General features: G+C 32.0%; 1 protein-coding gene across 1 annotated transcript; it reads right to left on the bottom strand.

Annotated features, from left to right (window-relative positions):
- Window positions 1-24,812: 24,812 nt before the first annotated feature.
- Window positions 24,813-61,130, bottom strand: LOC147074947 (uncharacterized). Its single transcript, XM_085943278.1, has 5 exons — window positions 61,083-61,130; window positions 35,903-36,038; window positions 34,106-34,239; window positions 29,858-30,500; window positions 24,813-24,942 (listed from the first exon to the last, which is right to left on the bottom strand). The coding sequence occupies exons 1-5, from the start codon at window positions 61,113-61,115 to the stop codon at window positions 24,848-24,850; spliced, it is 1,041 nt and encodes a 346-aa protein (XP_085799404.1). The 5' UTR covers window positions 61,116-61,130; the 3' UTR covers window positions 24,813-24,847.
- Window positions 61,131-72,089: the final 10,959 nt, after the last annotated feature.

Raw genomic sequence — 72,089 nt, 5'->3', positions numbered from 1 at the left:
AAATATAAAAAAAATGATGAAAATAATTAAAAATTTTACTTATTTAACACATCCACGAATATTATTTAGGTAGTGAAAAAAAATCAACCTTTGTGCAGCCATCTAACAAATTAATCGCACGATACACAGCATCATGAATCTTCACATCCGTCCTGCAATGGGGTATCATGAAGACCGCATAGTTACGAGTGATATTGGTGGTAACATGAAAATTAATATTTGCCAGTCAAGTTAGTGTAATTTTCCGTAATTACGAAAGTTAAACGTTGAGTTGGATACGTTTTGTATGTTTTCCTGGAAGACTTTTCACCAAGCTAATGAAAATGCACTGACATGAATTTAACCTCTAGCATTGCATCTCTAGCCAGAATAATTTCTTGATACAATAATTTTGCGTCAGTGGCTGAGGTTTTGTTCACGTAGATATTTATATGGTATCACGTATACCCTGCCATCGTACAGGTAAGTTAAAACCAATATGGTAGCCGAGGGCTGCACGTATATGTATTTTGCAAAGTGCTCTTTGTATTATATAATGTATATTTCAAGGACATAATGGATTTCCTCATGATTCATTCATTTCATCCATTCCTCATAAAAAGTCTATGAATATAACCTACATTTTGTGGAGGCCCGTATGATTATATTGGGAGTGAAAAAATGAACAATTTACATTTTCGTACTATTTAAGATACCTTAATAATGATAGACGAAAACGGTCTTTAAGTAAACACAAAATTTTGGAAAAAATATTTATTCATTTTAAGTACCATGTCTTTCTACGAAGAAACGAAGTATTTATGCACCAAACTAAGTTTTTCCAAGTCAAACTGTATTAGTATTCTGAAATTCGTGTTAAAAATAACTTACCCATCTATGAGTATCTGCTGCATGATTTACTTGCGAAACCTTAGAGAATTTAGCTAATAGTATATCAATGGTTTTACCAATATGGTAATGACTCTACATAGTATGTATGCGATTACTTAAGTTTTTCTAAGTCAAATTGAAAACTGATATGATATAAGACTGACTCGAATTAACCGAAATATAAATTTAAAAAAAATACTTTGAATTCATTAATCACGATTATAAAAATAAGCCAAAGTCTCCGAATTCCTGTAATTTAAATAAGAAAAATCCAACAGTGTCTGTTAAAAATTATAATAAATCTATTATGGGAGAGAGTGGGCGTATATTGTGGCTTCTTATGTCATAATTATTATGTAAAGTTTGTTTATATCATGTTACAGTCGATACTCTCACCAGAGTATTTGTGAATTTGAGGTGTCTGATTTTTGAGGATGTACGACGCATTTCTCAGGGTGTACGAAAAGCAGATCCTTTCCAAAATATATTTTTATCTGTATGGCGTATACTAAGAAGTTTATAGCAATCAATAAAGTTTGTTTTTCTTTTAAATAATATCATATTGATTATGAAAACTCTAACCTGTTTGCGGAGGCAAGTATAACGTATTTTTTTAATGTACGACAATAGTTGCGATGGGCGTGTCACGTCGAATGGATGAAGGAAATACAACCCCCAAAAACACTAATGACAACATCCCTAGAAAAAAGAAGAAAACTTTGTTAATAAAAACGACTCTACTGTAATACTGGATCTTCAAAACTGGAAACCTACAGCTCAAGATAGGCAACCGTGTAAAGATATTCTGAAGGTGGCCAAGATCCACACAGGATTGTAATAAGGATAACTTTTTAAAAAAACATTTATAAATAAAGATTATATTGTGTAACTTTCCCACTATCTTAGAAAAATATATTTTTATTATTAAGACATTATATAGATCGACATATAAATTATATTATCATCCACTGCATAATTATGGAAAAAAACAGCTAGCCCACAAAAACAGAGAAACACGCATTTTTGTGTTATGTATGATTATTTAAAACTACATATATGTCGTTTTAAATAATCACACATACAGCATAATATTCGCGTTTTAAATGATAAATAGGTACCACAATATTAACCTTACTTTACGTTATCTATGAGTGTGAATGACTCCTGGGGATATAAATGGAATATTAACGTTAATTTAGTGTGTTGTTATATAATTATTGTTATGTAATAGTGTGATTGTTTTCTATAATTTGAATGTGGTATATTTTGCTATCAATGACATTTTCTTTATAGATTTGAAGAAAATGTTTATATGAGATGAGAATGGGTGATTTATACGAACGTAGAAAAATACCATAACTTTTTTTACGCAAATTGTAGACTGACTGCGTTCTGACATTAAATTTACAACTAGAATCATTATATATGGCAAAAATTGCAGAAAACATTTTTAAGTTTCACACAAACAGATCAGATTATTGTGAAAAGCCGCAAAGCAATATATTTCTCGACGTTCACTTCAGCACTCTCATTCGATAGTAACTTTCTTATGGTGACGTTTCAGATATTTGACAGCTGTTGACAAGTGCGCTTGCTATGGACTATTCTGTGTTGTGTACAGGAACCGGTGCACTGTTTTATAGGAGGTATCGGTAGAAATCGCATTGGAATAGTGATAATATTATATACGAGTATATTCGTGGCGGGGTGGTGTGGATTGATTTTTACTAATGAGGATGATGTGGAAAATACATATTATATAATTAACTTATATTTGCTACATATTATCTATTTAGGGTTTTATAAGTAACTAAATATCGGCGGACGACCAATGGAGAAATAGTATATTTTGTGATATTGCATCGTGGATACATTAAACAATATTGACGTAATTTCAATATTATAGAACCTTTAAAGAAAGTGTAGAGTACAATTTACCATATTATTATTATAGAGTGGATACTTACATAGGTCATATTATTACATAGTGATTTACCGATTATTTCAGGGTATGCGCCGCATCTACACCATCCATGGACCGCGCCACTGATATAATATAATATATATATTATAATATATCCTTTTTAAACAATATCACACGCCATGATACCCATTGATAGTAGTGTATTTAGTAACAAAAGAGAAAAATCACAAACACACAGGCTTTAAGAAAAACACATATTAAATATATTGTGACCTCACTCAGCTAATTACTCGTAATCCAATTTAATTTTAGAGTTGACCACTTGTCACAATTTGTATTACTTTACAGGGGAGTGTTAAAACGAAACAAAATAAAAAGTATTAAAGAATAATAAACATTTAATTGTAATAATTTTAAAATAGTTGTAACTAGCTCAAAAATCGTAGAACAGCGATTCCCAATCGGGGTTTTGCGAACAATGCTAAGGGTTCTACGAGAATTTGAATAAATTTATTGATAATTGATTAATAACAACGTATTAAAGAATAAAAAATGAGGAATTGAGAGATCAAATATGTAGTTATGCTAAAGTTTAAGTTTAGTATGCACTGCAAAGTTTTGACTTGAATTTCAAGAAGTGTTATAGTATTATGTATTACCATTTAGAGAATATTATCGCTAGTGACTTCCTGTGTAGGTATGTAGATCACGCGTTATTAAGGGGTAGTAAATTATAATATGGCGAATAACAATAAATATTTTAAAATTAAATTTCGTAGATATTACCAATTTTTCACATGCAGCGCTGACATTCTTTATTTATCGGATTTTTAATAAACCCCTTTGCATGTAGGTATCTGTTATAGAAATAATAAAATGTAAAAGTTAATAAATTTAATTGAATTCAATTTGAAGCTATATATAGTAAGAGGCAGCAAATCACATTGCATGGTCTAATTTTGGGCGGTCATAATGTGTCACTGCATACTGATTTATACATCTCTTTTAAAAATAACCCCTCTGAATAAATGTGTCATCCAGGTAAGGGTTCCCCGTGATTTCACAAAAAGCTTGAAAATCACTAATAGAAATAATAATATATAATATATTATATGAGTATAATAAAATTGAACTATGGAGATAAACAACTCAATTCATGTCAACATTTTGATCGACGATATTAAATAACTGACGGCAATTATAAATTCCATTTCCCGCAGTGCCCAATTATGGCAAACTCAGTAAATAGCGTACTGCAATTATAATTTCCGCAATATATGTTTTTCCACGTAGTCAGCCATATCAAATGACGTAAACTCCACATATAATAGTAGCTGACTGAATCATAATCCATTGAAAATGTCACTCAGTTTCCGGTCTGTTAGTATCTCAATATCTGTATCGTTCCGCACAACATCCCATTCTACCTAGACTCGGACATCGTAACAGTATCATAAGTATTGTAATATAACTACTGTAAACTCTTGTACCGACTGTTTATGCTACAAATAAAAACTCGCTCCTCCATCCATCGGAGCAACCACCATTTATCGACTTCTTCTCCCACAACACCATGACTCCCACAGGGCATTTCCACATTTTTTGTATCAATTAAATCAATCCATTCTATAAGTGATTAAGGTTTACGCATTTTTTTATGTTTTTCATTTCATTGTATGTGAAATTATAAAAAAAAATGTATGTATTTTTTTGTTAGAAGTTATCAGTGTTTCGAAATAGACGCCATAAAGAAAAACTAACATGCTATAATAATTCGGATATTTCAAAAGAATAAAATGATTCAAAAATATTCTTTCATATTTTTTTTCATTAAAAAAATAACAGTCTACCACTATAAGAAAAATCGAGCGAACGATTTCTTTTTATGGCGCGGCCAAATCTTGTAAGATTTCCACTCGAAATGATTTCTTGTCGTAAAATAAATTATTTCGCTTCATTCATAGTCGGAAAATAAACTTTTCAATATTATTTTTTTTTCGTATTTTTCCTTCCCGCAATAATATATGTCGCAGGCGGCCCTAACAGCTCTGCCAGTAATTCATACCGTCAACTCCACGACTACGATTGCCTTTCGTCCAGTGGTCAAAACGGACGATTGGATGAGTTTTTTTACTGGCTTATCGGGAGGTTCTCCATTCATTTACTAAAATAAATAATTTGGGGTATGTAAGACCATGAAGAAAATTTAAACTTTTAAGAATGATATTTTCAAACATCATCGCAAAATTTTGCGATTAATAAATTTAATATTTTCATTACAGAAACCGCGTTTTACGATGAGTATTTATAATAATTACATATTTGCCATTTATTAAATGGTAAAATAATAAATTAGAAATACATCAATTACCTAAGCATAATAAAATATGACATTTTACAATGATAAATATCCACATATAATTAAATTTAATTACGTTTTTATTAGTTTGAATTACCATACGTCATCTGAGCAATGGTAAAATCAAATAAGGATAGCTATGTTTTGATGCATTGAAATTTTATTGTAATTGACTTAATAACGCAATATGGAGTAAGTTAAGAAAAATAAATATACTGAAATACAGTACATAGATGACTGTATTAACGTAGATGTCAATCTGATTCGTCTAAAACTATTTTAATATTCAGGTATTAAGTAGATACATAAAAATAAAATATCTTTCTGGTATGTAAGTATATTAAATGGCAATGAATAAAGAATACATTATATAAAATAAAAATATGCGACGTCACCGCTATGAACGAGAAGGAAAGCAGATAGTAACACAATACACCATCTTTTTCTGACAATCTGAAAATGAACCGTTTTGTTGTCTGAACTTGTTAACTGTTAATATAAATAACTAAAGTATAGCAGAATAATTAAAAATAAAAACTTTATTTCGAAACCATCATTAATTATTGATAATAAAAGAAAAAATGATATTTTATAAGTAGGCGCATTGAAACCATATGTCGGCTAAATGGTAGTTATTTTAACGTTTCGGTATTTGTATGTAGGTATGTACGCAATGTTTGTGATTGTATATTTAAACATTATTTACGAGCGGGTAAAGCGTCGACCTATAAGGCCGTGGGTCCAAGATTCGAATCCTTGGTTTGGCAAATACACAAATTGTTTTTGAATTTGTGTACAAGTCAGAGTATGGACCTAATAGGTTGAGCAAATGACTAACATCCATTTCTCGTAAAAAAAACTGTTAATACAAACCTCCACTCTGTGGAGGCCCATATTATGATCTTATAAGGATCAGACAGAGTAAAGAGAGAAATATATAATGTCGGTGTATTTGGTTGCCTTTCTACATAATATGTACAATCATTGAACTGGTCTATCCACTATTCACGAAAATAATGTATTATAATGTGACTGCTAGAGTTTCCATTGTATTTGCAACGCGTTATCACCATCATCATGATCATCAGCCGGAATAGTTCTCAATTGAAAATGTATACAGTCGATTATAATATAATATGGTAGACATTATGGTGAACTATTAGATAATAAAATGGCATGAACACCCACTTCTACAGTCCAAAAACTGTGTTGACCGCTCAAGTTTTTACGACACTCATTTTTGATTTATATTATGCCTACTGCAAGAGATGTAACCCGCTTCAAACCGACCATACTCACTTACCAGTGTCCCTCAAACATATAATCCCAATTGCCTTAACAGGCTTTTGTCAGATTCAATACTGCTCTAAATCAAATATATAAATAATTTTTATGATACTCATTTTGATTTATATTAATAATTGTACATAGAGATGATGTAAACCTTCTTCAAACTGACTGAAATAGACTTCTAATTATTGTCTTAACACCCTTTACCTTTATACATTCGAATCAAAATTTAAATAATTTTTCAATTACTATTTTATTAACCTCTAACTATTTAAACATATTATTTATGTAAGTACTAACCAGTGGCGTGCGGTCCATCGATGCTGCAAATAATATTCCGCATTTCCAAAAAAAATCGGTATATTATTAATACTTTGTAGTTCAGCATTACATTCTATATGCGTGTAGGTATTGCTTTCTGGGGGATTAGGGTTTGGCAAGATGCATCCGAGATATGATAGTTGTCCTATTTGAGTTCTGAGGTATTACCGATAATTTATACATACATATCTTATTATTTATATTATGTGTACTACAAAAATGAGTCTATTGAGGTCACAGACGCAGAGATACTGATTGTGGCCAGGTAAAGAGAGCGAAACTTCTGGAGGATGATTGTGCAATGTGCAGTCAATATGCAAGTAGGGGCTGGCTAAACGTGGCTGCCTTGGTATCAGCTGAAATTTCCTCCAATAATAAATATTTAGCATTCTGAATTATAACGTGATAGTAGGGATTTAAAATTACCAACCAAGCACAATTATTTAAAAAAAAAAAAAAAAAACGATAGCTGATCAGATAAAACAAAATTGCGCCGCAGGTAGCTTTTTTTCACTATCCGTCAATCAAAATTTGAGACAAATCGCTTTTATTGTATTACCTTTATGGCTCAGTTAATTTTCTGGCGCCCTGTCATACCTATAAAGAATGTTTCATATATTGTGCTACCACACTGATCCATCCTATTGAGACTTTGAAAGAATGCTTTTCAGTGTTCTTCACACGACAGTGATGAATAAGTTCCATATCGTAAATTTAGGTGTGTAGGTGCTAGGTAGGTAGTGTTTGTATATTTTCTTTAACTTTTAGAGTTTTCACCATGTAGTAAAGACTGCCTATTCGCAGCTGTAGGCAACTTACCTAAATATTATGTATTTCGTAACATATCTCATCGTACGATTTAATTTATAAAATAATTGAATAAATTATATTTTTACTAAAATCATTTAAAATGTATTTTTCTGAGTTTTGCCGCCCCGAGAATCCTGCCGCACCGGTGTTTTGCACCCCCAATTACCCCGTTTGACGCGTATACAGGTGCGCGCGTAAGGTATTATCTATCCAGAAAACTCTTCTCAGCGGCCAATGCTCGGCATTACTGACCCTCACTAAGGCATATAAGACTACTTCTATCGACGCGTTGCTGTTGTTACTGGAGTGCTTATTATATTCTTCATTTAATATACTTTAGACTTGCATATTCAGGTCCATTTCCACCTAGGAGTCTGTGAGCGAAGGAGTCTACTCTAGGAGTCTGTGACGGTATCTAAATATCATCGCCTCTCGAACTTGAATCCATGGACTGGTGCGCTCGAAGAGTTGCTGTACGTATTCTGGCATTCTGCGTTGCGTGTATGGCAAGAGCGATGGACCTCCTAACAAGGCAAGGGAAGGGCAGATAAACGTACCTATTTGTTTTTATAAATATAAAGTGGCGCGTAAAGATTAACAGATAGCTGTCGGACTAGGCTAAAAGAATATCCGACTTGCTTATATGTCAAATTGCAGGATGTCGATCATAGCCCCTGCGGATATATTCTATACACAAGGCGACTATCGACCGCTAAAGTGATAAAGTGATAGTATTTATTACATATTTGTATTGAGGTATTATAATTATTGCAATAAGTAAGCCGTCTAAACAGTCAAAATTGTCCATCTCGCTCTAAATTTTATCACACCCAAGAAAGATGCTATTAAAATATAGCACTTATTGCAACAATTGCAACCAACTTATTGTAATTTATTGTTACAATAAGTGCTAATACTTTGATACAAACCTATACTAAGTTTGATAATATTTATCACTTTATCATTTTAGCGGTGGATAAGTATAGAATAGACCCAATCGGAGTGTTGTCATATGTCGGTTGAAAGGGAAGTGTGTCACAACCTGGACCGGTCACTCATTGCGATTTGTATATCTACGAGGGAAAAATCTTTCAAAAAGTTTACGTCTTTTTACAACGAGCGAGAAGATTTTTTCTCATCGAGGATCGACCGTTATATTATATTAGAATAGTAATCAAACACTCTCTAATGCATGTCAACCTAAGTTTTGGAAAGTTGATCATGAGACACTCGTAGCACAATATTGAAGACCATCTACCGTTCGTTACGCCATGGTAACGGGCGTGGAGACGTGGCGATTGGTGGGGAAAAAAGCAAACGTCACACGGTATTTTTTATTAATATTTTTTTATTATTATTATTAAATCAAATAAGCAAATCCCTTGCAAGCACTGGCTATAAGAAGAAGAATTTAAGCTTACGAACGCGTGGATTTTTTTTGCAGCCTAAAAGATAATCCGGATAAAAATTTAGAGTTAGATGTGTAGCTATATGGCTGAAAGGAGACATTTCGATGGGAATCTATGTTTTTCCAATACCTTTTCTTTGCGAAACGTAAACATTTTACTTTTCGCTCTTACAGATACGTGTATATTACAATTAGACTGACACTAATCAGTGCGGTATATGCTAAAATTATAGTTTAAAAAAATCAAGATAGAGCAGTGGTGGAACTTTAAATTCTGCAACGTCCGATAAAAAAATTAACAGTGTAGGTACCTACTACTTACGTTATTCAAAAAATAATTCATTTTACGTATACCTTAGTGTTTATAAAAATAATATAATAAATAAATATAATTATTTTAAAAAACTACATTGGTTTTTTAATGTATTTTATGTTTTTTACATAGATATAAAATATAATAATATAATAAAGTTTGCAATAGCACATTCTATACTTCTGTGGAACCGGACCCACTTTTGAGTTGCTCCGCTCCAGCTCCGCTACGGGACCTAATACTTGCTCCAGCTCCGCTCTACCCTCCGATAAAAAGTTTCAATAATATTATGTAGTATACAAATGTTAAAAATTAAAAAAACAAGTACCTAGTTTTGAAATAAGGTGTATTTTTCATGCTTTTCTTTATTACTTCTATTAAAAAAATATATCTACAGCAAATCGTCTTTCATTATATGCCTCTTCTGTCAAAAAAGTGAGGTTATTTCGGTGGTGTTGCCGTATTTCAAATAATTTCAGTTTTGCAAAATGTTAAATATTATATTTTCATTGGATTTTAGGATGAAAATTTTATAATAAAGCAGTGGACCAGTGGACCACTACAAATTGTCGGTGATCCGGGTAATACCCGTGCTCCTGCCCCTAGCTCCGCTCCAACGCTCTGGGAATAAGTACTTATTTATGTTTAGTATGAGCCTACTTTGATTAAAATATAATAATCATTACCTAATACCTAAATAATCACAACAATACGCGATCTGCAAACTGTTCAATGCCTGAAACTCTTAAGTAATTTTCTTGTTGTGGTTTTATTATTTGAATCTTTATTCAGTTTATTCATTTCGATTAATATACTCTATTTGGCTTGAAAGGTGGATATTTTCTACAGTTGAATAATCGGGAAAGAATTGTCCACATTAAATAATTCAGGTCACCCTCAATCAAAGAATTTGAACATTAGATATGAGAAGTCGTATGAGCATTTTTAGCGCGTTTACTTCCGGTCGGTCCTAAATATTTTTATTAAAAGAACGATGAAGCTATGCTGGGGTCCAATCTTCTTGCGTTCTATAGAATTTTATTGCACATATTATACATACAAACTTTTCTAAGACTGAGAATGCAATAATTATGGTCACCATACACTGCGGATTTGCCATGCTGTTTGTAGTTGATCTTCGCACAGACTGCGTAGCCTACGTCAAATGCATCTAGTATACACACAATGCCACGTGTGCATTTCGCTCATACATACCTCACACCCAGACACTCCTCGCTTTCATTCTTCTGAAGAATACCTTGTTTGTAGCTGCAACTACTGGTGGGTATGCAGTAGCTGTAACCTATTGCACCACAAGTAGTTATATAAATACCAGCATTGAGTCTCCACCGTAAGGTTACTTGAGGAATTTTCACGATTTCAATAAATATCAATATAATATTAGATAAGAAATAAATTATTGAGTCCTTATATGGCCACGATGGCCACATGGCTTAAGCGTCGACTTATAATATTGTGGGTCTCAGGCTCGAATCCTGGGCCTATCAAATACACATATTGTTTGTAATCAGAGTACGGACCTAACAGATCGAGCAAATAGCTAACATCCATTTATCGTAAAAACAAAATCTATTAATACATCATCCACTCTGTGGAGGCCCATAATATGATCCTCTAAGAATCAAACATGTTGAAGTAGTAATAGTGGTATAATATGATCATACAGTATAATTTTTAATATGATTTTTATTACTCTGCAAATAATATTGTTGTCCACGACACTTCGGGAAAATTAGAAGAAACTCTCGGTGTGAAAAAGTCTGACTGGGCTTACTTTAATAGAAGATTTACTTAGGCTCACTTTATCAAAGGAAAAAGGTTTTTGGATGTCATTGCCAACGTTAACGATGGTGGTATTAGGAAATAAGTTATCCCTTTTACTTCTTGAGTGATAGGCCATCCACTTTTAATGTAATTCTTACAGTCTAGTCCGCTAATAATGTATTATGTAATCATTCTATTACAACAGTACGTACAAACACTTACGTACATACATTTAGTAAGAGAAACTAAAGTCAAAGTAACAATTGAACAGTGAGGACAAAATGTACATTGTGCATTGGATAATATAATCAAAAATAGAATTATCCATAATTATATAATATGAAAAGCTATTTTATAGAAAACTCTTTCTATATTTTAGGAAACAATTATATTTTATCAATTGAAACAAAACATAATATATATTACGTACTTATTCCATAATATGGAATATATTATATTCTAATACTAATCACGACCGGTTTTGTTCTCTTCAAAGAGACAGTCGACTGATACAAAACATACATTATTAAATCTAGTCATACTCGTTTCATTGATCTCTTTCTAAGAAAAAGTAATCATGTCGCTATTTAACCCAAATTCAGAAATTACCGTCTAGTGTCAATATATTTATTTTATCTTTGAAAACTAATTAATTTACACTCAAACAGATTTTAAAATATGTATTCTAATTGTATATTATACTTATTTAATTAATCAAACATATCTTAATTAAACACAAATTAAAAAAAAACTTCATTCATAATTTCGGACAATTTCAGAAACAATGGAATACCATAAAAAAATTTAAAATGTCTGTATCGAATTGGTTTTGAACCCACATCAAAGTCCCAGCGGTATTTTTTTTACCGATTAAACTATTAGTCGAAGTTTATTAGCAGTATGCATCTCAGATCATTAGTGATTTATCTACTTATTTGGATTCCGAGGCGCTGACAAATTTGGAGGACCCTTTGCAAAAAATGTTGCAATTCTCGTGTTGTTTGATTTTGGAGCTTATGACGAAACATTGGCCTCGTCTGCTTCATGGAAAACCATTACTCTCTGAGGTGTTACAAATCCAGTTAATATTGACAATCATTTTTAGACATTAACTATCAATAACTTCAATTAGGTACATTTAATTATACTGGATCCGAATTAGGATTACATATAGCTGGAATCATGGCCCAAAGCGGGCTCCCAGGCTAGGAAATTTTGCGGCCCACCTACCTATCGTGAAGGATAAAGGCAGTGTGATGATCTACAGTTATTCCAAATGGTGTTCGAGGTAAAATGAAGGGTATTTTTAGCGATTTTTTGTATTTATAATACACCCACTTTTATGTTGCTATGTAGAATTGTGGACTCGAATGTCGACAATAATCAAAAATTGCATCGCACAACCATATATTATTATATGTTAGTATGCTAGAAGTGAAACCGCGCCGCAGGCAACCTTTTTTTTTTTACTATTAGTGCAATTTCGTGATGTGTGTTTATCTCACTCGGCTGTTCGATCTGCCATGTCGGGCCCCCATGCTAGAGCCTTGTCAGCCCTGGCTGGAATATACCTGCTGTCCCGCTTTGACATTTCTCTCGCAACATTAAATTTTAATGCAGAACAATATTATCAACTGTAATTTACAAAAATACGTCAGATAGGGTAAGAAAATATACTATATGCCACGAAAAGTGTCTAGAAACTATTTGCAGTGTCGGAAAACGTTAAATAGAACGCCCTACGCCAGATGCGGATTTTCCAAACTGTTCAAAAATGTTAGATCTGGTAAGAAAAACGCTTAGTTGGTAATGTTGGCGCATTGTCAGTGCCACGTCAAAAGACAGGGACAGTATGTCCTATTTTTTATTTCTGACGTCTTACTACGTATAAACTTTAATAAGTATTCATAAAAATAATATTATTTTTCTGATTAAAATGGTATAAGTATTGACTTTTACTTCGTGGAAGCATAATAATATTATAATACGCCATTAAAACATCGTTATTAAGTATCCATTTTGATATTCAACTTCAACAAAGGACGTATGATTTTACTCTTATTAGACAATGAATAATATAAAACGTGCTTTCCTAATACGAAATAAAAGTGTGTGTGTGTGTGTTTTTGTAAGAGAAAATAAAGAAAAGTTGAACAGCCTGCCTTACAATGTTATGATTGAAGGTTATTAAACGCAAAATCGTTTGATATATTTTTTCTTTCATTCACTATGTGGAAAGTTGGAACATTATGACGATATATTTCAGCTTGGCCGAAAGTATCTGTAGCTTATCAGATATTGTTAAAACAGAACAAAGACTAATATGAAATATTTAAAATTAATTTAAACGGAATAATAATATTTATGCCTATAGTCCAGAAAATATTGTTAATTTTTCAAAAATACATATTTTTTTTCGAATTGAAGAAAAATACGTTATGGTCACTATAATAGGGACGCTTCCTTTTCAATTTTCAATCGAACTGAACATCATATTATTATGTTCTCCATAAATGTTAAAACGTGTATGCACTCTTGTGGAATACATTTTTGATTTTGAGACTTATTGTCATTCATTTGTGTCAGTGTGAAGATTATAATAATTAATGCAGCAATATTATTTATAATATAAAATAAATATTAATTTACTGCAAATAAAGCCCCCAATTAACAGGATTTTTCTGGTAGATGATTATATTTGCACTCAGATGGATTATTTGTAAAGAAAATGCGTTGCTTAAAATAAAAACAAAATGTCTTTATTGCAATTATTGTGTTATGTAGAGCCATGACTTCCATCCATCATGAAGAACGTCTCCACACATTTTAAAGTATAACAAACAAGAAGAACTTTTCAAAATTATGCTGGATTTTTTTATTTTATTTTATTTGGGTCAACCAACAGGATCAATAACAGAGATATAGTATAATGAGAATTTAAAATAAAATAATATGACATGCTGGTCACAATAACAGGCGGGTACAAAAAGCATAATATTTAAATCAAATTAAATTAAATCGAATAATAAATAATATATTGGAGAGTTAATGAAAGTGTTTAAAAAAAGAAAAACACATACAACATAACAACACACAAGTAGTAATCCTGAGAGAAAAGAGAAAAACTTTTTTCGATGACACTCAAGAATATTACCAATGTTATTTAAATTTAATCTAGAAACCCTCTTTCTTGAGGTCGCACAGACTTGAGTAGCTCTCCGTTATCAGTCGATACATGGAGATACTACCAAATATTCTACCGCTAGAAACCCATGGTAACATTATACCAACCACTAACGTCTTATTTTTGACCATGTCCGATCCTAAGAAGATCATAATAATTATCGGCCTCTACAGGATAGAGTTTGGTTTTTACGAGAAATGGATATTTTTATTTATTAAGGAAAAAATTAATTGAAATGTCAAAAAGTAGCCAACTATGATTAGAAACGGAATCCCTTTATTTTTTTCTGGTAAAAAAATCTTGAGCAAGAGAGCTTAAATAAGTTCTCAACGGAAAAAAATACGCCAGGTGGGTTAATAAAATCAATAATAATATTGCGCGAGAATTCTCGATATATCAAAACATCAATAAACCCGGCTTGAATTCTTGAGAAAAAAAAAATCTTGAATTTTAGAATCTAGAGAAACGAAAAAGTCGAGAAATTATAATTTGTTTTTCTTCTGAGAAATCAATTTTATTATATCCAGCGCTTCGTGAAAGCTGTCACTGTGGAAGAATAGAGCGTATTTTACATTGAAATAAAAATAATATATTTTATTTATCTATACAAGAGTATCGTGAAACATTTTTTTACATACCTCGTTTTCTATATCGGAAGACATTTCTGCCAGTACATAAAGCAATATGAAACATTCCAGGCTATACGATTGGACGTTTGCGAAATATCTGAGCATCTAATATTCCTTATAGGCTAATCCAGATACGAACAGGTTTAAAATAAAAAATGTGCCAATGAAAATGCTTCAAAGAATCCTCTGATAAAATAACAAAAAATATTTGCCCATCTCAAAGCACTGACCAATTCTAAGTGCACACGCCTGTTTCTCGTCAATTTTTCTTAAGATTCTTTCACACGTCAGAGGTAATTTTACGTCGATGATTTGAATGTATCATTATGTCAAACTCAGTCATGTTTTCAGTTGATTGAATCTATATTATTGAAAGATATTCAAATAAAAATATTTGAAGTGAAACTCTATATATAAGTAGTACAAAATTGCAAGATAAATATAATATACTGAAACAAACAGAAATTACAAAGAAAAATATTACTGTAAATAAACATTTATTGTAAAATCTGTATAGTTTTGTTTATAATGTTGATTATTTTCCTTTTCTGTAACTGTTTATCAGGGTACATACGAGTGTAGAAATATTGAAAATGCATTTTATTTTCTTTTATTTTGTTTTGTTAACTGTCAATTCATGGTGGAACTGCATTGTATTGTTGTTTTAATTTAATAAAACGCAATTTTTTGTAGTACTTATTCCACTTTTAATCAATAAATTAGGACATTTTCAACTTTGTTGTTGAGTTGAGTTGAAAATGTCCCTCTGAGGCGGATGAAACCGGTCCTAAATTATTAATTAAAAGTGGAATAAGTACTACAAAAAATTGCGTTCTATTAAATTAAAACAACAATACAATGCATTTTATTATGGTCAAGGTATTTCCGATATGCCTGCTGCATGATACAGTTTACTTGAGCCTACGATAATTAGACTAGGTGGAAACACTATACTGATAATGTAACAAAAAATCTTCAGATTTTACGGCCCACATGCTCGTCGTAGGTCAAAATTGAGTTTTTATTGTATTTTAAAACCATGATCCTGGACACTCCTTAAATGTTGTAGATAATCTATTTATATAATTTTGAAGCCTTATTATCCCTCATATTTATTTTAAACATTTGATGACTGCATAAAGTATTTTTGTTATATAAAATAGTATTCTTTTAAACCTCTCGCTCTAATGTTTTAGAATATAGTCATATTTCGGTACATAACTGTGCAGTGGTGTTAAGATTTTTTACATTTATGAATTTTAAACGCATTTATAAAACCATTAGAATAATTTATGACGAGATAATTTTTGTAAAATATTCACGATAAAAAATTATATTGATAATCTCTGTGATCCCAAATTTGACAAGAATTAGGCATTTTATTATTCAAAAATTGGCAAGATTAACACATTTAAAGATAATTCTAAAGATATTCATTATAAGCAATATCTTTGACCATTCAAGTGTGATAAACATCCTACGAATAATTATTGCTTTATAATAATTATTGACCTAAGAATAAGGTAGTGTTTTTTTAAAATACGCCATTTCTTTTGGCATTCCCCAGTGGTTAAGCTACAACATACGGCCGTAGCCATAAATTGACAAACTATAATGACAAACACGCGCGTCAATATCATTTTACTCCCTACTTTAATTTAAGTTTGTCAATTTAAGGCTACGGCCGTATGTTGTAGCTTAACCACTGGGGAATGACAAAAGAAATGGCGTATTTCTAAAAAACACTACCTTATTCTTAGGTCAATAATTATTATAAAGCAATCATTATTCATAAGATGTTTATCACACTTGAATGGTCAAAAACATAGCTTATAATAAGTATTTTTAGAATCATCTTCAAATGTGTTAATCTTGCCGATTTTTTGAATAATAAAATGCCTAATTCTTGTCAAATTTTTGATCACAGAGATTATCAATATAATTGTTTATCGTGAATATTTTACAAAAATTATCTCGTCATAAATTGTACTAATGGTTTTATAAATGCGTTTAAAAATTTATAAATGTAAAAAATCTTAATACCACTGCACAGTTATGTACCGAAATATGACTATATTCTAAAACATTAGAGCGAGAGGTTTAAAAAAATACTATGTTATGTAACAAAAATACTTTATGCAGTTATCAAATGTTTAAAATAAATATGAGGAATAATAAGGCTTCAAAATTATATAAATAGATTATCTACAACGTTTAAGGAGTGTCCAGGATCATGGTTTGAAAATACAATAAAAACTCAATTTTGACCTACGACGAGCACGTCCCCCCTTAAACGTGTTTATAGTAAAATTTAAAAACGGACTTTTCACATTTCTTTGATACGTACAAATACAATTATTGCAGTGTATTTCTTATTTGTAGACATCGTCAAACAAATAACATACTAGATACAACAGTTTTAGTAGGCAAGCCACAGAATAATAATTATCGATTAAATCAAACATAACAGATAAAACACAGTTATTGCCCTCCCAATTGGCATCATCAATGGCAGGTTACTTCCGCACCTGATGCTCCCAATTTCTAAGTCTAAATTATTAGGCAAGAACACACAGGTCAATACTACCAAGAATGTTAGAGCTCTCATTTATATAAATAGACCCGGCCGGAAGTCCGTCACTATATTATTATGACGTAGGCATAAGGCGCAAGGCACTGGCCTTTCACCCGGAAGCCCCGAGTTCTATTTTTGGTTAGGTCACAATATATTTATGTGATTTTCTCAAAGCTTGGGTGTTTGTGATTCTCTAACTAATTACTAATACTGTTTCACTATATGTACTAATATTATTGGAACCTATGTCCTATCGTAGTGTTAAAAAAGTATAATAGATTAATACACATGAAAGTGATGGGTAAATGAATTCAACCTGCATTGTAATAAAGATTAATTTCCAAACTACGTTGATTTGTAAAATTAAAGATAATTTAATATTTTACCACGTTTTTCTTAGCTCGTATTCTTGTTTGTCCGGTGGTTGTTTATCCAGTACAAATCTTGCAATCGATTTTTAACTAACTTCTCGACTAGAATAAAATAAAATAAATTTGAAACTTGTAGAATATATCAGAACACGATGCCAATGCATTCTTTTAATACTTTTAGCCATCTTTAAGTGGAATTGAATTCATTTTCAGTTAATTTTGTTTTGTATAAAAAGTTATTTCGGAATAAATCCGTAATCCAATCCACTATTATTGGTTGCTGAGGGGTGGTCCTAGGAACTAAATTATTAATATATACGTGCGTTACTATGGAAATCAAAATGACATTTCAGTATTCTATATTTGTTTGTTTGTTGCAAAATAGCAAAAAAATGATTTGTTGACAATTGCCTTATTTGTCCTAAATTATTAATACATAAAATTGTCAAGTTTATATGATTCAACAGAAAATTTAAAAACGTGGTATTTAAAAAGTTCTTTTTATCTTGTAATTTTTTTAAGATTATTGTTATAAATACATAGATATGCATGTAAGTACTTGAAACTGAACTATACATATATTGCAATTAGAGTGATTCTTATAAATTTTTGTCAGATATTTATTGCGTTTTCGAAAAAGTACCCATTTTCTGTTAGATATTAAATAGAAGTGTGTAATCGGTAGATAATCAAAGCTGTCAAATAAATCGCTTTTTTGTATCGTGCCATCCCCTAACGGAGCTCAGCCACAATCAGGGCGATCTTTTGACGAATGAACAGTAAGGCGGAGCTGCACTCCTAAAACGTTAAATTAATTACTATAAGTAATTAATATTTTATTTATCATAGATTTTTAATAACCGTTATCTGGTAAATTCACATACATTTAATTTTCAATATTTTTGTTGTAGAAAATAATATTAATTAATTATTACCATAAGACGTGTAGAATGATATACGATAAGTATATATTTTAATCTACCTTTTCTGCAAGTCCTTTCTTGATTCACTTATGGAGTAATGTAGCAGAATAGCCGGCATCGGCCGACGATTCTGCTAGTATAAATTAATATAAATCGACCTTCTCCTTTGTTCTTATTTACTACCCTTATCTCTGTACTTTCCCATGTTTCATTTAATTAACCCAGCCATTGTGCCGTTTTCGTCTTCCGTTATAATTTACTTGCCGTACCTATCAGTTTAGTAATTTATTTACTTCTGTAGAGACTTCTTATTTAATAAACTAACTATAATTTACTTCCGAGTTAAGTTGTTTACTATTAAAGTGGTAAATTACCATTTAAGACGAGTCAGTTTTACCGAAGTATCGTAACAACAAAGTTTAACGAGGATTGGTTGATAATAGTTTGCTCTACGACCTATCATGTCACATCACAGGCTTATATGAATTGAGTCGTGAAAATGTAAAAAAACGTACAATCGGTTATAATATAATTTAATTTCATTGAAATGTCAATGGGAAAGCATTAACTATTCTTATTTTTATTTCTTAAAGCAGATTACTTAAACCTCGCGTTCAAATCCATATAAGTTCATCGTATTGAATCACTACCAGCCTACTGCATGGGTGAGAGAAAGAGAATGTATCCCCGCGTTTTAAACCGAGGCGTAGTTCCTTTAAATTATAAGTTTTTGTTTCATAAAACTAATCTCCCACTGTGAAAAAATCGTACAGCGCGACAATAAGAGAAACTTCGTCTCATTTTAAAGCGTGTGAATTCACATCTGCTCTTTTTCTCACTCCTGTGGTGGATGGAGAATAGTTTGACGATTAGTGCAATGAATCTATAATATTTATGATGAATAGGAATTTGAATATGTCTTTGCGATTATGAAAGACAAGTATTGTTGTTAAATTTATAATGATTCAGTGTCCTCATACAAATATACTTAATACTATCTATTGGTTATACTATTATATTTTCTCAGAAGTGTTGTCAAAATTATGTATGTTCAATAATTAGAATGTAGAATTCTTAAATCTTATGAATTATTCGTTGAATAAAAAAAAGTTAATTACAAATTATTAGCAAGTTCAAGTAAGTTACAACAAAAAATATTGGAGTGATCCGTGACGTCGGTTCGTAATAAAAGTAATACCTACTGTGATTTAAAATACAAAAGCCGATCGCCAATAGTAGCTCAATTTGGAAAAACGCTTCAGAGATTATTAAAAGCCTTTATTTAAAATTTGTCGCAATTAAGTATGACTCCTTTAGCATAGTGGTCTGTGGGCGCAATACCCGAGAGATGCAGGTTCGATTCCAACGGGGGTGTCTTACTTTTTTCAAAAAGATTTTTTCTGTTGCTTATAATATATTTCCTCAGAAGTGTTTTCAAAATTTTGTAAATTAAATATAATACGTAATGATAACTGGAGAGTGTGGTGCATCCCTACCAGTTTTGATTCCAGATAGTGAATCACAGCCTACTTAAAGTTGGACATGCCCGTTCTAGAGTATTCTTCAATCCGTTGAATCTATTTATAATTATTATGCTGGATCTGGAATCTGGAAATTTTAATATGTGAATTTGCCGTAAATGTATGATTTCAATACTCGTTCCATGAAAAAGATGCGAGACCTCTTGTTTCATTATTAAGAAATTACCATTCGATATTATAGGATTTATACGATAATTGTCTATTAGTTGGGAAACAAGTTCAACGTAAAAGGTAGTTTAAAGTTGAAGCGACATTGCGATACCGTCTGGTCCAGTAAATGTAAGATTTATACAAAAAGTAAAAAATTGGGAAACATAACATCGTGGGGTTGCTGCCAAAAGTTGTTAAGTCGATAATTTAGATATTTAGAGTTAACAACAGATTTTGTGTCTATATAAAGCACATAAAAGCAAATAAAATATAAAGCACAAAGAAATTAGCATTATGCCTGATTTTATACAGCACGTCAAAGTTTCAAATTGAAATTACTCCATACTTAATATGATTTTGAGACTTACCAACTTTTGGTAGCATCCCTACGATAAACTATTTCATCGGAAGTAGCGGTGCGTGGTTTTGTAGGATGTTGTTTTTTTTACTTGCGCATTTGTATAAGTTTACAAATCAGTGTGTAATTTATATGCGGATATGTACTATTTACCTTGATCTCGACTAGGTATAAGATAATAATATTGTATAGGTTAAAAAGAGTGTGGAATTCGAATCATATAATAAAAAAAACAACAATTTTTTTAGCTCTTTATTTTTTACCATATAAATTTTTATACTGTCTAACACTTACATTATAATTTAATCATATTGTTTTTTTGTATATTTATAAATAGTTTGGCACCCTGTCTAAAATATTTCTAACTATTTAAATAAAATTATGTATTATTTACCTTTGAAATAGTAGGTATCAAATACCTACAAAAATGATTGTTGATATTGTATTTACAGTTGTGGAGAAAATAGTGAGACGATGAAAAATAATGTTGGCATTAAAAATAATACAATGATGAAACTATAAACGTAATATTCTAAAATAACATGTAATAATAGAGTATTTTCCCAAGGACTCTTCGTGACAAGTAATATTATATAATAAATGACTCTAATTAACAATATTTAGATATTAAAAATAATATGTTAAATTCATAAAATAATATTATAAATTCAATTTAACTAACTATTTATTGTTTGCACATTTAAGGTGGTTAATTCAATGGAATTAAGTTAGTACCTAATTACCAACGAGGTAAATTCTTATTAAGATGGAGCCTTCTGTTGTTCTCCAATGAATCAATATCGGTTAAGCAATTTCCTGTGCCATTTTTATATGCAAGAAATACACATAACATCACTGTGTGGACAAATGAGTTTGTTGGTCGTAAATATTAGATTTAAATCGGTCATACCCTCAAAGTTATCAATAACTGCGTTCCGGCAGCCATTTTATCTGCATTACTCAACGAGATCTCAAACGATGTTGAAATTTATGTTGTACTTTGTAACCTATTCCCAGAACTAAAATCTTATTTCTGACTACCTTTTAAAACTGAACCTTTTAAAACGAATTTACTTCGTTAGTATACAGTGATTTGTATATTCTGGCCAACACGTCAGATGGCTATATGTATAGTGTGACAGGATGAATGCAGGAGGTATATGGATTAGGGGTATAGGTAACTTCGTGAACAACGTGAAATCGTATGGATAATAATTGTAGGGGGTAATTGTATTTAAATGAAGAAAATAAATATATTATAATAATAAATGGACGTGAAAGATTGGGAGGGGGATTTTTACTTACCGTGCCGTGAACACGTGTAGGCGAGAACAGAGAAACCGCACCATGAAAGATATTATGTTTTATCAAAATATTGGGATGTTATGTTTCGTTTCGATTCGTATTTTCAATATTGTAATATTTCATTTGTAAAAGCTTGTAAAAAACAACGATTTCTCAATCTTTAAAATATTATTATTTAATTATATTTAAAAAATATATTAAATTAGACCAATGATAAATACAACGTAATACATACTTATAACATTCTCCAATATTAAGTATTTTCAATATGTATATTCGCAATCAACCCTGGAACGAAGAGATGGGAATAAAGCTTAGTATTTTTAGCAGAGCGATATCGTGTTTTTTTTTTAATTCAAGTAGAAATTATAATTATTTAAAATTTTAAATCACTAAACAATAAGTATTTTACATTCATTTTTAATAATAATAAGATTTTTTTTCATAGAGTTAAAATTAATTATTTATTGGAAACTCTTTTTAATTGTATCTGTTTATAATATCTACAATAAGAAGTTTTGAAATACATAAAGACCTTAACGCCACATCATATTCAAAATTTTTAATTAATATGCAAAATGATATTTTTTAAAAATTAAAAAAAAATCTGATGATTTTTAACAAAAAATGTACGAGTATAATGTGAATAATTCCTGCGTTAAAACGACCCAACACAAAAACTGATTTAAATGTCATGTTTTTCGATAAAATTCATCGTAATTTATTTTTGAAAACAGTTAACACTATTGAAATGAACCTTTTTTTTAATAATTTCAATGAGGTTTCAACTGAAACTTAGTGTCATATAGCCCTTTTTGAATGAATATCCGTTTTTTAGGTTCTCTCTCCAATTCTATTTAAAAAAAAACTTTACAATTATTAACTTCCTCAATGCCATGGTACCTAGTATATCATATTACTTTGTGGCATATTCCCATAATTAATTCTTTCAGACTTGTGCATTTGTTAACTGTATATCGCCGCTGGCTTTTAAACTCGCGCTTAATTCAGTTTGTATTTTGTGGCGTTTGGGCTTTCATTTAATTCAAAATTTCAGTTGTTACGAATATAATAAATTTATAATTATTTTTTAGTTACATCTTCTAAGGAGGCCGTTTATTCTAATACAAAAATACAATAAACATGTAAGTACACTGTCACATTAATGTTTTAATAAATAAATTGAAGATCGATTTACCGATCCATAAAATGTATTTTATCAATTATTATTATATTAATTTATATTTACATTTTTCTTTAAAAGACATTTTCACTGCGAAACGTAATAGTATTATCTAAGTTTAACACAGGTATAGGTTATCCTAATAATATTTTTTAGACGATTCGTCGAGTCACAAAACCCGATTTTGCGACTTTCCTACTGTCACAAAAAACAGTTTTTACTTCATACTCATATTTTATAATTTTATTTTCTCATCATATTTACATAAAACGGTGACAATAAGTGTCCATATTTGCAAGAAAATTTAATTTAATTTATGAAATGTCCAGAGCGGGTTTTGCGACTCGAAAACTTCATAATTAATGCTTATATTTTAAAATCACAATCAAGTTGAAAGGATATGGAAATAAAAAGAAAGTCTTTAAATATACTGTTAAAAATTAAATTATCATATATCGAGAGCAAGACGATTATTATTTTTTTTAATTTCATTAATTACATTTATTAAAATTATATTGTTGATAATCTGAAAATATCGATCCTTTGATTTTTACCAAAAAAAAAAGTCTTTTATATCGATGCGTTATCAGAAAATGTAATAGTCTTGCACTCAAAGTGTGATATTATATTCTTAAAGATAAAAAAATATAATTAAACAAATTATGATACTATTAAAATAATAAGTTTTGTTGATTGATAAATTCAAAATGTATTTTTTGAATGTAGAATATAGCATTTTCCAGGCGAAGAATCGTAGGGTAAAAATTGAGGCCACCAAGAATTCTGTCCTGCTAAGTAAAAAGACAGTGTTTTTGGTTTAAGTGAAATGAGAAGCCAGATTTTAAACTAAATTTTCTCTTATAGTATGTATACACTCAGTGAGTGGCCGCGCGGTTTAAGAGTGAGTTCCAGGATGGAATCCTGGGTCTGGCAAAGTACACATATTATTATTTTTCAATTTGTCAGAGTTTGAGTCAGAGTATGGATCTAATTGGTTGAGCAAGTGGCTGACATCCATTTCTCGTAAAAACAAAAACTGTTAATACAAACCTCCACTCTGTGGAGGCCCATATGATATTATTTGGATCGGACATGCTCGAAAGAAACCGAAAAAGAGTCTAAAAAATCTACAATTGTACATAATATAAGAGAAAACATAGTTTAAAATTTGGGTTCTCATTTCACCAAAACCAAAAACACTGTATATTTACATAGCGGGGCAAAATTGTGGACGGGAATAATAATTGTTGGTGAAGAACTGTGTACAAAGAATGCTCTTAGACTGGGTTATAATAGTTAAGGTTAGAAATTAAAAAATAATGGATGAAAGAAATCTCTGGAAGCATTACGTAGGTTTTCTGCTAATATGTTTTATTATAAATAAATAAGTACCTACCTACTTAACATGTACTTATTTCACTTTAAACGTATTTTGTTATGGTAGTAAATGTATTTTCATATAACAAAAAATATTAATATAATACCTTACACATTTTACATGATGTGTCCTTTATATAATTGTCTTTCGTAATATTTATTTTACACATTTCATCTCGTCGAGAGGAGCACTTTCCAAACCGTGTGCAGCCACGACAGCCCGACAATGGAGAACCACTGCTCTTCTAGACACCTGAGGCAACCACCTGCGAATTGAAATACGGCCACGTTATAATTGAAAACAAACAGACGTCGTGCACGCACGCTACTGGGAATAATAATATTACCGAAGAAATGTTTATTCAAATAAAGGATTTTTCTCTGTATAATAGTGGTTTTGAAAACGAAACTACTGTAGCTTAATTAGAAAGAATAAAACACGTGCAGGCAAAAGCGTATTATTTTATAAAATTTGGGGCATATATAGTTTCAGCTATAGAACAGCGATACAAAACATTTTATAAGTAGGATATCAATAATTTAAAATAAGTAATTATTCTTTGTCGGAAAAAATACTATATTTGAATTGCTATCAGTTACCACAGTGTTGCATAGTTTTATACTGTTTTCAGCGTATATCTTCTTAATCTGCAAACCGGCTCACTTCACGTGGGTAAATTATTTAGGAAGGAGAAAAAACTTATTACTTTAAGTACCTATGGAATGGAATTTAACAATTCCAAAAATACACTTCGATTTTTTTTTACAAATAAGCTGTACTATAAATAAATTAATACACTATTTTAGCTTCCCTTTTACATATAAAAATTGTTTATATAAAGAGCGGAATTGTTCCATTTATGATATTGGAAATTTGGCACCTGCAGTTGGCTGTTTTGTGTAAAGAACGATAACGCATTTATTTATAGGTTTAGGAATTTGAATTTTTGTGTGAGCATAGAAAACATGCTTTATAACAAAATGCCACCAAAATATCATTTTTGGACAAAAGCGCAGTTAGCTGGTTTACAGATTAAGTAGTCAATATGCGTATCAATCGTCTTTGCCACTCGGTTAACTCAAAACTGTAGTAAATCGAATTTATGTTTATGACGTAAGTATACGAAATGCTTAGGTATACAAAACGTGTCGGTGGTTGTGATACCACTGAAAATATATGCTGGTACCAATAGACTTTGTGAAAAAGATTAACAGATAAAATGATAAAAGGTTCTCAGTTACAATGTCGGTAACCTACATATTTCGCCATTTTAAGTAAGTCGCAAAAAACTTTCAAACACATTTAGCACGGAAATAGACTGTTTTATTTTTACAAACATATTAGTAAACAGTTAAAAAAACGAATTGTGAAATAAAATATTCTTAAGGGCGGACGTGCTCAGCATGGGTCAAAATGGAACTTTTATTCTATTTTCAAAGCATGATCCTGGACATTTCTTAAACGTTGTAGGTAATCTATTTATATAATTTTGAAGCCTTATCCTTTATATTTATTTTAAACATTTGATGACTGCATAAAGTATTTTTATTACATAAAATAGTATTCTTTTAAACCTCTCGCTTTAATGTTTTAGAATATAGTCATATTTCAGTGTATAAATGTGTAGTGGTGTTAAAATTTTTTACATTTATTAATTTTTAAACGCATTTATAAAACCATCAGTATAATTTATGTCAACATTATTATAGTGAAATATTTACGATAAAAAATTATATTGATAATCTCAAAATATAAAGGATAATAAGGTTTGAAAATTATATAAATAGATTATCTACAACGTTTAAAGAATGCCCAGGATCATGCTTTGAAAATAGAATAAAAGTTCCATTTTGACTCACGCTGAGCACGTCCGCCCTTAAATAAGGTTTAAAGTTAGTCATAAAATATATTTTTAAATGGCATCTGTCGGATATTGCAATCAACCACCGGGTTTATTATATTTTTCTAACAAACAGAGCTGAATTTGATGTTTTATGAATAAACACATAATGGAAAAGTACTTAGGTACTGAATCCTCAAAAATATAAAAAAATAAAAAATGGAGGTTTGGTACACCAAAAACACTGTATTATCGTGTTTTATTTAAAATTTGTGTAGTAAGTAATTTTATTATTATGATGTATTAAGAAAAAATTTTGCACATTTCAATTGTTGGGTCCAAGGGTTCTGCACCACTGATTTATAACAATTATAGTAGTTGTTTTATTAAGAGTAACTAGGTAATTAACTGACTACACGTGTTGAAAATAGTTTTTTGCAATCCACAAAAAATAGTATGGAAGTAAAGAAGAAAGCATTCAATTAATTTTAGTACTTTCGGCTATTGAAGCAAATAACTGTCCTAATTAATATGGATAATTCTTAATAATCATTTGACAAATGTGAATGCTAATTTTCTTAAAAGCATGTGTCTTATCTAGTTACATAATTTCAAATATTATGTATTAATATTTTATCCCGTTGGTTTTGCGATTTACGAAAAATGACCCTTAGTGTTGCAACTTCATAATAACTTTGGCTCGACCTTTTTCACTAGGCTGTATAACAATAAAAGAAAGGGTAGAATAGACTCTCATCTATCCTCTGTATGTATGCGCATATTAATTGAAATTATAAGTCGAAATTGCATTGAATAAGTCGTGTAAACCAGCACGAATTCAAATCTGACACATTTCGCTCGTATTTCGATGATCTAACTATGTTATCTTGTGGTAAAATCTATAATTGGTATTTATTCATTATTAAAAAGATTTCATTTTAATAGTTAAATATATTCATTATATTATATTGCTAGAGACTACCATTATGTATTTGGTTATTAAGCTGCCATCGTATGTCTATGTGTGTTTATTTGTATTTTTTACTGAGGCTTTAACTAGGTATTGCATTACCGGTATTCAATTATTTATCAATACCGGTTTCAAAAATCAAAAATACCAGTATTTTCGGTATTAAGAATGCATTCGCGCTTGAATATCGAAAATGAATTTAATATTATTTTTTAATTACTTACTATTATATTGTATAATATTAAGTTTCGTGTATAAGATTAATGCCAAAGGAAAATATATTGACTGGAATCAACAAAAGTTAAATAATAATAAAACAAAACGCCCACGGTGGCCGCGCGGCATAAGCGTTGGACTATAAAGCCGTGGGTCCCAGGTTCGAATCCTGGGTCTGGCAAGTACACATATTGTTTTTCAATTTGTGTGTGTCAGGGTATGGACCTAATAGGCTGAGCAAGTGGCTGACATCCATTTCTCGTAAAAAACAAAATCTGTCAATACAAATATGATCAAATATGATCTGAAATATGGCCCATATGATCCTATCAGGATCGGACATGGTCTAAAAAAAAATTCTCAAATACATATTTAATATAGAATGATCGCGATGAATTAACATATTATTTCGGAAAAGTAAACAGTTGCGGAAAATATTTCCAATTATTCTATAACCACTATTAATTGATTCAACGTTGATAAAACATCAAACAAAACGTTGAATTTGAGAGAGATTTTCCTGCACCTGGACTTATATTATTTGTAAAAATTCTGGCAGTTCTATAAATATTTATAAAGGTCAATATAAAAAATGTACACAGGTAGGTACTTTAGGTTGCCATAAAACAGTGGTTTAAATATATTTTTGTTCTTATACTTTATTGATAGTTTTTCTATATATTTTGACGAATACCGGTATTCAATAAGAAATACCAAAATACCGGTATTGCAATCCCTAGATTTAACTGCAACCCCCTGTAAAATTTCCTATTCTGTTCTGAGTAAGGATCATTGGTTGGATCCACATTTCTAATTCTGATAAAGAAATTAACGATTTTACCGAGATCTTCTGTCTCGTATGTCAGGGCATACTTTAGTTTCTCAACCTTCTTAGAGACACCGCATATTATTCTGTGTCGCGAGACATTATCCCTACAATGTATATAATATATTTCTGAACATGACATTTCATTGCATAGCTGCAAATTGCTTCTTCCCATTAAAATATCAAATCTATTGGTTACCCATTGTTTAGTCTGCATAGTCCCAATATCATTTTGAGCATTTACTCGACATATCTTGCTTGTTACAGATGCTATTCATATAAGTTGAACTATACTGCGCACTATACAAAATGGTGTATGGATACTAACGCTACAATAACTTATTGTTCTTCAATGAGCCAGAAACGTCTAGGAAAGAAGGATGAAGAAAAACTGTGACAAGAGTTAAAATATCAAATATGATAGTTATAATTATACGTTGTCTCTGTATCTCTATATTAAGGTTTATATTTTTGAATGAGCCAATATTATATCTACCTGTATAACTGATTGCAAGGAAACTATAAAGAAAAATAAAAGATACAATGATATAATATATGTGGTATTTGGTAGTAGCGAAGTGTAGATGTAGGCTGTTACGATCCGATATAAATAGTGCACTCTAAATTTGTCAGTCAAACGTATTAGTTTTCGTTGAACATACTACAATGTTTACATAGCGCTTGTTAGTTTGTAAAATTCTATTTATTAAACCCTACCTAATCTATTCCATAGTAGATAATAGTACAAAAATATTCGTTTACATACATAGTTTTTGATATTTTTAGATGTAATATTTTGGGGTAGTCAAGACTTAACGAATTTAACCACCATCTCTAATATGTGTTCTTAATTTAATGAAAACACATATCTATGATTAAAAAGGTGTGCACTATTTTTGTCAGAACCCGCATCGCATACCTAAACTAGTATGGCTTAATTTACGCAGGGTTTGATTAAAGTTTAAAAATTAATCAGTACTATCTGCAAATTGTATTCTTAGTTCAATGAAAACAAATAAGTAAAACTGGCAATGATTAGTTTGTATTATTTATGTCGAATCTTAACAGCCTATCTCCCCGCCCCTCACCACCGGTATTTGGATACGTACCTACCTAATATTAATTATACCTAGTACTAGAATTTGTACAAAACTTAATATTAAATCGATAATTTGGAGCAATTGATGGGTATGGACAAATCCCGAAAGGTCGACAAAAGAAGTAGAAAGAATACACGGTGACAATTCAAAACTAAATATTATGACAAATTCGTTCATAGAAATTCAAAATTAAACTGAATAATTCCAACGTAGTATTCAATACTTTACCTGCAGAACTCTGGCCCATGACGAGAGCAATGAGCGGAGTCTCTTCTCTAATTTTGATGATATCACTGCTGGACTTGTAGATATCATATATTGATGCTTCACATTTTAGAGTCACTGCCCCAGCAAATCCTGGCTGCATCTTAACTCTTGTTACCTTTAAAGGAACAGTTTGCAATTTAAGAGGATAATCTCTTATTCCAAAATCATATTTTCTCCTATTTTCATTTTCACTGTCTTCAATCCTTTGATCTTCTTCTTCTCCTCTTGCTTCGTTTTGTCTATCTTCTACTGTTTTTCTTTCATTCTTCCATGTCCCATCAAGTCTTGTTTCATATTCTCTCCTACTGTCAACTTCTTTGTCATCATTCCAACTTCCTTGCTTTTTATCTCCGTTTATTCTAGTTTCTTCAAAACTCCCCCAATGTGCATTTAGTATTGGGGAATAAGCCGTGTATACCGTTATTTCAGGATCTTGGCTTGGTATTTTCAGCTGGGAGGAACTGATCTCTTGTTGTGTTCCACCTACTTGGTATCTTGGATGGTGGATTCTTTCTTCCGTACTGACTTCAATGACGCTGAATGAGAAGCTAGATTCCCATAAGTTTGGACTTAAGGGAAATGTGGTTGTATGCGTTTTATTCAACTGTAACAAAGAAAAAGATGTCATTAAATTAACATCCCGAACGTCGTCAGATTTACCAAAAACTAACACCTGCGATGTGTCGGAGACATGAGACGTATGGGTGAATGAGCACTAAAAAGTAAGTAACATTTAAAAGGTTTATGAGGATACCGGAGTGCGGGAAGGCATCGATTTTAGTAGTTTAATAGGTTATAAAGAAATTATCAGAGATTGATTTGAGAAAAAAATTGATGGCTGGTCAGAGTGGAGGAGTATGTATGCTTCAAGCGGAGAAAGGTTAACTCTGGGCTGTAGCAACAGGGGAAAATAACTAATGAAACATGGTTAGAAAAAATAGTGGACGCTAGATTTTTGCGTCAGTGCGTAGCATTCTTGAATATGGGTCGATTATCAGGTGTCCTTATGTGGTTTCCTATAAGCTTATTTTAGAACGCATCCAGAAGAAATTTATTTTAACACATGTTTACTATTTTCCTTTCGATACTTTGTCAAATGATTATTTTCCGACTGCCTTTATATAAGACATGCTTATTTTTCACTCTCTTGAATCTCGTAGGTCACTTCTGTTCTTAAAACATTTTAGCCTGTTATCGCGAGGGATGGTTTTCAATCCTGGTCTCCTAAAGAACTGTAATTTACATGTGCCTGTCAATTACTTACGTGGTCGTAGCCACGATTTATTCTGTATCGGAACCATTTCCTCGTGTCAAGCCTATCAGACACCATTAGCGAGCGGTGCAAGACAAGTCAATGCGCTTCCCAAAGACATAGACATTTTCAGTGACGTGCTATGTATTTTGTATTCAATTTCTTCTGTATAAAATCGAACTTATGTTTTTTTTTATATTATTATATTTATATACATATTCCCTTCTTCTCTCTTGTGAGGGTAATATTTGTTATAATGTAAATTTAATGTTGTGAACGTCTTGAATTTAGATTTGTTTTGTCCACAATGTTTTGTTTTCTTGAATAAATAAAAAAATTTGTAACGTTACTTGTTGACACATCATATTTTTACTCTGCAACCAGCCACATCTCACCGCTAGGAGGGATAGTTAAACATCCTCCTAGCCTCCCTTGTAATTAAGCGCCTGTTTATCAATATAAAAATCTTCGAACAAAAAATCTTAACTGTGTATGACATTGCTTCAAATCAAATCCTAATTCTGGGCTACAAGCTGCATATCGAAGGCAACCAGATGTCGTGAGGTTACACTACATAGATACATAGATTAGGTGGTATACAATTTAAAACGTCATCTGTGATAATAAACTGTAATATATGTATATATTAATTATCCTTAAAAGTAGTCTACGTTTGTATGATAATATTTATTACATAACATTTAAAAAAATAACATAACCTTATTTTATAATAATATTATGATAAAATGAAATTGCGTCAAGCCAACGACCCGTGGTGCTTCAAACATGCGAATTCTTTATTCATTACACAAGATGTATTGTAATTTTAAGTACATATTTTTCACATTATCACGACTTTATCTCTCTCATAAGTGCTGAAATATTCTAGTTTCACTCATGGTACGAGGTTAAAGGCAGACTTAATTTAATGTTTTCTCAACGTGAACCTTTTTACCGATGTTTCATTATATTTTTTACCATGTAGATGTTATCATTTTAGTACAATGTTAGCTTCCTTTAACATAATATTAATAATATTGTCTAGTTTAAAATAAATTATAATTATTACATAAAACAATTTATATGAAAGTTTGTGGAATGTTAAAATGATTTGACGTCTGGCGAAAATATCTAATTAAGGACAACGTAAGTGATTTTATTTAGTTCAAGGCTACTCATCCATCATGAGCGTACGTTGAATTATTACATAATATATCTTGATCTTATATCTTTTCTTAATAATTCCTTATAGTAGGTACCTATACATATTTACACAGCTATTTTATAAAGAACGAAAAAATGTCCGTATTTTCCTGATAAAAAAACACGTTTCGGATTATTATTATTAATTTTATGTTTAACCTTCCCTTTACAATGCCAATAAATTCCGTTCTTTCTGGTGATGTCAACTTGGGTTATCGTTTGATTGTAGATTGATAATATTACATTAATTAAAAAGGAAAAACCTATTTTGGCAACATAAATAAGTCAAATAAGGGTTTTATTTATAAATAAATGATAAAAAAGGCATCAACACTTCTATACATTCTTACAATCTAAAAGTTATAGTACTATCATGATTTCATGCCTTAATTTTATATCTCTTTCTCACAATTGAGTATGCCTCTCTTTGTCGCATATACTATTAGATCTATCTCTATTGTATATAATGTAATGAGACGATATGTTTGCAAAGTGCATTGGATATATATATCGATCATATGTATTTACTGGAAAATGCTGTCGATTTTGAAAATAATAACATTTTAATTAGATACAATATTGATGTCTCTAAGAATAGCCGACATATGAAGATGACGAAGTGTATATTAACTGAAATATTTTCAGTTTAATAGGCTAGGTAACATAATGCGACATTGCAATAACGGGAGTCAAAAATTACACATGATATTTCTTTGAAAAAATCTACATACTTACCTAATTCTCAAATATAATATGTTTTTTTTATTTTCCAACAATAAACATTTTGTAGTTTCAATAGTGGTTACTTTGACGAAAAACATAAACAGTTGAAGAGAGTTTGTTGGGATGATTCCGAACCCACTCCAATATAAGAATTTAATGTAAATCTGTAGTCGCTTGATTTTTAAAACAAATGAGTGCCGATCAACTGAGTATCTGATATACCGAATAAGCATAGTTATCTAAAAAGGCAATGCAGTTACTATTTTGAGATATTCAGGGAACTGGAGGTAATATATTATAGCTTTTTCTTTAAATAATATTTTATGTAGGTATACTTGCAAGAATTTCACAGAATTGCTAATAATTATCGTTGAGTAAGTGTGTATGAAGAGATTGGTTACATGACCACACTGACATAATATTAGTATATATAAATATTTGGGCGCCTGAATAATATTTTCAAAAGTGATCTGCCATTGTGTTCCAAGCGTAAAGCGTAAAAACTAATATTTGTTACCAACGCTCTTCATGTAAGAGAAATCCAAAAATGATGAGTAACGGAACGTGGCATAGAAAGGTGCATGTTGGACATAACATTTACAAAATAAACCAATGGATAAGGAAACAGAAAAGAGTATGCGTTGTGATAGAAATCGCTAAGCAGATGATGAACTGACAATGATCTGGATACTATATGTGTCTTGGCGAGTGGACAGCTGCTGAATAAATTCCGTCATACAGTGGTACTCAAGGGGCACTAAACAACCACAGGGACGCCCAAAGCCCCGTTGGATATACGAGCTTTATCCAGCAGTGGATTGACCCCCTCTGATGATTATCATTATTCTCATTATTATTTTGTTTTGCTCTTTCTATTGTTATTATTGTGTATGTATATGTTAATTCTCGATGTAATCATAATCAATTTTATCTATTAAAGAAATATATAATATATATAAAATAAATAGATAAGTATATTTTATTATTATTTATATCACGGTAGTTGGTCATTAATAATGTGTGTAGTATACCTTCTCTCCGTTTAAGTACCACGTAATGTTGGCTGATGGATAGCTCATTTGAGAGGAGCAGTTTGCCCTTACGCTGTCTCCAGCCGAATAACTTGAGCGGTCTACCGTCAGGAGTGGCCCTCTATCCGGGATATCTGGAATACATAGTTGAATTAGAAACCAAATCTCGGTTACAAATTTGTGTGTCGAATATAAAGAGAGGTAAGTCAAAAAATAGTTATATAAGCCAAATTAATTCTAACGCATATATAAGCGCAGCTACCTAATCGCAAGAGTATGCAAAGGATTAGGACGCAGCCAGACAAGGGATTGTAAATCTTGAGCCGATGGTTGCTGATGAATTTTCAATTGTATAATACAATCACATTCACAAAAAATAATGTTTAAAATAAATCACACATAAAACTGAAAATAAATAAAAAAAAAACGGTCATAACGTTAATTTTGGACATAGAAAATTGGCGCAAAAAGCTGATTACACAGTAGAAAGCTTGTGAATGAAAAGCTAAAAAAGCTCCTAAATTTTTTCGAATTATTTTTTTATTTAATAAAATGTGCTTTTAAAGTGGACGAAACCAGTCCTGACTGGTAATAAAATAATTGGAACTAGTACTACATATCATTGCGTATTATTTTATTAATACAACGTATTTCCAAGAAATGCCAGAACACCCATAATAGAAATAAAAATAATCATTTGTTGCAAGTGACGTGAATCGAGAAACTGTAGTAATTCCCAATAGCTAGCTACGTAGTTGTAAACCCAAGAAATTGACAGGTTTAGAGGCCCCCCGGAAAAATTATTTTGCCAAGGTGATAAGCGGTTGTAGGGCGTTAAGATACTTAAATGGATAGTGAGGTTTTAAGGGTTTTTTTATTCCTAGATTGATTTAGGATTTTAGTAATTTCTGATTAAGCAACCCCATTTGCTTCTTGAAAACTCGCCATTGATAATCCTATAAAGGTTTAATGATAATTGAGGCGTTTAATTACAAAACCGATTGCTAATAATTCAATTCTTCCGACCATGTCCGATCCTAATAGGATCATATGGGCCTCCACAGAGTAGAGGCTTGTATTAACAGATTTTGTTTTTTACGAGAAATGGATGTCAGCCACTTGCTCAACCTATTAGGTCCATACAAATTGAAAAACAATATGTGTACTTGCCAGACCCAGGATTCGAACCTGGGACCCACGGCGTGATAGTCCAACGCCTAAGCTGCGCGGCCACCGTAAGGGTGATTCAATACTAGTGGTAATTACATTTTTGTGCGTCAAGGGTAGTTTTAACGTTAGTCTCTTTGGTTTTTGTCCGTTTAGTAGAAGCCAGTGGCAAACAAATTTTGAAAAAAGGCGATATATTGGATTATTTGTTAGATTAGGTTGGGTTAGGTTATCATTCTTGAATTTTGCCGAAATCGGCTATGAAAATTGCCGATGATCCCTCCTGGCTTCTAGTAAACAGGCTTGTACCGTTTCATTTTTCCATTGTATTTAATTTTAAAATTAGAATAATTGCTCATTCCTAATAGGTCGTACGCCATCTATGAAAAATAAAACTGGGCATATTAGAAAATTTTAAATTTATATCATTTTCAAAATTTGCCATATTTTAGAAATCATATACCATAACATAGTGATATAGTATGAAATTTTATTTAGAATAATATATAATTTAATTTTTGTTAGATTTTGATCTATTATAATAAATGTGACTTATCAGATGATACAATTAATAAAGTGCAGTATTATTAAAACAACCTAAGATAAATCTTAACATTTTCTGTGACATACCAACTACTATTAGTCTCGTTGACATTATTTCGGTGTGAAATAATGGGGCATCTCCAGAGACCTCGCATTGGTACACTCCTGCCAAGTGGCGGTCGACGTCCTTCAATGTCACTTGCTGGTCGTTGGACGCCGAGAGCTAAACAAACAGAAAAAAATAATATATTGTTACTTAGCTGGTTATGGCATTGTGTTACATACACGGTTATTCTCGGGTTAGAAGTGCATTAGCGGAAGAAAATTATATATTACTTATCGATATTATACTTATTATATTATGGTCTTAAAATCCAATCAAAGCTTTAAATTCCGTATTATTTTTTTGATGTTGAACTACGTTTTAGTATTCGACAATGCAGGTCATTAGATGAAAAAAATAGTACGTATTGAATTAAAATCGCTTAGTTAAAGAAATATGCACAACGAAACGAATATTATATCACTGTGAATACAAAATAAGTCTTCTGAAAGGAAATATCGCCTCTTTTATGGCAGAACACACTAACTGGAGAATAGTAGTTTTGAGTAATTTGACTTTGAAGTTGTTAAAATGTTTGAAATGTCTATCATGTGAGTTTATTAAGCAATCGTAAAAAGGATGACTTTAAAATAAAGACTGTTTATTTATTAAGAAGGTTTTCAGACGGTAAATTTTGAAATAAGGAACATTTTGGTATAATTAACTAACTCAATATGTAATTTTTTCGAATTAGTGTCTTCTGCCAGAACAGTGACGATATATAAATATCAGGTTGAACCCGGTTATATCTTCAAGGTCGGTGAGATATGTGGGAGATAATAGAACTCGATAACTGGGTTCCGGTGACCATTTTACTAAAACGACTCTCGCTCATAAGCAATCCGTATTAATTAGCTAATGAAACACTGTTTTTTTTTTATTTTTAAATGAAAAAGTATTTTATAATAATTAAAAATGAGCATAAAATAATATTTTATCTAATACTTCTTTCATATTATATTTTAATAACACTGTACCGATCGTAATTAAATTATGTGGAAGAAGTATTATTTTCACAAGAGTTGACCGTTGACACCATTAATTAAAAGTTTTATTAGAGTTTTCAATGCTGAAACTCCGCCTACTTTGTTAATCTTGAAATCCAAGTAGATGTTGAAAATGTGGGGGTTTTTTTTTAATAAAGAAACATCTAAGTCCAGAGCATATGTCGATTGAAAATGTGGCAACTTTTACCGTACCATTTTACAGTTAGTCTTTTTTAAAAACGATATTGTTGGGTTTCACAGTGTGTTCAAAATTATCGATTAATGAAATTGGGTTAAATTCTCAGCCAACCTATATAATATTATAAGCATCATATGTAGGCACCTATTAAGAAATGCTGTATCTTTAATTCGGTTTTGTTTGGGCATAACCTGCTAACTGCAAAATGTTGAATTTACAGAAGAGCAATTATAAGCTTTGAATTTCCCACATAAATCTCGGTTCATTTTTTTTAATCTAATATTGAGAAAACATTTGAAAATAAATAACTGACAAAGAATATGGCAATAATTAGATTGCCAATTATTCCACTAATGAAGAAAATAATGTCACTTATCAGTGATCAAACTATGATAAGGTCTTTGATCATGTTTTGACCAAACTTACCGCTGTGTTTGTATACATATCATCATACTATTATGGAATATACTAAAATGGAAGATAATACTATAATGAGTGTGACCCAGTTTTTACTCTTAACTTGAAATTACCAGTTACCAGGTTATGCCTAAACAACACCGAACTTCAATTGGATGAAGCATCACTAAATCAATTACAATTTATTACAGAAAATTACATTATACTATTTCATATATTATGAAAAAAATACACATATTAAATTGAAAGTATTTCTTTTTTTTTTAAATCGTACACGTAATTCCATTTCGTTGTAGCAGTAAATTATGGACGATAGTGGATTCGCTTTATAAAAAGCTCAATTGGGAATGCAGGTTTGGAAAATAATATACATACTAAGATAATAAACTTTCATCTATCGAATCGTAATAAAATAGCTTATGAAAAGTTCAAAATAATCAGAACATGCAAATTGGGTAATGATATTATTTAAAACACTGAACTTTATTTTGAAAATTCTCATAAATCTTGAGGTCTCAGATTCGTGATCGGAATTAGAAATACTAATTCGTAAATTAATACGGAGGGTTGCATATTATTCTGTCAGCGATTTCAGCCCTTTATTCTATGTACCAATCAAGTATGTACCAGTGATCACTATATTTTGTTCCATAACAGCTAAAAGACTATTGAAACAATATTAAATTTATTAAAAGTTACACAGTGTATTAAATAATATTGATATAGTAAAGTATACCTACGTCTCAAAAGGTTCAGAAAGTCTAAGTGGAAATTTAAAAAAATGATAACGCAATTGCAACTATTCATAGAAACAATGGTTTAGCTAGTTGAAGCACGGGTAGAAGAGTGCTCGCCGACCTTCAACCGTTGTCGATCGCCCGGGCTCACTTTAGCTTTCAGCCGTGTGTGGTACTGATGTACGTATCTAAATACACTGACTGGATATTTATAGAAATGAAACTTAGAGGAACCTAACCGATGTATGGCATTGATTAAAAAAAAAACAAATCGAATCAGTACAAACAGTTACAATTTGACGATCCCGGGATTGGTATTTTTTTCGACGGTTAATATTAAATTTTTATATACTTACAAAATTAGCATTGATAAAATCGGCCAAAATTTCTAGTATAATTTATACTATTTAAGACATTCATTGCTAATGTTGTGTATGTTTCATATTAGAAATACAGGTTTAATGGAATAAATAATATTGTAATATAAATAATAATGTGAAAGTAAAACAGTTTTATTTATTTATTTAGTAAAATATAACAAATACAAATTATTTAAATAAAAATTAAAATTATAAAACAAAAAGTTCAATTAAAATAAAAAATAACATCTTGTGTTGACAATAAATACAATACATAAGTATAATAAAATTGAAAGACATTCCGAGATTCTAACAATTGCTATTTATTCATGGATGTGTTTGTACTAAATTCAATGAGAAAATTAAAACACACATTTATAAAACTCTAAAAATGTCCGTAGCTTAGCGGTTAGACTCCGTTCCCGTGCCAGCACGTCAGTGGCGTCTAACTGGTAAACGAATTTATTATTTTTCTGATGCTGTTATGATTGCGTATTGCAGTAAAAATGGTCTTCTAAAATAAGCATCCGGCGATTCCCCCTGTAGCATGTGCAGGTACATACACGTCTCTAACATGATTTTATACACACCAATTGATTGTCATTGATAAAAAAAAATTAGCCCCGAAATTTTCGGGATTATGTTTACTAATCCCGGGATTCATAGGTATCGAAAATTGTCCGGGATCCTGGGATTGGATTCCCTACTGATGAGTCTAGCAAATGTGGATTTTTAATGTGTGTATATTATATCGACTTTGGAAAGGGAAAAGGGCGTAACCGACACAAATAAAATTTTACAGGAGGCATAAAAACGTTTTTTTATGGTTTTCGGTCAAAGTTAAAATACAAAATAGTCATTATCGTGAAACGCATGATAATTATTGATTTGGTTTCCTTATCTGATATTAATTATTGAGTTAATTAAAAATAACCAAAGATAATGATGGTTGTCATTTTTCCCACTTCATTTCCTTCTTTTTTTTAATTGTTAGCTAAATTCAGGTAATAAATCGGTATTTGCGTGTATTTAGTCGTGTACAACGTTATTATGTAATAAAACCTATTTTTTTTAAACTGAGGGTTACGCCTTTTTTCCTTTGTATAGTCGATAGTGTTCACTATTCCACCGATATAAAAGGTTAATTTTAAAATACATTTTTTTATTCTGGAAATGAGTGTTTTAATAATACAGTCAGAATATTATATAAGTTTATGAAAATTATATGAATTTACATATTATCTTAACGACTCCTTATAAAGAAAGACACTTAGTTTTCCAACCGATACGCAAAAAAACCATTAAGGACTTAAGTGCGTCATTTAAATCTTAAGCCGAAAGAAATTGAATTTTAAAAACGAATACTTTCAAAATGTACATAAAATGTATTCCCAAAGCGACAAAGTCTAGACAGAATTTGTACTACTTATGAGTCTTCAATAAATAATATTATAAGCGAAAACTCTTTGTAAATATTACACATACGGGGCTTATTAATAATAATTTTCACTTTCCCCTTTTTAACTTCTTTCGTGCGTAATAATATTTTTCTAAGAAACCACACTCGGATAGGCAATTTACGCGTATCAATAGAATTAAGCCGCGCAGAAGCTAAAAAGTCTATGTGCTTATAACCTATGTAGTCACTTACCATGTTTAGTTTTCTATATTATTTCTCTCAATAAAATCATTCGAATATTATTTTAAGAGTAATTTCAATTTATAATAAAAAACACTTAGAACTTTCAACACGTTAATTTGACAAGAGTACACACCTTGTTGAATTTGATAGAATCAAAGTACTTTTTTGCAAAAGCAATAAGTAATTAGTTTTAATAACTTTATTTCGAATATTATTAGTTATTTTAACACTCAATATTCTTTACAAGACACTGAAGGTAGGTAGGTAATTGAAGACTTTGCAGACAGGGGTGTTCATATAGGTACGCAATGTGTGTGGTGCATATGGGTGGCCTAACCAAAAAGAGTCTGCGGACGGCATTTTTAGTTGGTTTCTGGAATTTGCAACAGCCGTACCTTTATTTAGCAGTTGTCATGGGTTATTCATTAATTTTAAAATACAATACATATTTTAAAAAAAAAAAAAACTATACGTGAATTTGAATCAATTGTGAGATTTACAGTTTTACGAGTTTGGAAGTGGACATACTGACTTTTTCGTAATAGTTACTTATCGATATTTAAGAAACTAATTATTATTTTAATAACTAAATACAATACATGTATTAGTCAGATTATGGACCTAATAGGTTGAGCAAGTGGCTGATATCCATTTCTCGTAAAAACAAAATCTGTTAATACAAACCTTCACGCTTTGGAGGCCCATATGATCTTATTAAGATCGAACATGGTCGAAAAAAAAAGGAAAAAAAAAATATGGAATATCAAAGATTCTCAACTGTAGTCTGTCTGAATTAAGTGCAATATGTTTAACGCTTGAATTCTGACAGTGTTACTTAGCAATAGGGAGTCATAACACTTTATTAAGACTGTAAAACAGTATACTGAGTTGTTTAAACAAAATATTTGTGGCAGATACTGGCTGTGGATATGACTTGATGTCAGATAGAAGAGAGCTGATCGTACAGTCTATTTTTAAATCTAAGCTGCAGAATATCGTTTTCGACCTGGTTCAGTCACGTGCTACATGATGTCCTGAAATAATGTAATCGTGGCCTGTCTTTTCTTCAAGACAACGAGATTCCAGTATCATGAAAAGTGTGATAAATGTAGACCCATTGCAAATACGTTATCGTCTCGTGTGATGTTTATTTCTTTATGTGTTATTATCAGTATAGATTTAATGTAGGGATTGCAATAACGGTATTTTATAACCGGTATTCTAGCGATACCAAAATACCGGTTACAAATATTCAAAAAACTAGTATTAACATATAAGGGATGTCTATTTTTTTCTAAAAATACTTTAATGTTATGTATTCATTACTTTATATTGTATTTATTATCTATTAAATTTAATGAAAAAGATCTGTGCTATCAAGACGAAAATATTTTGAGTACAGACGCTACTCTGCAATTTATATTTAAGGAGTTTATTTATTAAAAAATACACTATTAATCCATTAATTGAAAAAAAAATATGTGGCAGCAGAGATGGCAACACCGGTGACAGGCAGAAAATAATATAAGAGTAGGTAGAAACCATAGCAACCAAAATAAACAACCATTATAAGACCGATCGCAACGAACACAACACGAATTAATACTGTTATTACTATTACATACAATCAAATATATGGACATTGAGCATTATAACGTGACTCTGACGTGAGTAAAGTAATAAGAAACGACATACAGACTGAACATAGTAGGTATACCAAATATTAAGATTACCGAACGACTACGGTTAGTAAAAGAAAAATAAAATGGCCAATCCTACTATGCCAGAAGTGAGCGTGATATCATTAAAAATTGCACTTTTTTGGCCCAATTACATTTTTGCATTGAGGCGCAATTTAAGATCGCGCGGGTCACGGATGCGATCAAGAAATTGTATGCAGTGCTGGCACAATGCAGCGAGCGGACATACGATGTGGTTAGTGACACATTGCTGCGGATCCTCTTGCGGTTGTCCCATACACAGAGTTCAAAAAGAGGTTGATCGACTATTTCTCAATTACGAAAGATCAGGCAGATGGAATTGGGTGACCAAAAATCACCAAGATGCAGACTATTGCAGACAAGGACCAGGAAAGTCGGTTTATTTATACGGAGTTTATGGCTGCAAAAGCTCCAGGTAAACGTACAAGCGGTCCTGACAACCAGCGACTGGGAACCCATCGAGAAGATGGCTACCTTAGCCGACCGTGTACGTGACTACGACGAGTTTTCCAGTTGACATTCACCGGTGTGTCATTGCGTCAGTAAAAAGCCCCGATAATAGGAGCTGAATTTTGATCTCATTACGGAATATTAGTGGATTTAAAGGGCAGATGGTTGATGAACCAATTAATAATGGTTATGACGAGAGCCAACATCAGCACCGATCAGTATTCAACAGCCACAGAACATTTTATGGTACTTGTATAGCCCGGCGCCATGCTCCAAAACCAATGGCTGTGTTGCACCATACGCCGGTAACCATAATTTTTAAAAATAATGTATTATAAATTATGAGAATTATGTTGAGAGTCACATAATCGTGAAAGATTTCTTTGCGGCTTGAATTTGACACACATATGTCAAATGGAATACAACAGCATATTTATTTCGTATACAAATTATGTATTATGCTTGTCGAATCGGTTTTTCGTTCAATGACTAATGTCGACTAGCGGCGCATTTGGAATCTAATGTTAACGCACGTCTTTGAACATTTGTTATAGTTTTCGTTCCGACAAAAATAACGGTTTTTTCCAGTTTTCGGTTTTCGCTTCAGTTCCGGTTCGAAGTCCTGATATAATCAGCAAACTCCAGATTCAACGCAGACTTACCTAAGGTTAGCTTTGCCATTTTTTAGTAATATAGTTTGACACAAGGATGACAATCTAGAAAAACTCGTGGTATTTATTCAGTCCTATTAAAACTTTGAAAAAGACGAGAAAGAGCTCACTCCAGGTGGACGGATGAAATCACGTGTGTCAGGGGGTTTTCACTGAAATATACTGTATATCAGGGATGGCAAATCTATGGCACGCGTGCCACTGGAGGCACGCGAATGTTTCATTTTGAAAAGAAAAGAAATTACTATTTTATATATTATACATATTTAAAAAGGTTTTTTTTATGAAAAAGTTTCACACATAAAATAATATATAATATACTTACTTAAGTACCTACTTAATTATATATAATAATAAAAAATATTGACGACATAGCCATGCGTATTTTCTTCGGTTTTTCATATAATGTTTACCAATCGATGCGCAAACGGAAACGACGGAATTCATGCATAAATGACAAAAATCGCATTGTATAAAAAATAGCAGGCAAATCCTTTTCAAGATAATCATTACGTTTAATGTGAATATACAATTGCATAGGTCGGTCCTTTGGGTCGAGCAATTAAAAATAACAATATTTGATCAACAAACTTTATGAAATTAATTATCGGCAGTCATCCACATATAATAACTGCTTGTTATTTTGACTCAAACATAATCTCTAAAAATGGAAAACAGTTCAGTGATGGAGAATATAATATGAAAGAAGAGTGGTTCAAATGCTTCCACGATCTCTTTGAGAATTTTGAAAACAAGAAAAAAATATTCAAAGAATAAAAATATGCCTTCGGCTAGAAATACGGTGAAAGATTGAATATCAAGAACTCAATTGTAATTTTTAAACGTTTTAATGGAATTCTTAAAAACAATTTTTTTAGAAAACTGTTAAAAAAACAACTTTTTTTTCGTCATGAAAAACTGCTTGGCACGTCAGACAGTCGAAAAATATTATTTGGGAAATTTTGGCACGCGTTCCTAAAAAGGTTCGCCATCCCTGTTGTATATGATACTAAATACCGAGAGGGTAGAGCTAAGCTATGAAGAAGGCTATCAGATGGGAAAATTATCCAGGTCATAATCCCGTCATAAAAATGAAAAAGAAAAAGAAGAATAATAAATGCTGTGTAAAAATCTGGTACAGATTTTATGTTAATTTATCTTAATCATTTCCAACTTTAGAGCTTAAATATTTTAAATAAAAGAACATATAGTTTCACTATAACAAGCGCTTGTTATGAATAAAATTACTTTGTGTTATAATACAATTATGAATATAAAAAACATAATTATTAGGTACCTACTTCGCAATTAAAAAAAAATACTCATTCAAAACAGCAAGCAAAACAATGTTGTTTATATGTCAAATATAACATATAAACAACACTAAATAATATTCTAGATATGTATATATATTTGAAAAAATGTTTACATGTTTTGATGTGACAGAAAAAATGTAAATATTTGACTGAAGTGTAATCACAATATAGGTACAAATCTGTTATATAGGTAGGTGGTTATAATTATTATGTTTTACATAATGCAAAGTTTTGGCTACTCAAAACTAGATAGTAAGAGCAGCACAAAAATAATAAAAGGTGGTTTTACAGTGAAACCACGGGGCAAGGAAGGGTTAAGCAACGCTGTAAGAAAACAGTAATCTTAATGTAGCATTTTACTACTGCAAATATGTACCATATAAAACAAACTAAACTTCTAAACCATAAACTTTACCATCCTTAACCACCTTATTAACTGTTTAGTACATTAAAATGAGTAATGAAGACCTTTTAGCATTGTGGAAATTGTTTTAATGCATTGTTCCGAAGTTACCTTTGTTTGTTCGCAAATAATAAAGCAGTGTACAGTGGGACATTAGTCGAAGCGAGGCGCTGCAATAAAAACGCTTAAAGAATAAATCACACGAAACGGTTGGACCTTTTGCCAAACCCTGGAGTTAGACTTACGGATTTTGGCGGCTGTATACACCTACACGCTGGGCCAGGGGTTCGAGACTTCGGTGACATACATATACTTTTAGTTTGTATTGTGCGAATGATTTGTGCAACTGTTTACTTAAAGTTATCGCACGTATTCCCTACCGAGATGACGCCAATATCGTCTTCAAAACTGCGACAACTCGGTGTTTGATTCCTACATCAACCTTTTTACACGTCATAGAGTGATATTGCCGATAAAAACTCTAGACGACACGCGACTCTTAAATACTGTCAGAAGAATTCATTTATGTCAGAAAAACTACATTCCGCTAAGAGAAACAATGTTTCGAGTTAAATATTGAGTTTCACCGCACCAAGAATGGTGAAATCAACCACACAACGATCGAGTGAGTATATAAAAAGAAAACATGAATATTAAGAAAACTCTTTAAAGTAATCAATTGCATGACTGAGAAAGGAAAGCATGAGAAAATTTTGACTTACACTACGTTTTACGTGAGTGACGTGGGCGAAGCGATGAGCGGCGCGCTCAACTCAAACGTATAACCGTATAAACGTACAAACAAAAAAAGACTGTTTACGAACATTTTCACACACGGTTATACGTTTGAGTTGCGCGTGCCGCTCAACGCTTCGCGTGACTTCGCCCACGTAGTAATAGGGCATAACTTTTTGACATACTCATTTTTACATATACCTATTCGAATAGCGACGACGAACTGTTCAATCTAATAACTTATGTAATCTATGTAAATTATGTGTAAGAATATTATGTTATTATGGTGCAGTGTCTTATAAGAACAATCAAAATATATTAAAACCATATAATATATATTAATTTGTCCATGTTCTGAAATTTTGAATGAAGTAATATTTTGTTTCATAAGAAATGTGTGGTAAAAGCACATTTTCTTATATTTTTTTATCAACACGCACATTTAATTTTAGTAGAATATATTTGGTAAAACTTTCTATTGTAATTTGCAATTGACTTTGATTTTTGAGAAATTGCTTGGGATCTATAATTGCTATATACATTATAATAATATACATACTTTAATGTTATCAATTATTTTGTATTCTTTAAATGCTGGAAGTCAAAAAGGTTGATTGGATTATTACTATAGGATGAAAAAGAATATAGTTAATTCATACTATGCAGTCAAAAATTAGACACCGGTCTACCTATACAAATATGCTTTTCCTATAGGTACAATCTGTCACTTCTGTACCCTCTTTACATTCGAAACCTTTTCTATAATTTAGTATATTTGTGTAAGACCCTTCTACCTAGAATGCCTGTGAAGTATTATAATATTTAACACTATATAATACAGATTTTAAATATTGTGTCACTCATATCTCATATAAAATGAGTTTATTCTGGATGATGTACGCAATTGGTTTGTGCTAACGCCACATTTTAATCAATTAGCAGATTTCTGAGTACGGACCCCTGTCCTGAGTACCTACATACACAGAACACGTTCAAGGTTCATTCTCCCTTCAGCCAGCGTAGCCATAGTGATGAAAGCAATTTCTACCTCTCTCGTGAACTTAATTCTTTTTATCGCCTTAAGCTGAAAGTCCCCGCTTTATTGTTTAAATCCCGAGGGACTTATATCAGATTACCTGAATAACTAAAGTAATTATTCGGCTGGGGTGCGAAAGATTTTAAATCGTCGGCCAACTGACTGGGGCGCATTAGAAAATTAGAGGTGGTTTGTATTACTACGTATCAGGTAAATTAACACATTTCATAATATTAGGTATTATGCGATCTTTATCACAGGTAATTTTTGGTAATAAATTTTATTCAAAAAGTAGCATTTACACCAATCCCACACATAAACATATGACACTTAATACAAAGTTTCCTCGATTATCACACAAATATAATGTAACCTTGCCTTTACGATGATAAAAAATTCTGTCTGTACCGGTGTTGTCAACTTGGGTTACCGTACATACAAGATTGTCAATATTACAGTAAGTAAAAGAAAAATGCCCAATTTGGCAATACAAAGTCTAATTAGATTTCATCATCATTATTTACCAGTATTTAGTTATTTAAGTGTATGTAAGTATGTTATACATCATAGTACCATCTTGATTTTACTCTTGGCTTAAATATTTCTTTCTCACAATTGAGTAGGTGTTCGTTGTGTTGCATTTAATTTTAGATCTATCTCTTTTATTCGTAATGGATTTCGACGCTCTGTTTGCAATTTGCATTTTTGACAGGTAAATGAAATCTGACGGAAATTTATCAATTAAACGTATTTACTGGATAATGCTTTCGATTTTTGAAAAGAATAACATTGATGATGTAGGAATAGGAATAGCTGAAATATGATGATGACGAAGTGCATATTAACTCAAATATTTGCAGTTTAATGGGCTGGGTAACCTAAGGTGACATTACAGTAACGGACGTGTTAAAATTGCACGCAAAGCTCAATTTAATTGCACACTTACGTACTATATACGATAATAGTTTTGATTTTTTTATATTTGAATTCACTCGTATTGTATAAAGATTGTGGTATAATACTTGGTGTGTATCTATGTATATTATTATAAGATCTGTCGTATGCTACACATGTGGTCAGCGCTAAATCTTGACTTTGGTGCCTTGCTGAACTCACACTATTCTCCTATACAACTTTCTGCATGTTCTAAGCATATTTAGCGAATATCGATGAATAATAATATAATATGTTATATTTAATTTAATAGCGTGAAGATTCCTATATATTCGTAGTATATTGATAATACTCATTTACATATTCAACGCGATCTATCTATAAACTGCTTGGCAACATACAACACATATCATGGAGGAAGGATAAAAACCTGAAAAAACTCAAACAAGAACTATAATATGTGGACCTGAGCTGACACTGGAGCTATCACCATAACTTCCCGTGTATACTATCGTTTCAGGTAGACAAATTACCAAAGAAAATGTATCTCTCATAAATTATCCATACGAAACCGAAGCGTACACGCGGTGCCCTTGAAATACCAAGTCGAATGAGAGCCACGACCACTTTCGGAGCTGGCATCATGACTTTCAGAGTACACTATCGTCTCAGGTAGACGAATCATAAAAGAAACTGCGTCCCTAATTATTTTTCATTATTGATTTTGAGTATTAAGTATGTACCTACAATATGTTGAATAATATTAAATAACCTATATAATGATAACAAAACCATATAATCTTAGAGTCACACAACATTGAGAGTATTATTAATAAACTACTATTATATACTTTAATATTATATAATATATTATTCTTATCTATGTTTTCCTCGTGTATGTTAAATAAATGATGTTTTATTATTGAATTACCCTATATAATCTCACAAGCTCTGCTTCCCCGAGGCTATTATCACGATTCAAAATATAATTATCTCATTTATTACAAAGACAATCACACGGCGTATAAATTAACTGAAATTAAAATGATATAACTGTAATCCCACCTCTTATATGAAATGAATATGTAATGCAGAGTTTAAAAGTTCACACCAGTTCAAAGGAGGGCGGCACGCGCTACGTAGGGGATCATTGTATTAGCTCCATTGTAATTGGTTGGGTATTCTGATAATATGTATGGGCCCTGAATTAGAGGTAACCTCACGCATTGAGAGCGGCTTGTTTAATGCATTTGAATAGTTTTGTTTTCAAATGACAATCACAAACCGATTAAAACTAGAATTTGCAATAATTCTTTGTGTGCGCATGTGAATTCAAAACAATTAGATAACATATACATATATTATGGGATTGCTGCCAAAAGTTGGTAAGTCGACATTTTAGGTTTTTGATTTAATGATAAATACTTATTTTATGTCAGGGTATGGACCTAATAGGTTGAGCAAGTGGCTGACATACATTTCTCATAAAAAACAAAATCTGTTAATACAAACCTCTACTCTGTGGAGGCTCATATGATCCTATTACGATCGGACATGGTCGAAAGAAATAAAATAACGCTCGAAATCGATAATACAGCACTCCTCAGAAAAGCCTTAGATAACTTTGTAACTTTAGTCACATCACAGAAGTAAATCAATAAACATCCATCAAAAACAGTCATGTGTATTATTAATTCTGACTTCACATCTCGCACACGCAACGTAAACTTAATAATAAAATAGCTATAATATTTACATACATATTATTATCTATGTGTAAAAAATATTTGGATGTAATCCGACCACGGGAATGTATTTTTTCAGGTAGTCGAATTATTGATAAAAGTTTACAACTGCAGAATTTTCAATTTGTGATCAGGGAAAAACTTTAAGTGTCAAAATATAGCATCCTGATTCAAAAAATATTATGCCAAAAGTTTTAAACTATACTTACAAATTATTCTCATATAATTATTCTCATAATATACTTACACTATTTTTCAATACATTTTCCAATCTGTGAAATACATACATTACTTGTTGTTTTTATTTAATAAAACGAAATTTTTTGTAGTACTTATTCCACTTTTAATCAATAGATTAGTACCGGTTTCGTCCGCCTCAGAGGGACATTTTCAACCCAGTTGAAGTTTAAAAGTGGAATAAGTACTACAAAAAATTGCGTTTTATTAATAAAAACAACAATACAATGCAGTTCCACCATGAATTGACAGTTAACAAAATAAAAAACATAAATTACTAGATTTACTACAGTGACAAATAATTGAGTCTTAAACACCAAAACAATGACAGTAAGACGGAACATACACGTAAATGTATGAGATAGAGAGAGACAGGGATAATACGATGGAGAACTTTAACAGTTGGCACTGCCACCTTGTAATATTTGCAAGTTTTTAATATGTAACTGTAGAATAATTTAATCAATATTGTCTACATGTTATTTTGTGTCCAACCCTGATTCAGTCGAATGGACAAATATACTTATTTTCTAAAAAAAAAAAAATTATAGGCAGTTTTCCGGTTTGCATTACCCGTATGTCAACTCTGGTAGCAATCGAAGAAAAACTGAAACCAGTTAATGGTGGAGGAAAAATCTTTAACATAGGGCCAAGTGTTATGGAATTATAATATCTGACCAGCACCGGTTGTGGTCCTATTTCAATAATTGCGTAAGGGTAATCGGTATTATAAAACTTAATAATTAGGAAATATCGGTGACCTTCCGAGAATTGCGCTCTCCGCTGTATCAAATTTCAGCTAAATTTAGAAGTTGCTTAATGGCTTATAAAGAAAGACACCCACTTACTTCCAAAGCCAACAGATAACTTTTAAATTAGTTATAAAAACTATTCAAATGCTAACTTTTGGCTATTCCGCTTTTTTAAATAGTATTCAGTATTGGACGGAAATAGTGACAGTTAATTTTATCTGAAAAAAGAAACGGAGATAGGTCTTACATATCTAAAAGTTACTTGAATGTCTTTAATTAACTATACTAAGCAATATGCTTAAATGAGAAAAAACTAGTCGAGTCAATGCCATTCAATTAGTAATTTTCACACAAAAACGTATCACGTACAACGTTATTCAAAACTCAATCTTATTTGGCTTTCATGAGAAGTAAAGGTATTAAATTTTAAAATCTTCCTTTTACTTTAGCACATAATTTATGGTTACATACAGATTATTGCATACAGGGAACTCGGAATTAATGGGGATTGAAATACCTAACGGAAGTGGAGTAACAGGTAACCAGAATAATCCGCTTGTCTATCGTTCTGACAACACTGCTCTCGGTTTATGCACTGACACTCATTCAATATTAGTGTATTCGAAAGTTTCAACAAACAATATTGTATGTCTATAATGTGTAGTTCATTTTCGTAGGACACACATTCAAAACCCAGCGTCTTAATGTTGTGTATTGGAGTGTAGCCTATCGTACCTAATTGTATTTATTAATTTTCTATGTGCGGCACATAAGTGAAATAAGCTAAAAGAGCTCATGTCTTGGCGATTTGTAAATATCTACCTATATATCGTGGGTTGCTGCAAATTTTTGGTAAGTCGATAATTTAGGTATTTAGAGTTAAAAATGGATTATGTGTCTATATATATATAAATATAGAGAAAAAAGTCAAGGTCATCAGATATAAAGAATATGCATATCAAGCACAAAGGAATCAGCAGTATGCCTGATTTCAGAGGGCATGCCAAACTTTCAAATTGCAAATATACTTAATAACAAGATTTTGAGATCAATTTTTGGCAGTAGCCCCACGATATGCCTCTGAGACTTGGATGGTAATGGCAGACTAGATACTTTTAGAATGTGGTACTGGAGGCAGATGCTGAGAATCTTGTGGAAGGTCAAACATGTCAACGAATCCATAATCAGAGAACCTCCAGATTAGAGACAGACTTTCTTGCCTTCACCAGAGTTTTTCATCATAGAAGATGACAGGCTGGAAAAGTTCAAGATAGATCTTACGCTACGTGAACAAATTAACTATACCTCAAGTGTGATACATTGACGAAGGCACCGCTGAATACCGAGGAATAGAATGAAGGCCACATTTTTTGGGTGTATTAGGTCCCGACGAAAAAATACTGAATAATTTGCCATAAAATATTATCATTCTATAGTATCTGGAAGGTATCGAAAATTGAAACAGTTCCACCAATCATCGATTTTATCAGGATAATTATTGTGCTACGATACATATACTACGATGATACAAACTAATTTTTCATTTCCCAATCATCCTTGGATTCTAAAATTACTGACACTCATATGTTGCCAAAAATTTTGAGAAACCAAGACAAAATATAGCTACTTAAGCTGGCGTTACAAATCATCCAGAGCGATGGCTGCTTTTAGAAGTGACTTTATGGATTATTCCAAGCTTCCTTTTTCTTTGTCTCAAGTCGATCAAACTCAGCGTATCTGCGTCACTGTTTAAAATAAATTTCAAATTAATTAATTTTTATATACGGTGAATATTACAAATTACAAATTTAAGACGTCCACAATATGACAAAATAAATGGTATTAAAACAGTGTAAATAAGAAAGAAATATATTATGCATTATCACAAAAACACTACAAAGAGTAAAAAGGTACAACAATTAATTATAAAAAAATATAAAGCGTGAAAGCACACCAAATCAACCATATTGAATGAAGGGAACCCTATTTTAAGAATTTATAAAACATCTCCCACCTATAGTCATCCTCACGTAGGTGGAATATAAAATCAACATCCGAAGCGATTTGGGTGTAATGCCTTCCCAATTGGCATCACCAACGGTAAGTTAATTCTGCACCTTGGGAGAACAAACAACTGATGCTCCCGATTTCAAAGATAGTTATCAGGGGCACACAAGTCAATACTACCACGAATTGCAGAATTCTCATTTACACCACGTATAAGTCGAAAAAAAACACGTGGCCAAATATTGATATCTTCTAGTCTTCTAGTTACCAGTTTCCTCCACGGGCGATCTAGATTCATAGTATCCAATGGCATTGACTGGTCCTCGCGCTCTTAAGGTATTAACTATTATATTAGGCTTAAACTGTTCAAAGAGCTTAACATTAATACGAATACGTCACTTTTTCTTTACCCTATAATCTAGCTACTCAACACAAGTAAAATGTCTGAGCATGTGAAATCGGCTTTAAACTCGCACGTGTCTCTGATAAATGAGAAAGATAATTTTTTAGTATACTATTTCTTACTTATGGTGGCATTCTCTTTACACAGAGATGCCCGTACTCCTCGCAGTGGCCTTGCACCAACCCGCCGGTCGTAAGAACAACGCGGTAGCCTCGTTTATACGTTGGACCCCAACACTATTTACATAATTATTGAAGCGACGTTTTAAGTCGGTTGCTTGAAAAACTTTGCCGTCTAGGATTACATCGTTTGGGGATTTCCCGTATCGTTAAGTACTTTATAATAATTTACGTTGGTACCTACTCTAAGTTTATCCGAGATAAATTTTCCAGGTTTATCCTAATAATTTATAATCGAATACACTTTATTATGGAAGTGTTCGTATTTAGTTTAATGTGAAATTCATCGCAAATAATTTTAAAGTCAGATACTATTATCAGACTTAAACAAATTCACTTCGTTTTATGTCAATGAAAAGAGCTTCCTACAAAATTAATGTCAACGGTTTGAGTGGTCCTGAATATAAAAAAAACTGCGGATTTCATTTTTAGAATCTCACCCCCTCAACCTTTAAGGGTGCTTTAAAAACACTTCATAAGATTATTTGAGCTATAAGACCAGATTTAAAAATATAACAGTTCGTCAAAATATTAAAGTACAAGATTTCATATTTTTTTACTCACCTTATATAAAGTTCCCTTGATCCCAACCCAAATAATTTAAATTTATTTGCAACATGTATCAATACTATGATATTATGATAAAAGCAATATACACTGAATGATACGTTAAAAAAATGTGGGTCTCTTATCTATATTCCGAGATAATAGATCTCCAACGTGAGTCAGAAACCTCAGAAAATTTGAAATTAAAAAAAATTTATGTATGCGATAGGAAAATGAAGATACGTCATAAAAGTTTCATAAAACTGTTAAGTCAACTATAATGAGAAAAGAATTGAATCGAATCAACGCCTTTTAATTATTTAATTGCACACAGAAAAGTGGAAGTCGAAACACTGACTAGGAAGGTACCTACCTAATCAAAAGTCTTAAGTTCAAAAAAAAATATTACTTTCATTTATTCTATTACGTCCCAGTATATGAAGACAAGTATATGATATATTCAGCACGTAGATGGCCATTATATAACCGATACAATTTGATGAAGGGGGAGTCAGCCAAGATTACGATATTATTTGTTTGGTGGCATCAGCAACACATATCCAAGCCACGTGAAGTACTTCTGCATGATTACATCTGTCACCAAGAACTGATATGCCAGTTTATAAACTCGATCGCCATGGTCCTACAAAAGCACTCAAAATTAGTGAATTATTGTGCAGTTCACGTGCATTCGCATATCTTTTCATTTATTAGTTCGTACACGAAGCGGTTGCCCGTTTATCTATCTAAAGCACTGCTTGACCTCAAGTAATTATTGAGTTCAACTCAGTCTAGTATATAACTCGCCTAGTTTAATACAGCTTCAAAATCGAATCAGGTGTGAGACAAGAGTATGCGCTATCCACTATGGTATTTAACCTTGTAGTGGAATCCATAGCTTGTGAAACCAACATAAGAGGATGGGTAGATAACAGTACAACGCAGATGTGCGCCTATGCTGACGACATAGTAATTACAAGCAGATCCAAACAGATGATGATCGACCATGGTGGCACTATGAAAATAAAAGCAGAAAACGCTGGGCTGCAAATAAACCAGTCAAAAACTAAGTATATGGTCAGCACACGCGATCAGGTACCGCTGCAGAATATAGACATAGGACAGCATGCATATGAAGGGGTGGACAAGTTCACGCATCTCGGATCCAGCCTAAATACCTAAAATAAGACAGCAGAGGAGATAAAAATCCGCCTTATCTCCGGGAATAAATGCTGGCATGCCTGCAAGCGACTGGTGGGGTCGAAAATTCTAGGCCGAAGAAGTAAACTTCTAATTTATAAAACAATTATAAGGCCAGTGGTCACTTATGGTTGTGAGACGTTGTGCTTAACTCAAAACGAGGAAAATAAATTAGCTGTCTTCGAGTGCAAAATACTCCGCAAAATCTTTGGACCCACGTTGGAAAATGGGAACTACAGGATAAAAATGAACCACGAGTTGGAAGAGCTGATTGAACAGCATACAATCATAAGATACTGAAAGTCCCAAAGACTACGATGGGCGGGACATGTGGAGAGAATGCCTGAAGTTAGAGCGCCAAGGATCATGATGACGTGGCTTCCCCAACGGAAGAGACCCAGAGGCCGTCCAAGAAGGAGATGGGCTGACGCCGTAGAAGTAGACTGGCTTCATATAGGAAGACCCGGTAACTGGAGAAGTGTGGCGAGAGACCGGAGTGAGTGGAGAGCGGTTGTGGAGGATGCCAAATCCCACCCCGGGATGTAGCGCCGTGGAAGAAGTTTAATACAGTTGTACTCACAGAACAGATAATAAATAGAATTCCGATAGGCTATATAGGTACCAATGCAGTAAATTTTGACTCAGGGTTTTGAATGTATGATTATATACGAAAATGAACCACGCATTATAGACGTGCAATAGTGTGTGTAATTCACCAATATTAAATGAGCGTCAATGCATAAACCGAGAGAAGTTGTCAGTATTCGACGTATGACGTATTCTTAATACGTGTTTAAATTTATCCCTTATTCTTCCTTACTCAATATCGGTTCCCTGCTTCTCCTTACCCATTAGGTATTTTAGTTCCCATTATTTCTGAGTTCCCTGGTTGTACTTGATTAACTTCTGAAAACGGATACGCTGTATTGTGAGCTAGTCGATTGAGGTATATGATACTTGCATATTATTATGAATTATTGCGTTGTATTAATTGTCATTGAAAACTTTAATAAACTATATACACATCGATTACAACCTACGACTTATCCATATATAAATAAGGAACGGACGAATTAAAGTACCGTGACTATTTATAATAATAATAATATTAGTAATATATAATGACGAATTGTTATGTATTTTCTTCATCCGTTAGTCCGCAATTTCGTGTTTTATATCTGAGGAATGGGGGGAAATCCCGAAATAAATTCGAGGATTCCCACAGCTCCACTTGGACTTTTAAAAGTAAGCGACGTTTATTCCAAAGTATATCAGCTGTGAAACGGGAAATGCATTTTAAACTGTTTGCTGCCTTCTCAACTGAGCAAATCCACAGTTCTGGCTGTGTCTATTGTACCTGCAGTTGGATAATAAAATCGCAACAAATGGGTTAACTTTTAAATGTTGCCAGCAGTTAATTTGAGAAATATGAAATAATAATAAAAGGAACATTGTTGAAGTTTTATAAGTTGTATCGACTATTACAACTCGGATTTTTTTCCGCATACTGAATATTACATAAATTATTATACTTTCGACAATTTTAGTTTATGAATCATAATAACTAATTTTTTAAATATAAAAATTGGTCTTATTGTAATGTATGACTGGATAGGGAGTGTAATCAGCGATTATAAACACAAGAATTCAAATTTCATTTTGAACGGAACAAAATAGGGGGAAAACCGCGAAAAGAAAACCACCATTTTCCATCATTTTTTATCCTGAATTCCTGAAAACCTTGATAAATCAAGGTTGCATTATTGGTATTTTTGCAGTCGAGAAATCACGTCAAGCTCTTTATCTGAATATTTTTATATCTGGAGATATAACTGTAGACAAAATGATTATAAATAAACACGGATATAGGTTGAGTTCATTCTACACAAGCTTTCATCTTTATCTATCTGTTTACAAAATATTTTTTTTAAAGAACTCGAGTAACTCATGGTCGTATATTTTTCCCATGCTGCATACATTTAACACATACGTTAGCACCGAAGTCTTACTTCTAACTTCTAAGTATATACACCTGATATTATGTCCTTACAAAGTAAGACTTCATTCTTAATAATTGTATTTTTATCCGCTCACTTTTTGGGTTTGTAAGAAAAAATATACTAAACTTGAGGTCCAGTATCATGCCTAATCATTTCTTAAAAAAAGTTTAACACTCAAATATATTTTGGGTCGTAAGTATGTATTTAAGGAATACATACATAAATAAGAATATTTGTTACATCATTTTGAAAAGCCTTTCAGGGTGAGTGCCGTCGCCTTAACGGCCCACATGCTCGTCGTAGGCCAAAATTGAGTTTTTATTGTATTTTAAAATCATGATCCTGGACACTTCTTAAACGTTTTAGATAATCTATTTATATAATTTTAAAGCCTTATTATCCTTTATATTTATTTTAAACATTTGATGACTGCATAAGTATTTTTGTTACATAAAATAGTATTCTTTTAAACCTCTCGCTCTAATGTTTTAGAATATAGTCATATTTCGGTACATGAATGTGCAGTGGTGTTAAGATTTTTTACATTTATTAATTTTTAAACGCATTTATAAAACCATTAGTATAATTTATGACGAGATAATTTTAGTAAAATATTCACGATAAAAAATTATATTGATAATCTCTTTGATCCCAAATTTGACAAGAATTAGGCATTTTATTATTAAAAAAAACGGCAAAATTAACACATTTGAAGATAATTCTAAAGATACTCATTATAAGCTATGTCTTTGACCATTCAAGTCTGATAAACATTCTACGTATAATGATTGCTTTATAATAATTATTGACCTAAGAATAAGGTAGTGTTTTTTTGAAATACGCCATTTCTTTTGGCATTCCCCAGTGGTTAAGCTACAACATACGGCCGTAGCCATAAATTGACAAATTGTAATTAAAGTTGGGGGTAAAATTATGTTAACGCGCGTGTTTGAACATGTACCTAACCGAATTTTTTTTATTTTTTTTAAACGCTACATGTTCAAACACGCGCGTCAATATCATTTTACTACCTACAAAATACAATGAAAACTCAATTTTGACCTACAACGAGCATGTCCCCCTTTAAGATATATTTTTAACACATGCGAATTATATTTCATAACTACGATTTATGTAAGGTAATACAAATTCTGCTAATCGAATGACGATTTAAAAAAAAAAAAATATAAATGATAGTATTGAACTGTGTAACTGTACTCTGTGGAGGCCCATATGATCATAATAGGATCGGAAATGGTCGAAAAAAGAAGAATTTAATAATATGAGAATAATTTTACTCATAATTAAGATTCATGTAACATCCTATTACTTGGCAACATCCCGTATTTATTGTAAGAAAAGAAGAAGATGTCAAGATAAACCCAATAAAAGTAAACATTAATATTCCACCACTAACTGTAATAATATAATATAAATTATAAGCACAAGGTAAGACATAGATTATATTATGTTTACCACAATATGCCTTCTTTTCTGACTTGCGAGTCGCAAGCGTTTAGTTTTAATTTTTAATATTAAGTAGTGTTATAGCACGGTTTAACCAGGCTTCTATAATTATTATCCAAAATTTAGTAATTAACTCCTTTTTCTTATTGAAATAGGTACTTTATTGGATTCAATCAATTGATAATTGTAAAATCCGGTATTTAACATAACATATCGGTATGGCGTCTGAAACAAGAGTCCTCTTCACATTAACTAGATGCTTAATATATTGGTTGAATACTGGATAGAGAAAATATATTATACTTGCGATATGTTCCTACGGACAAGGGTCAATCAAGGGGAGATTATATAGGAATATAATAATCTGTCTAAGAGATACAGCATATTTTCTACAAAAACATCATAAACTATAGATTTTATGATGTGAAGATAACAATTCATGTTACTACACCCTATATTTATTGTATTGTGGAATATGGTTAGTTCACAATAAATTTTTATTATTCAATCAGTACTTAATCTAAAGGTATCCCTTATTTATTTATATAGAAAAACATCCCTTGCTATAATATTTAACAATATAACATTAACATAATACTGTAGGAATTTGGTCATAAATTTACTTATTGATTCATTTCTTATTTCTAATAATATTTTATAACAGTAGTTATCTTTGGATCGTTCTGAGAATGGAATTATATTCAGAACCAGATGTCATAAATACAAAGTACCTCCAATGTAGTAAAATGAATTAAAATCATTTTAACAATAATAATTCTAGCTACATATAGCTATAATAAACTAATTTCATTTCATAGAAAATAGATTTTCTTACTATTAGAATCTTGACAATAGAATGAGCTGTCTTACAATACTTGGAAAATCATTAACTATGCGTACACACAAATAATAGATTTAATAATAACAGCTGGAAAATCCTATAACTACTCCTTAAATATAATAGAATATAATATTTTCATCGGAGTCTAGAAATGGAGTGATTTAATTCCAGCTGCCGAGCCTACGCTTAAATTCCCTCCAACGGACTGAAGACTTAATTAATTTTAAAAATATTATTACAGCATGTCTAAATTTCATATCAAGTAATCATCTCGCATTTTGTAGAATTTATATGTTATTATTAAAATTCAAAAATTCCTAAATAACACACAACTAGAGTATCCAATTAACCGGGGGGAAATACTACCCAGTTAGCAGTTTTTTTTTTACGAATAACTAAACGGCTAACCGAAAATTCCATTTATATTAAAAAAATATATATTAAGGCCACTACTGTGGACTCTCAGAAATTACGGTTATCAGTTGATTATGCAGTGCTCCGCAATCTTTTCCAACCCATGGCACACCAAAGGTCTTCCCAGAATTTCGCGGCACACCACACGTAAAACAATTTATACACCAAAACATGGACTCCACATCCTGAAGGAGGACCTCAGCCCAAGATCTTTGGCACCCCCCTCTACCTATCGCTAAGGTTAAAGACAGTGTGATACTCTAAAATAGCGTTTTTCAAATAGTGTTCGAGGTAAAATTAATGCTATTGATTTTATGTTTAGCGATTTTTTGTATGGTTATATTCTATTAATATAATTATGGTTAGTTGTCGGGTTAGGAATAATTATTTGTCGAGTATTGATACAATAATAATAAATTGTGTCCTACAATCACATGTTTTAAAATATTAATACTTACTAGCGTAGCAAAATAGCGCCGCAGGCGAATTTTTTTGACTCGGAAATGGGAGCTGAACTGCGATAGCTTTGTCGGAAATCCGAGGATATTTTTTATTAACCGAAATCCAGAACTTCAGTTTTAGCATCCCGTCGTTTATCAATTCAACAAATTCCTCTCGAATTTATAGGAAAAGCGCTTCTAAAAGAATTTTCGGAATTGGTTGCAAAAGGGTTTCGTATCCTGTCGTATTTATTGTATGAAAGTAGTGATGAAATTTCTTTTGCAGCAAAGTTAAATGTTTTTGAGACGGATCCAAAATTAATTGCTTGGTTTCAATGGTGGTCTGGTAGTTCCTTTGGAACATTTGTAGAGATCCTTGTCTTAACTCATTCTGCCAAAGTTCCATTTTATTTTTGACATTTATTTATTTATTTATTTATTTATTTATAAAAAAGAGTATTACGGCATTACAGCTTTTGGCCAATGCGCCATAATACATAATACATACAAATATATAAAAATATCTTAATTACAAATAACAACTAATATGACAAGAAAGTGGAAAAGACAGCATGTGTAAATATTAAAGAAATATGATAATATATACAATTATAAATTTATCCTATTTAAAACGTCTACAAACATTATATAATTAATAAAAAACAAATCAACCTTTATGGTGCCATCAAATAAGCTAATTGCACGATACACAGCATCATGAAACATAACATCTGTCCTGCGACGAGGTATCTTGAAGACCGTGGAGCTGCGAGTGATATTGGTGGGAACATGAAAATTAATATTTGCCAGTATATGCGGATTGTAAATGAACCCACGAAGAATCTTCTAATTTATCAGAGCACGTCAATATATTTTCATGCTGACCTTGCATTGTTTTATTAAGTTCATGCAGGTGCCCAAATATATTACCAGCCATGTACAAAAATGCTATTGGCTATTGCACCGCGGCACACCTAGCATAGTCTTGCGGCACACCGGTTACGGAGCACTGGATTATAGGATAGTAAGGAAATTGAGTCGGTAATATTTTATTTTTTGTCAAGTCGAACTGCACAGTTATAGTTAGTGTATCCTTTTAAATAATTACATTTTGGTTAACCGTATAAAATTACCCAATTTTTGATTAGTTTAAAAATGCCCTGTTATCCAGTTATAATATGTTTAAACCGGTTTGGATGTTCTACATAAAATATTAATTTTAAAAGGGTAAAATTATAACATATACAATTTGAAACAATCAGCAAAATACATAATATTATTTAATTTTTTAGATCTAAGATGAATTTTTTAATATATTTGTTCAAGGCTGCTGCAAATTAGGTATACAAATGTTAAGTATTACTTACATCGACATGCACTCCTGATACTGGAAAGACCATCGTAGGTGGACTCTCCTTGGGGACATATCGATAGAACTCTACTTCTTCCCTGTACCAACGGATGGAGTAAAGAGGGGCACCCTCGAGGTCGTACTCGCACCTGAGCTTGGCAAGGCCGCCAGCCTTGATCGCTCCACCGCCCACGAGAGATATGGCAATGAGGCCTGAGACAGGATCTGAAAAAAAAAAGAAAATATTCATTGATTATTCATTGAATAAAAAACAGTTTAATTAAAATTAGAATATTGTGAAAAAATCCCTGGTTTCAGTCGATGAGTAAACAAGTTAGGCAAATAATAATACTCCTTTATAACAAAAGACTTTACAATAAATTTATTTAGTTCTAATTTTATAAAAATCCAATGCTTCTGTTAGGTATGATGCGTAGATGAAGAAAGTCAACAAATCTAGAACGTGAACGGTATCCGAATGGAGCGGAAAAAAATAACTAGAGTCTCGGCGTATCCTACTGGCTAACCAATTCCTATGCACTAGTGCCTACATTTTTGATCATTGCGTCTATACTTATACGATCAAAGCGCGTTTCGAACCGCAGCAACTATCTATACTTATACGTCAAATAGTTTTAAATTTTTCATGGGAAGCAGTGTTGTCATATTTTTATAATACTTATTTCAATAGAAAGAATATTTTGAAAAATATATAAAATTCAGAATATTACTCGTCTTCAATCTTTCAATATTATAATATATTTAGCTCATTTAGAGAATCATTCGGTTAGAAAACTGACGTAATGATTTAAAGAAGTGCGCCAGCACTTTCCTTGCGAAATACGGACATTTTGAAACCGTTTTGAGGCAGGCAAAGCGCAGCCTACGCATACACTGCTATGCATTCATCTAGCGAACAAGAAAATACTCGATGCTCGAATGTAGACAGGTGACCATGAGATATAGTGCCATTATAATTGACTAGGCGGAAAACCCAATCAAAGATGCCAGAAAAAAATCGAAATTATTTTTAATAATTATTATAAACTTCATGTTGGCATCTATAATTTAGGAACATGCCCCATGTAAAATAACAGAAAAAAGATTGCCTAAAGTCTCCCTAGAAAGTAGTTACCTAATCCTAATCTCGCCATCATTTTATTACAACTGCCGGAAAATGTCGTGCGCACATTAAAGTATTTTTTTCACAGATAATAATTAATCATGTTATCCAAATTTCCAAAATGTCATTCCGTTAAAATATATTTTTCGTGCTTTGAAAAATGTTCCAAATTATATTAAGGAACTCCTACAATTTATAATATGCACGAATAATTCAGTTAATGGCTATTTTTCAGTATGTAATTCGAATGCTATTTTTATTGTTTTGTTAATCAGTTCTTCTATAATTACGTTTACTTGATCGTTACTACATGGTTGAAGATTGTGACCACCCCACCCCGCTATACAGTAAACTTTTGCGCGACCAAGATTATCCACCCTCCACGATGCTAAGCTTAGCCCCAGTATGGTCATGATGAGGAAGTCGGGATTTGTTGGTTGCTCCGATGGATGGAGGAGCGAGTTTTATTTGCAGCGTCAAAAGTCGGTACAAGAGTATGTTACAACAGTAGCTCTGTTACAACACTTATGATACTGTTCCGAAGGCCGAATCTCGGTAGAATGAGATGTTGTGCGGAGTCATACAGAGACTGAGATACTGACAGACCGGGAACTTATATTCGAGTGACATGTCCAATGAATTATGATCCGCTATGTATTGACGTACTCACAATCAAAATAATACCTTGAAAAGAATATTTAAGAAAAAATTATTACAATTGAGTCAGATACTGTTTGGAGTTTACGTCATCGGATATAGCTGACTATGGAAAATGGATATCGCGGAAATAATAATTGCAGTAAGCTATTTAGTGAGTTTTCCATAATTGGACACTTCGGGAAATCGATATTAAAGGAATTTGTAATTGCGGTGAGTTATTTAATATCGCCGATCAATATGCTGACACGGATTGAGTTTTTTATTCCCATATATATATTAACCCAGGCCTTACAATCACAAATTCAGCTCTGCTTATACATTGTGCTCAAAATAATATTATTTAAAACAGTGGGTTTATTGATTCCGCCTACTTCAAATTATATAACATTACACTCGCATTTGATAGCATGTGATACTATAGAATTATTAATAATCAACTTCGCCAAGTAATTTCCTTTCAGAATATTACATCACTCTCGCCTAAAACCGGCGTCATATTACAAATTGAATTTATACTGGCACCTACAAACTTTGCTTATAAAAAAAAAACATTGCTGTAAATTTTCCGAAAGCGGTTTATTAGAAAAGTTCATTTTTCCCTAGCACATAGTACAAAACCAAAAAGGGCTGTAGTATTTTGAAGCATAATAAATCCATACCATAGACGTGCGAGACACTTTGCAGCAGAAGGGTGGACCAAGAAAAAAATAACCGAAAAGATCTCGGGCCAATTTGAAAGGAAATTATCTATTTGGTATATCATTGAAAGCTTTTCTAGACGTCTCTTTTTATTTTAAGTTGGTAATATAAATTCCAGGTCGGTTTTAGCCAAGTTGATTTTTTCTCTGGCTACCTACGTGGCTCAAATTTATATTAGTTGGTAGATAATATACTAGTCAAGTGCGTGACCTTTCAGTGTCAAATATATAAACAAAAGCAATAACTCTAATAAAAATAAATCATTTATAAATACTCGACTAAACGTCTTAATAATCTTAAAGTACAAATATTATATTATATTCCCAAAGGTTTTGATTTGATACGTGTTTGAATCTCTCATACGTTTATGGATCAATAATAAAAAAAAATGTCTTCTTCTTCAGGACCTTACGACCAATTAAGTATCATTGATCGGATGATATAGCCACCCGACATTCTTCTCCACGGCTTTGCTTAACTTTTATCATTATCCAGTGGCACGTAGATGTCCCACTTAATTGGAAAACCGATAAAACTCTTGATTAGGTCTATAATAGTAACTAACGTCTATCGACATAAAATATAACTTAAGATCTCAGTCGATAATAAAGTACTCGTCACAAAAGACTGTAATGAGTAGTCAATATCAAACCTTTCATCAAGCAGTTCACGTAATAATCTCTCAATTGAATACACTCCCCATTTACACGGTAGATACGTTCCACGCGATACCGTGTTAAAAAAACGTGTAAAAAAGTATACACTAAAATACTTTAAAAAATCAAAGGTAACAAAAATTATTCATGACGTTTTAACACATTCTGGCCAAATTGGTTTCCAACATGCTTTCAAGGTTGATGGCACCGTGTTATTTCGAAATCGTGTAAAAAACCGTGTAAAAAGGGAGTTCAGTGTAATCGTTTCACGCATACTGTGTTTGTCTGCAATAGACATTAAGCTATCAAAATAATAAAAGCATATCATGTAATATTAAATTAGATATAAAACAATAAACAATCGTAAAAACAGTTATTTGTATCAAAAAACAAAACATAATAGTTGGACGTCATACCAAATAAAAATAACGAACTACTACAAATGTCAAATGGTGATCCCGATGGAAGTGACAAACAACCACGGGTCCGTTCATATCTGAAGGCGACATTTTTTCGTCCTTTCCACCCTTTGAACTGTCCATACACCAAATTATCATTTTCTCTGCGCTGTATATGACAAAAGATTCCAACGAAGGTTAATCGGAGTATCTGACTCGAATGTTGAGTTCGCTGATGATATTATACTCGTTCGTTTTTTTTGTCTTCAGTACATTATTTCAAATACGTTCATCTTGCCTCTACCATCCATGTATCGGAGGCATATTATATACAAATTGGCAAAGAGACAATATATGTTAGGGATAAGAAATATTTAAGACGTCTTGATAAAATTTATGCTCTTCTAAATTGGTTGAAGATTCATCGTAGTATTTTTTTTCATTGCTATTCCTTGCTATTTACATTTTTACATCAGTCTCGCACCAACATTTATCAATCATAAAACCCTTAAGTGTAAATAAGTTAACAAAAAAAGCGATTACATGTAAATTTTATTGTACGTATAATACCGAGTACTCATTAGCGAGCCGTAAGTGTAACTGCTGCAGAAACAGTAATCAGACGCCGAATAATTAGTTCGCGGGTCTAATAAATAATTATTTCACATCTAGAGATAGTTACAATATCTGGAACGGTTATAGTTACGGCTCGCTAATGAGTACCCGGCTTTATATTATGTCACCATAGCATAGTTCACTGTGAGCTGTCATTGATTGAGATCAAAAAAATATGCGTTCTTCATGGAGTATTGCAGACAGTAATATTCCAATTTTATTAGATTCAATAATAACATTAATTAATATTGATTGGTATCAAATATCATAATATAACACTGTCATTATTATCAGATATTTGATAAGCTTAGTACAAGCACCTACTTGCTAATATAATTTTCAACCATTCAGAATGTTATATAAATATACTAATACGATATGATTGTAATTCTAATGTACTTACATATTTATTTTTTTCTGTCTTTCACTTGTATTTCGGTGGTTTTATTACGTTTTTTTGGAGTGTTTTACTTATACACGAATTTGACCTCAATGCTATAAGGCCACCGATTTCCGATACAATATCTCACCATACGTACAATTTTCCGTACATTTAAAATAACTCATTTTATACGCCCACGAAGACCGAGCGGTAACATGGCGGTTTATAATGTTGGGCAAGACAAATTGACATGTTGAGCCCAGGCATGGGGCTAATAGGTTGAGCAAGTTGACAATATCCACTGTATGGAAGCCCATATGATCATCTTAGGATCGAACATGGTGATATGTATGGTATGTCTTAATATGACGGGACCGAAACGTTGGAATCCAACGTTTCGGTTGGATTATTACTCATTTAATGTACGAGTATATTATGTACAATTTCGAAATATTATGTTTTATTAAAATAATCCATTGTATATAATATATCATTGTCATTGTCGAGGCCACATTTTTATTACAAATTTATCACCACCAGGAATCGATTGATGTAGGTTTTAGATCAATACATAAAAAATATTTTTGGAAGAACGTTAAATGTAAGCCTCAAGTTTGAAACATTTTCATCACATTAGTATCTGGGTACCGAATTTAAAGCCTTTGAACACATAGAAAAAGGCAAAAAATCGTTGCCAGTTTTATGGAAAAATATACAATATAAAACCAGTGAATTTAATATAGGAAAGGGTTATTGTACCTTATCTTATCGGTATATTATAATATAAATATTATATAAGTAGGTAATGAGTATTTTTATGTTGTTTGATTTTTGACATAAAGCAAAACGACAAACGAACATAGAAACAAAATCGTCAAAGACAAAGACGTCAAGTTTTACATTGTCATAAGCAAATGTTGGTAAGTAAATAAAAAAAATATAAATTATTATAGCAACGTCAGAAAATTGCAAAGAAAATGGAAATCTTATTCAAGTGACGGTACCTAAATATTGTACAAAAGGATACAAATCATTGCAGATTAATTTTAAGCTAACATCGCAATTTTTTTTTACAAAACGGGTAAAGTAGTACCACCTTTATTTAGAATAGACGCCCACGATGGCTGAGCGGCTACGCGTGAGGCTTATAACGTCGTGGGTCCCGGGTTCGAATCTCGGGTCTAGCAAAAAATCACAGGTTTTTTTTCAATGTGTGTTTGGAGACAGAGTATGGACCCAATTAATATTGAGTAAGTGACTAACATCCATTTCTTGTAAAACAAAAATCTGTTAAGAAACCTCTTCGTGAGATTGTAGAGCCAATTAAAAAAATATATACTTATTTTGAATATTTAGATGAAATATCACTGAAGACTGCTAGAAAAGAAGAAAGATTTCGAAAGAAGCCGTCATCTTGTCTTAATTTTGCTATAACTACCAATTCAATAACAGTAAATATGATTTGGAATCGTTATCAAGTGTAGTAATGTAGTGACCGTAGACCTTTTGTATATTGCACGTATGTCTACTATCCAGCATAAAAACTGGCAGTGATCTAGTGATCTACCATACTGTAACATTGTTAAGTTCAATTACATGTATGGTATCTGTATGAGGATACTAAGGTGTTATAAATTAAACAACACGTGACTGTTACAATCAAAAAGAAATTCTCAATTTCTCTTCGCTGTGACCTTTTGGGCACTCATCAAACTCTTCACCTACTGCATGATGGTAAGGAGAAACTACGCATCAATTATTCAAAGCGCGGCTATTCACATGTTATCTTTCTCTCACTCCTGCGGCAGGCCTTTAGTTATGCAATTCGAATTAAGGCTATACCTCAGTTGAGGTACGGTCTAAAAAGATCGTGGCTAGGCGATGCGCGGATTGCGGGTCGCGGGTGCAAATGACGCATGCCGAACGAAATATAATTTGTCATATAAATCCAACATGCGTCCATTTAATGTTCTGTTTATATAACTTTCTTCTTTAAGCACTACGGTGCATGGTTGCAGTGCGGCTCCGTCTCGGGACGGAATGAGCACTTAAAATCACTTCTTTCAGACACGTTTAAAGCGTCATAGAAAGCGGCCGTGCATATCCACGGCTGTGCATATATGACGGGTGGTGGTTTATATTTTCTTGTTCTATTAGTAACAATAATAATATATTCATTGACATGTTTTCTTTTTCAAGTAAATGGGTAACGTTTTTAGTCATCTTTACACGATTTAAGAATTAATACCCAGGTCGCCATCACGAAACAAATTGACGTTTTCCCAGCTCGACGTTCTCTCTCCGAATGCCAGCGAGTCCAAAATTTCGTCGCGCCTATAGTTGAAAATTATTTGCCGTTTCACTGATGTATCGTCTTAAGTAATACAACCAGATATTAGGCTTGGTTAATACTTCCACTTTGAAATCTTATTTGTATCGTATTATATTACAACAATTCTGCGATCAACGCGTTTGGCATGCCTGATCTATGTGATTTTATTAAAGCCTGGATGTCTCTCTGATTTTTTCATTGCTACTACTACACTAGTGTGATTGGAGTTTATAGCCTGTTGTAGGGTTGAAAAAGTTATAGTGCACCCTTTCCAATTCTTTGCACGCCATTGTTATAATATATAAACTATATGGGCTATAATCAAAGTTGAAAATAAGTTTATGAATTTCCCATACACTAACTTCCATTTATACGATAGCGCGTTAGATAAGAAAGTTTAAACTCCTTTAAAATCAGAGCATTAACACAGCGAGAGTTGTTCAACTCTGAAACTGGATTTGAAGTGATCTCGGAATACAGTATCAAGAAGAAATTAATAAAGTTTGAAAGTAACTAAAATGAAAAGTTTAAATTTTAAAATCAATAGTTTTCAAACAAAATTGTGGGTTATTTCGGTAGATATCAAAACTTTGTGGCTGAATGGATGCTATATTTGAAACGATTAGGAAAGGGATTTATTTGTACGGTACTGCTTTACGGTCGTAAAAAAATAACTATAAATAATAAACTATTTTTTTATTCAACGAATAACTCACAAGATTTAAGAAATTGACTTTCTTTTTTTTATTGAACATACCAACATAATTTTGAAAACACTTCTGCAAAAATATATAACCAACAAAAAAAATCTGATTTGAAAAAATACGACACCCAGCAGGATTCGAACGGGATCCGCGCAGACGTACATCGACCACAATGTTATAGGTATCCTATAATTGCGACAAATTTTAACTAATGTCTCTTACAATACTCTCTGAAGCGCTTTCCAAATTGAGTTGCTATTGGCAATCAGCTTTTGTATTTTAAATCAAAGTAGGTATTAATTATTTCAATTACTGACTGAACTGACGTCACGGACCACTCCAAGATTTTTTGTTGTAACTGGCTTGAACTTGCTAGTAATTTAATTAAATATTTTTTATTCAACGAATAATTCACAAGAGGTAATAATAAATGTAACATTCTTTTTTTATTGAACATACGTCATTTTGAAAATACTTCTGAAAAACTGCGAATCCCGAGAGATGCAGGTTCGATTCCTGCTGGGTGTCGTATTAATAAAAAGAAGATTTTTTTGAATGTTTTGAATGAGATGTATGTTCATTAACTATAAAAAGTTTGAATGAGGCAGTAATCATTTTATTTTGACACTACCTAATAACTACTCGGTACGACTGATATATCTTACCTCTCGCACTCTACCTCACCTTACCGTGCCTCGTTGCTCTTACCACTACTAAATTATTTCCCGCATTTTCCCCGGCACTTCAATTCTTGTGGTGAGCACTTGATTTACAGCTGTAACCGTTGGCGGGCTTCCTACCAGCGGTTGAAATTTGTTGTACCCACATGTGTTTACGTATGCGCGCACGCACGGAAAACAATACAAGAAGATAATTATGTGAAGGATATTAGCAACAGAGCGGGTTGTCTACTTAAATTTGTACATGTGAAGTTGGCCATATCACAGTTCACCGTGAGGTGCTGTATCTAAAATATATGACCGTATAGTATTGAGATCCAACTCGTATTTAAATAAAAATACTTCCAACTACTTAATAAAAACCACCGGAATACAAGGTATACACAGAAAAAATAGGTAGAGAAGTAAACTAGAAATATTGTGCTCTATACAATTTATAAAGAACTCAAGTAAGTGCTCATATTAAATATCAAGTGGCATCTATCAAATTATTGTTCTTATTGAATCTAATAAAATTGGAACATTACTGTCTGCCATACAACGTCAAAGTTGTACGACCATCTCGTTCCGGTAAGATAGGTCACGGTAAACTATGCTACGTCGAAATTTATATGTAAGTACAATTTATATGTGACCACTTAGCTACACAACTCATCAAAATAATTTATAAAGCTCGATTCCCAGATTGCGATCAAATCTTTTTCTAATATATTTTATATCTCGTACTGTTACAAGTTATGTACTTATGTTTAAAATAACTTATTTTTTGCATGCAAATCTATTTTTGCCACGAGTTCTCAAAATCAGTTTACCCCTGAGTATTTCGTGCGTCGAAAAGTAAAGCCCCGTCCAGATAGACGTAGAAGTAGAATATTTTTTAATTTGGGAAATAGTTGAAGCATTATTAGGTGTGTGTAAAAACTTCAGTTTCACACATCGGAGATTTCTCCCAGTGGTAATTGAACCGCTTGAGTGAGGCCTGACAGTGTTAACCCCTTCGACCCGCTCGGTCAAATAAATTTCTATCCAGACGGCGACGAACGCATTATTTATATTATAAAATAAATAGAGTTCTCGCCTATCACGGGGCGCAGGATAGGGAGGGAAGGGGTCGCGACGCACGGTTCAAGTAGTGTTTGCGAAGGTCCGACCTTATTGTGGCATGACAAATAAAATACTTCACTGGACTTGTGTTATTATAGAAAGAATGGCTTCTGGATTTATCGACAGTGTCATTCCAATACGGACAGTTGCTTGAGTCAAGTTAAATAAAAATATACTATTGATATGACTTTGAGGACGTAACATGACTATAATTATTATGACCTCACTAGAAATAAAATTGAACACAGAGCTACCGGATGAAAGACCAACGTGTTAAGCACTGGTCCCGGAAAATCCGTGTCACTGAGTGGAAAATCAGTCTGAACGAATTTTTCATGCCAGCTATTTATTCGAAACCGCTTATTCTCCATAATCATTAATTAATTACATATTATTTAAATAGATAAATATTGCGGGATTTTATGGTAATGACCCTAGCCAATTAGTAATGCAGTTGGCAGACGCGCTGTCATCCCACGCAGCGATTATTGTCGCACGACCATTATTCGTTGACGTGTACTGTCGAACAAGAACTTCTTATCCACGTGCTAAATCTGTGAACTAACAAGCCCTCCTGTTTAGTTCATCGCATTTCCGTTTTAAAATGAGGAATGCTCCTAAATTTATCATTTCATTTTACGCTTCCGTGGTGTACAGATCTATAAATTTATGTAATTTGATTTTTTTTTAATAAAAATATGTCTCAAACGATCAGGAAAATTTTTAAAATTATTATTAGTAAATTTGTTGTTTGTTGCGAAGAAGTGAAGGAGTTGTACCTAAAAAGAGAGATAATAAATTATTTAAAGCCGCGTTGCCGCCATGACAGGTATCATTGAGAAGTCTTATATATGCGATCACAGCGTTTTCGGTTATCGACGAGATCTTGTTGTCGGACAGTATGTAGGAAATGGTCGCGCGATAATATTCGCTACGTGTGAAACGGGATTATTAGCGCCTCTACTGGCCCGCCTTACTATCATTATTCTGTTAATGAGCTGTCATTTCATAAAAAAAAACAACAAATTTAACTGGTAATCTACATGGATGTATCCTATATTTATAAGTTGTAAATTATAATTTCCGTTTATTTTATATTATTTTTTTTAGTTTGCCTCTATCTACGTGCTCCTTTCTCCCATTCTTCCAAGGACACTCTTAACTTGAAGCCATGTAAATTCTGTCAAAGCAAACTTGACTGCATAGCGACGTCAGTCTTTGGTAACTGGTCCTGAGACATTCCCAGTCATTAAAAAATTGCCGCTTTACATCTAAATGTACGGTCCCATTATACACCTGATTGAGACCTGTGACGTCTAACGCGACGGATTACAAACCGCTTACCGAATAATAATAACTAAATAACAGATTTGAAATTTCAAATCAAGAATTTGAAGCGAGATTTGCATTATGACTTAATAAAGGTCAGGCAATAAAACCAAAGAAATATTTAGTCTCCGGAATGTCGTCAAATATAACGTTTCGTTCATATGATAAAATTTAATAATGCACAATATTATATATACGTAATTATTTAAGATAACATAATTTTCTTATCATGGGTTTAAGTTGATCACATACCTATATTGTCTACACTCGAGAATTAAACATCGTTTCAGCCTCACCAGAAAGCAACCCATTTCCCATTATTTTTGTATTGTAATAAATAA

This window comes from Rhyacophila brunnea, unplaced genomic scaffold (genome assembly GCF_057557595.1).
Source record: "Rhyacophila brunnea isolate RB1 unplaced genomic scaffold, BYU_Rbru_1.0 scaffold_15, whole genome shotgun sequence".
Classification (NCBI taxonomy): domain Eukaryota; kingdom Metazoa; phylum Arthropoda; class Insecta; order Trichoptera; family Rhyacophilidae; genus Rhyacophila; species Rhyacophila brunnea.
Note: the sequence above shows the minus strand (reverse complement) of the source record. Positions and strands in the feature narration are given on the sequence as shown.

Bases quoted from the DNA above. Each gene is read 5' to 3' on its own strand.
- LOC147074947 (XM_085943278.1), bottom strand. From the start codon at position 61,115: ATGGTCTTTCCAGTATCAGGAGTGCATGTCGAT. The intron at 34,240-35,902 runs GTATGTCACAGA...TATGTATTCCAG, and splicing joins AACGAGACTAATAGTAGTTG to ATATCCCGGATAGAGGGCCA. The intron at 30,501-34,105 runs GTATACTACACA...TCTTTGTTACAG, and splicing joins GGTACTTAAACGGAGAGAAG to TTGAATAAAACGCATACAAC.